This window comes from Lampris incognitus, chromosome 18, assembly GCF_029633865.1.
Source record: "Lampris incognitus isolate fLamInc1 chromosome 18, fLamInc1.hap2, whole genome shotgun sequence".
NCBI lineage: Eukaryota > Metazoa > Chordata > Actinopteri > Lampriformes > Lampridae > Lampris > Lampris incognitus.
This window is the reverse complement of record NC_079228.1, coordinates 38,750,588-38,822,008: the sequence shown is the minus strand read 5'-3', so window position 1 is coordinate 38,822,008 and position 71,421 is coordinate 38,750,588. Positions and strand designations below refer to the sequence as shown.

At 46.0% G+C, this 71,421-nt stretch overlaps 3 protein-coding genes across 6 annotated transcripts in view; 2 read left to right on the top strand and 1 right to left on the bottom strand.

Annotated features, from left to right (window-relative positions):
- Window positions 1-353, top strand: part of LOC130128452 (non-homologous end joining factor IFFO1-like) — a 31,199-nt gene extending 30,846 nt beyond the window's left edge. Inside the window, exon 9 of the mRNA XM_056298060.1 lies at window positions 188-353. Within this exon, the coding sequence (XP_056154035.1) occupies window positions 188-353 (166 nt within the window). The remainder of the gene's footprint in view (window positions 1-187) is intronic.
- Window positions 354-15,103: 14,750 nt separating this feature from the next.
- LOC130128451 (vesicle-associated membrane protein 2-like) lies at window positions 15,104-25,971 on the top strand. Its single transcript, XM_056298059.1, has 5 exons — window positions 15,104-15,207; window positions 17,162-17,279; window positions 19,186-19,344; window positions 25,298-25,349; window positions 25,805-25,971. The coding sequence occupies exons 1-5, from the start codon at window positions 15,104-15,106 to the stop codon at window positions 25,969-25,971; spliced, it is 600 nt and encodes a 199-aa protein (XP_056154034.1).
- Window positions 25,972-30,388: 4,417 nt separating this feature from the next.
- chd4a (chromodomain helicase DNA binding protein 4a) lies at window positions 30,389-69,564 on the bottom strand. 4 transcript variants are annotated; one of them, XM_056298941.1, is made up of 41 exons: window positions 69,314-69,564; window positions 68,486-68,673; window positions 66,410-66,516; window positions 65,156-65,416; window positions 60,401-60,519; window positions 59,620-59,885; window positions 59,160-59,290; window positions 58,823-58,961; window positions 58,184-58,356; window positions 57,460-57,693; window positions 56,992-57,195; window positions 56,400-56,611; window positions 56,183-56,314; window positions 55,694-55,793; window positions 54,905-55,096; window positions 53,565-53,765; window positions 51,994-52,131; window positions 48,446-48,567; window positions 46,008-46,181; window positions 45,043-45,184; window positions 44,415-44,546; window positions 43,462-43,579; window positions 42,425-42,549; window positions 41,769-41,861; window positions 41,452-41,590; window positions 40,667-40,836; window positions 39,891-40,068; window positions 38,612-38,701; window positions 38,387-38,478; window positions 37,749-37,882; window positions 37,247-37,391; window positions 36,901-37,063; window positions 36,589-36,686; window positions 36,037-36,277; window positions 35,679-35,744; window positions 35,197-35,373; window positions 34,864-34,972; window positions 34,435-34,567; window positions 33,782-33,977; window positions 31,034-31,197; window positions 30,389-30,761 (listed from the first exon to the last, which is right to left on the bottom strand). In XM_056298941.1, exons 2-41 carry the CDS (start codon window positions 68,544-68,546, stop codon window positions 30,747-30,749), a joined length of 5,886 nt encoding a protein of 1,961 aa, XP_056154916.1. In that variant the 5' UTR covers window positions 68,547-68,673; window positions 69,314-69,564; the 3' UTR covers window positions 30,389-30,746. The 4 variants fall into 4 exon arrangements, with proteins under 4 accessions (XP_056154916.1, XP_056154918.1, XP_056154919.1 ...); XM_056298943.1 differs by having other exon boundaries at window positions 35,679-35,741; XM_056298944.1 differs by having other exon boundaries at window positions 35,679-35,741; window positions 58,184-58,353.
- Window positions 69,565-71,421: the final 1,857 nt, after the last annotated feature.

The window sequence follows — 71,421 nt, the reverse complement described above, 5'->3', positions numbered from 1 at the left end:
CTTCCCTGTCACTCTTTCTCTCTCTCTCTGTCCCTCACTTCCCCCTCTCTCCTTCCCTCGTATCCCTGTCCTCCTCTCTCTCTCTCTCTCTCTCTCTATCCCTCACTTTCCTCTCATCCCTCACTCCCCCCCCTCTCTCCCTCCCTCTCTCGCTCTCTGTCTCTCGTTCTTTCTGTTCATCATTCAGGAAGTCTGCCTCTCTCATCAGTTTGACGGTGGAGGACTCGGACGGCGAGGAGAAAGACAGGAAGAAGCCGGCTCTCACTGCAGAGACAGAATGTTATGACGCTCATGTGAATGCTAACCATAACGCTAATCCTGCCATTCCTCCTCTAGCCTGGAGGAAACTCTGACGGTCCCCAGCAACACGCTGCGTCTCCCAAACGCCGCCAAGCCTCCTCATCCTCCTCCGGTGCTGTTTACAAGGCTGAAATTCTCTTTTAGGAAAAACGTCCATCAAGTAAAACGTTTGAAATTCGGCACATCTAGGGTTTGGCTCGGCCACAGGTGGGTTTCAGCGACCCCGTTGCCTCGTTCCGATCGCTGAAATTCCACTGACGACGTTACAAAATGTGATTTGTGGCGAGCTCACCCCGGTCCATCCCCCGTGCAGCATGGCGGCAAGTACATCTTCATTTGTGGTTGTTTACCGGCTTGGTAGTGCAACATACACCCTCAAGCGTCACACAGAAGCTGTGTAGTTCGTTACTGATTCAGCTCAGTTGATGCTTCACTGCTGCCCTCCAGTGGTTACGATCCGTTACTGCACCTTGCTGAAGGTTATTCAGGACAACTAACAGGCACTTTCAAAGGCAAATCCAAGGTGTTGCTCCTGTCGTGGGCACTTTGTTTCTTAATTTTGCACATCTGCTTTTCCCTTTACTGACGGAGCTGATCATTCGCACAGCAACACTGACTTGTGTCCACACGTCCAACACGATGGACAAGAAGTCAGTATAGAGTGCACGAAAAATAAAATAAAAAACGCTGCACGCGATATATTTTAGATTATCATCAATAAGATCTCACGAACAGTTTAGTTTAGTAACTTGCTACTGCATTTATTATAATTTATCGCAAAGTCTCGTCTTTCTGAAAGTAGACGGCGCCATCTTGAAAGTACATCAAAAAGTTGAACCACGCGATAATGAAAATGAAATGCATTTAGTTTCAAGTTTTACGCCACATGTAAATGACCATGCAAAGTTTCCAGGATCGTTAGGAAGACACAGGGATGACCGGTAAGCTTTTGAATTACGTGTCTCAGCCGTCCTGACGTGTGCTTGTGTTGTCTTTGTTTTGATGACAGAAGAGGTCGTAGGTCATACGTGATCTACGTGTGCAGAAGACGTGACAGGTCCTCTTCCAAACTCATTGTTGAGCTAAAAGTTGATCTCTGCACCGGAAAGTGTTTGGACCGTAAACTAGAAAATAAGAAATGAGGGGCGTCCGGGTGGCGTGGCGGTCTATTCCGCTGCCTACCAACACGGGGATCGGCGGTTCAAATCCCCGTGTTACCTCCGGCTTGGTCGGGCGTCCCTACAGACACAATTGGCCGTGTCTGCGGGTGGGAAGCCGGATGTGGGTATGTGTGCTGGTCGCTGCACTAGCGCCTCCTCTGGTCGTTCGGGGGGGGGGGGGGACTGGGGGGAATAGCGTGATCCTCTCACCTGCTACGTCCTCCTGGTGAAACTCCTCACTGTCAGGTGAAAAGAAGCGGCTGGCGACTCCACATGTGGTAGTCTGCGGCCCTCCCCGGATCGGCAGATGGGGTGGAGCAGCGACCGGGACGGCTCGGAAGGGGGGGGCAAGTACAATTAGGGAGAAAAGAGGGAGGGGGGATAAGAAATGATCACACAGCAGCCAACAGGAAGCTGTGACGTCCCAGAGGACGACTGCGTTTGAGTTTCAGATGAAGCCTTCCAGTGGGAGGAGTAAGAGCTGTCCTCCCAACAGAACGTTCCCCTCCTGCAGACTCACATCCTGTACAGAACATGTGTTCAAACACACAAGCATCCGTTTATCTCAGTTCATCTGACTCATTCCTTTATCGTTATTATACTTTATTAGTTTGTAACTGTTCCTTTATTTACTTTAATTCTGCTGTGCAAGCTGACCGGAGGTCTCGTCAGCTCCTCTTGTCTGTGGTGTGAGTGGAATATTTACTGCATGTGAGTGGCTGTCAGCCACAGACTCGTGTGTGTGTGTGTGTGTGTGTGTGTGGAGTATGTATTGCATCATATTTACATATGCAGATGAGGCAGACATGGAGGGGGAAGGCAGAGTTTTGGCTTCGTTTTTTAAATCGAGTCAATAATCACCTCAAGCCTGACGTCGTCCTTCGGTTTTTAATTCATCGGTGGAGATGCGTATGTGTTCTTCAGGTTCACCTCATGTTTAAAATAAGTTTTCTTTCTCAACGGTGGAAAAATTCTGCCATTTTATTCTTTTGCCAGACTCTTCCTAAAAAATAGAAAAGGCAGAACTTTATAAAACGCAGCCCGTCCGAGTCGGTGGAAACCAAACGTACGGGACGTGTGTGTCGCTGGGGTCGAGGATGTATAATTTAGGAAGCTAACGGTTTTTATTTTATTTATTTAGCTATTTATTTTCATTTAAAGACTGAAAATCTATTTCAAGAAATATTTATGCTCAAAAATGTACAGTTTGTAAAGCTCAGTGTACAAAGACGCAACTAAACATCTCATGTCTGTTTGTGTAATTAACATAAATATACACATATGTATATGTATATATATATATATACATATATATATGTATGTATATAGATGTGTACATGTATACATATGTGTGTGTATAGACATACACATACGTATATATATATACATACACATGTATAATATATATATAAAGGCTGTATACGGTGCGGTAAGCTTTATGCGGTTATATGTGAATTATATCTACATCAGGGTTGGGATCAATCTACTACTATTACTACTACTGTTGGCTGCTCCCATTAGGGGGCGCCACAGCGGATCATCGTTTCCATCTCTTCCTGTCCCCTGCATCTTCCTCTGTCACACCAGCCACCTGCATGTCCTCCCTCACCACATCCATAAACCTCCTCTGGCCTTCCTCTTCTCCTCTTCTCTGGCAGCTCCATATTCAGCATCCTTCTCCCAATATACCCAGCATCTCTCCTCCACACATGTCCACACCGTCTCAATCTTGCCTCTCTTGCTTTGTCTCAAAACCGTCCAACCTGAGCTGTCCCTCTAATATACTCCTTCCTAATCCTGTCCTTCTTCGTCACTCCCAATGAAAATCTTATCGTCTTCATCTCTGCCACCTCCAGCTCCTCCTCCTGTCTTTTCATCAGTGCCACTGTCTCCAAACCATACAACATAGCTGGTCTCACTACCATCCTGTAAACCTTCCCTTTAACTCTTGCTGGTACCCTTCTGTCACAAATCACTCCTGACACTCTTCTCCACCCGCCCCACCCTGCCTGCACTCTCTTCTTCACTCCCCGTTACTTTGAACAGTGTTTAAAGTGTTTAAACTCATCCACCTTCATCACCTCTACTTGCACCTCCTTGCACTCCTGTCCACTTTCTTCATCTCTCTGACTATCCCACTTCTTTTTTTGCCAACCTCCTTCTGTGTACTTAGCTGTACTTCCTCATTCCACCACCAAGTCTCCTTGTCTTCCTTCCTCTGTCCAGATGACACACCAAGTACCTTCCTAGCTGTCTCCCTCGCTATTTCTGCAGTGGTTGCCCAGCCATCCGGAAAGTCTTCACTACCACCCAGTGCCTGTCTTAACTCCTGCCTGTACTCCACACAACTGTCTTCCTTCTTCAACTTCCACCACTTGATCATTGGCTCTGCCTTCACTCTCTTCCTCTTCTTGATCTCCAAAGTCATCCTACAGACCACCATCTGAAGCTGCCTAGCTACGTCCTCCCATCACCACCTTGCAGTCTCCAATCCCTTTCAGATCACACCTCCTGAATAAGATACAGTCCACCTGTGTCCACTTTCCTCCACTCTTATATGTCACCCTGTGTTCCTCCCTCTACCACCACCATCTGTCCTTCCACATTTCTCTCCTTGACACCATACCTCCTCATCATCTCTGTTCCCTTCACCAACATGCCCATTGAAGTCTGCTCCAATCACCACTCTCTCCTCCTTGGGTCTCCACCACTTCATCCAACTCACTCCAGAATTATTCTTTCTCGTCCATCTCACACCCAACTTGCAGGGCATATATGTGCTGATAATATTCATCAATACACCTTCGATTTCCAGCTTCATACTCATCACTCTGTCTGACACTCTTCACCTCCAGCACACTCTTGACATACTCTTCCTTCATATTTACCCCTACCCCATTTCTCCTCCCATTCACACCATGGTAGAAGAGTTTGAACCCACCTCCTACGCCCTGGCCTTACTACCCTTCCACCTGGTCTCTTGCACACACAGTATACCTACCTTCCTTCTCTCCATCATATCAGCCAGCCCGCTCCCTTTACCAGTCATAGTGCCAACATTCAAAGTTCTGACTCTCACCTCCACACTCCTACCCTTCCTCCTCTCCTGCTGCCTCTGCACATGCCTTCCCCCTCTCCTTCTCCTTCGCCCAACAGTAGCATAGTTTCCACCGGCACCCTGCTGGCCAACAGTACCGGTGGCGGTCGTTGGTAACCCGGGTCTCGACCGATCCGGTATGGAAAACCGATTATTGAGCCAGAAGGTTTTAGGCTGGATGCCTTTCCTGATGCAACCCTCCCCATTTATCCGGGCTTGGGACCGGCACTAAGAATGCACTGACTTGTGCATCCTCAGTGGCTGGGTTAGGATTGGGATCAATACACTTCTATTTCTTACTTAATGATTCATGAATCATTGTTTGGTTTCCTATCGGAGGTCAGAACCTTCATTTCAACTTGTTAATATTATTGTAAATTGTTTCCATCATTAAGTGTAAGTTTGTTAGTGTTGTTATTGTGTCATCAGTACAGACCATGCTGCTGGTCACACTGACGTTGTGGCTGTTGGTTTTAGTAATGGTATTTATTTTTTAGTTCTTGTCATTAGTTTTTACATTTTAATGTCAATTTCCACATTTTTTCTGTTTTTGGATTTTCTGGGTTTTTGTTTAATTAGTTGAAACTAAAGTGAATTGACCCGACCCTGTTGTGCTCTGTAGCTTCTGGATGTTCAAACAAACATTCAGTATCAGCTTGGTGTTAAAGGACAGGAAGTCCACGGAGAAACACATACACAGAAAACAGCCACACGGTGGTTCAGTGTTTGACAAGTGTGCATGTATGTCAGCTAACGCCTCTGTTTGTCTGTTGATCTGTCCATCCATCCATCTATCTATCTATCTGTCTCTCTGTCTGTCTGTTATTTCACAGTATACTGGTTTAATGTCTTTGGGACATCCATAAGGTCACACATCTTTCATAAAATGAATGTCTGCTTGTTAAATAATCTCATATCTCACGGCCACAACAGAAAACAGGCAAATTAAAGGAACATTTTCAACTTCTGTCTCACACAGAAAGAAAGAAATTGTCATTCACTTCAAACTGCATCTCTCTTCTGTGTACCAGGTGTCTGGTGAAGGAACCGACTCTCGGTTGAAATTATTGTTGAAGCTGTTCCTTTAATTAGAAAAGAAATGGAGCAAAGCGGCTGAAAATATCCAATATAAGTATTTACTGAAAGGATCTCTCACCAAACCGTCCTCACGCAGATGTATGTAGAGAATGCTGCTTATGGACCTGCAGTGTCGTCCCAGTGTAAATAGGACCTGTGGGCCACAACGTGAAGGATGAAGAGATGAGTGATGGAGGTGGAAGGAAAACAGACTTAAAGACCCCACAAAGCAACCAGACACTTAATGGAGGCTTCAGTCAAAAGAAACTGAGGACAGTTATGGATGACTCTGTCTTTCTACAACCTGGATTTTATCTCAGCAGTTTTTGTCATCACCTTGGTTTCCTCTTCCAAATGCGTAGTTTAGGTAATTGGGTTAAATTGGACTTGTTGAGGACATCTGGGTAGCATGGCGGTCTATGGTCTGGTCGGTTGGGGCACCTGTTCGGGGGGGGGGGCTTGGGGGGAATAGCGTGACCCTCTCACGTGCTACGTCCCCCTGGCGAAACTCCTCACTGTCGGGTGAAAAGAAGCAGCTGGCGACTCCCAAGTGTATCGGAGGAGGCATGTGGTAGTCTGCAGCCCTCCCTGCTTGGGACGGCTCGGAAGGGTGGGGTGATTGGCCAGGTACAATTGGGGAGAAAAAAAGGGGGGGGGAGTGGACTTGATGAAACATGTCTGACATGTTCACTTGTCCCATAAGACAGCGTTGTAAAGCTGACTCTAGTGGTCCCCCGGCCCAAATCTACAAAACGAAGCCAGGGAGTAAAATGAGATCATAACTGACATGTATGATGGGAAAAAACTATGCAAATAAGACCCAGGTTGTAAAATTAAAAAAAGAATGTTTTGACACGACTGTAAAAAGTGCCCATGAGCAAGGCACCGAGTGCCTCTGAAGACCGACTGACTGTGGATGAAGGAGTTTGGTCAGCGTCCCCAAACCTTGTTACGTCATCCATCTTGTGAAAAACACATGAACTTTACGCTTATTTTCACAGTTTCCTGTAAAGTATACCACCTTTGGGAACTAAAGTGTACTTATAAGGTCCTAAAGTACATGAGAATATTTACTGAGGCTTCTTTTAAAGTGCAAGTGTCAGCCACTATTATTGTTACTGCATTTTGTAAAAGTATAAAATATTCGACAAGTTTAAAATCACAAGTAAAGTTTAAATATATCTTTGTCCAGTTTACCATGTGCAAGTACAGGAACAGTGAAATGCTGATTTTTAGTTGTAGTTTCCGACTAAAAACTGTACTGACGTAAACATGTTTTTTCTTACGGTCTGTCCTCCTGTAACTGAGGGAGAAAGTATAATTTTCAAGCGTCATGCTGAATGTGAACCTTACCACAACATGACACGTGTTTGGAGTTTTGAACCCGGTTTCGCGCCATACGTGATTTGTCGTTTGTCAGTACAGACGTTTCAGGGGGGTCGTTTTGGTGACTGATGTTTTTTCCGGTGAGCCACGTCACCAAACATCTTAAAAACCAGTCATTACGGGGCGTCCGGGTAGCGTGGCGGTCTATTCCGTTACCTACCAACACCGGGATGTCGGTTCGAATCCCCGTGTTACCTCCGGCTTGGTCGGGCGTCCCTACAGACACAATTGGCCGTGTCTGTGGGTGGGAAGCCGGATGTGGGTATGTGTCCTGGTCGCTGCACTAGCGCCTCCTCTGGTCGGGCCGGATGCCTGCTCGGGGTGAGGGGGAACTGGGGGGAATAGCGTGATCCTCCCACGCGCTACGTCCCCCTGGCGAAACTCCTCGCTGTCAGGTGAAAAGAAGCAGCTGGTGACTCCACATGTATCGGAGGAGACATGTGGTAGTCTGCAGGCCTCCCCGGATCGGCAGAGGAGGTGAAGCAGCGACCGGGACGGCGCGGAAAAGTGGGGTAATTGGCCAAGTGCAATTGGGGAGAAAAGGAGGGGAAAATTAATGGGGGTCTTTAACTTTGACTTTTTTCCAGTTCCAGAGTTGAAAGTTGTGCAGGAGCAAAGTGAAAAAGATGCAACAAATAAATGATGTTTAAGGAGTTTGTTCTGGACATTTTGTTCTTATACGATTTCTGTACACTTCATTGTCTGCTCACAGGTCTGGAAAAAACCTGTAACTATCAGGAAAATACTAATACGATATACATTGAACAACACATAGTCAGGCCAGTCCACACTGTGATTTTGCTACCATGTAGTGTGAGTGGCTGCAAACTGCAGGCTTACTGACAGACACCATGCCGAACACTGACTAGTCTTCAGATTCAGTCGGGACATTAAGTTTGTGGTTATTGAGGAGAAAGAGACATTTTGTTCACTAGGATCAAGTTCACCAGAATAAAAAAACATTTTAAAATTGTTATTGAACTTGTTTTTGGCACTGTTGATTTATTTAATTGGCTTCAACTTGGCTCCCTTGCTGCCAAATGACTCCAATATGAATTAACCCTATTTGGGTTTTTTTAATAGCAAAGCAGGAAATGTCGAGAAAAAAACCAATGAAACAAACATCTCGAACAAATCAATGACCAGGAACAAACTACAGAGCAGCAGAAACAGAGATGCTTCTCCAGCACTTTACACACTCAGCTATTAAACGTTGTCTGCTGTTTACAATACGGTAACTAAAATAAGTTTAACTATATTACACTATACCATGCTGTACTGTACTAGACTGCACTTAATTATACTGTGATTTACTTTGATATACTATGCAATGTTGTACTATACTATACGGCACTATACAGCACTACTATACTGTACTGTAATATACTAGACTGGACTATACTGTAATACACTGCAGTTAATTATACTGTAATTTACTTTGCTATGCCATGCAATGTTGTGCTGTACAAGACTATAGTATACTATGCTAGACTATAAGATACTATTTCATTATACTCCGTGGATTGTCACCTTGTCGTGATGGAGAAGCTTGCGTGGTACTGACATCCTGAGAGCAATGCTGTCTGGAGCTATTCTCCTGATAGGGTCACCCATGGCAGTAAGGTCAAGGGGGAGGTCACTTTAGGGAAGCGTCACAACGGCTGGGAAGGTGAATGACAGCTGCAGCAGAAATGGGCCCCCAGTCGCCTTGGACTCCATGCCACTGGATCCTGACCCATATCTGTCAAGGACTGTGTGGTGGCTGTCTGTGCACCAATCTCCCCATGTTAAACAAAGTCAAGCACAGGTGCCCTCCATAAAGGGAATCCACCCTAGCATCCCGGATTAAGTCCTTTGGTGACCAGCAGGTGGCGATAGGGGCAGGATAGTTATATCTGGAAGCCCCTAGTCATGAGCCAGCACATCGGGCGGTGGGTGCTAGATTCAGTCACTGGGCTCTTGGAACGAGGTAAAAAGAGCCCTTCGGTAGCTGCGCCCATGACTGAGCAGCTCTGTTTAGGATCCACTCTGCTCACCCCACCTGGGGAAGGGGCTAGAAAAGGTGCCCTAAAAATAGCCTGCCTCAAACCTCCTGACTGGATTACCGCGTCCACCGGGATCACCACATACGGTCAAAAATATAGAAACATGAACTTTGAAGTCTGGAATGTGCGCACACTGATGGATAGTGCAACCAGTAAAAGATGGAGAGAACCACGGCCATCGCTAGAAAACTAAAGAGATGCCGGATTGACATATCTTCCCTTTCTGAAACCTGACGGGCAGACGAAGGACAAGTGAAGGAGGAGAAGGGTGGCTACACTTTCCTCTGGAAAGGATACATGGTGTTGGATTGCCATCAGGAACCAGATCATCAGCCACCTGTCTGAACTTCCTGTGGGGATCAGTGAGCATCTCATGACCATCCGTCTGGTGCTTGCCAACAACTAGATGGCAACAGTTGTGAGTGCCTATGCCCCTACTTTAGACTCTGAAGAGGAAGTAAAATAGACCTTCTACGCCTGCTTAGATGAGACACTGTCAAGAATCCCCAAGGAGGATAAGATTATTCTCCTAGGAGACTTCAACGCCAGGGTCAGCTGGGATCAATACCTCTGGAAAGGCACTAAAGGAAAGGATGGCATTGCGACAATCAACTCCAATGGAGTTCTGCTTCTTAGCAAATGCTCAGTACAACCTCACCATCACTAACACTGTTTCGCCAGAAAAACAAATTCAAAGCATCATGGAGACACCCCCGCTCCAAACAGTGGCATCTCCTTGACTATGTCATTGTACGAACCAGGGACCGCCGTGACGTGAACATCATGAGGGTCATGATCGATGCAGATGACTGCTGGACAGGTCTTCAACTCATCCGCTCCACGATGTCCAACAAACTCAAGAGGAAGAGGAGGGTTCAAAAGAAACAGACCTGGCTAAGACTGAACCTTGAAAGCTTGAATGAAATTACCACTCAGCAGCGACTTCAGACCTCTCGTGGGGAAGTCCTCCAACAGGAATACCCTGCGGACATTGAGAGAAGCACTGTAGCCTGCTCAAATTCATCATCTTCAAAACCTGTAAAACCACCCTTGGGTACAAGTCCAGAAAACACCAGGACTGGTTTGATGAGAATGACACAGAGATAGAAAAGCTCACCTCCAATAAAAGGAAGCCTTTCGTGCCTGGCAAAATGATGTGGCCTGCAAGGCTAAAAGATATGCTCACTCCAGAGCCAAGGTGGACGTCTAGAGATGGGTGTTGGAGCTTAAGAACTCTTGGTTGACAGAAAAGGCTCTGGAAATCCAGTGACTGGCAGACTTTTTTTCACACAATGACAGACGGAGTACCCCCCTTCATTTCACTGCATGTTTTACTTTGTATTTCTGTGCATGTGACAAATAAAGTACTTGAACTTGAACTCATGTGACGCCAAAGTCTTTTTCAGCGCTACTATGACCATCTATGGTCCAAGCAACTGCGGCTTAAACCCCATGCGCTCAAATGACAGGCAGAAGCTGCTGAAAGATAATGAGTCCATTGACACCTGTTGAAAGGAGCACTTCCAGGAACTCAACTGCAACAGCACAGCTGAACCAGACACTGCCAGCCACATTCCCCAGAGTCCCATCAGAGAAGACATTGGGGAACCTCCCACCATGACAGAGGTTCAAGATGCCATCAGGAACCTTAAGAACAACAAGGCCACCAGTCCAGATGGGATCCCAGCTGAGATCTCAAAGGAAGATGGACCAGAGCTCCTGTACCACATCTACACTCTCCTCCTCATGGTCTGGGAAAAAGAATAACTTCCCTCAGAGCTCAGGGATGCTCTAATAGTGGCCATATTCAAGAAAAGGGACGAGGCAGAATGTGGAAACTACAGGGGCATCTCAACAACAGGCCAAGTCCTCACTTGCATCCTCGCAAACTGACTGCTACCACTGGCTGAGGAAGTATTCCCAGAATCACAGTGTGGCTTCCCCCCTTCCAGAGGTACAACAGACATGATATTTACAGCATGCCAACTCCTGGAAAAATGCCATGAACAAAGGTAGCCTTTGTACATGGCTTTCATAGACCGAACAAAGGATGTGCTGTATGGGGCAGAGTCATGGACCACCTACAGCAGGCACCTGAGAGCCGTGGAACAATACCACCAAAGATTTTTACAAAAGATCCTGAGAATCAGTTGGAAGGACAGATGTACCAACATCAGCATTCTAGAAGAAGCCGACATAACTAGCATCACCACCACGATAATATAGCACCAACTCCGATGGACAGGCCATGTCATCCACATGTCCAACACACGTCTCCCCAAACAGATCCTGTACTCCGAGCTGAAAGAAGGTCAGCGACCTCCCGGCAGGCAAAAGAAAGATTTCAAGGAAAATACCAAGACCAGTCTGAAGAAATTCAACATCACATCGAGCAACTGGGAACACACTGCACTGGATAGGTACTTCTGGAAGAAATCCACGCAGGAAGGAACTGCACATTATGACATGGAACTCCACTGTGCCGCAGAGAAAAAGTGACTGCACTGCAAGGAGAAAGAGAAAAAGGCTCAACCACGACCACTTTCCCCTGTCCAAACTACACCAAAGTATGTGGACCGCAGATCAGCATCTACAGCCATCTAAAGATCCACAAGTAGACAACCCAATGGACAGGACAGTTATACTCGCTTAGAGTGACCACCAATGATGATGATGACTGTACTGTTCTATAGTATGCTATGCTATGCTATACTATACAATACTCTACAGAAGTATGCATTATTTCTTCTCTTTACTTGTTGTGTTTCTTTTAGAGGAATGTTACACTGATACAGTTCCGTCTCTCATCAGACACAACCCTTTCTTAATAGTCCACCTTCACCTTGAACAGCCTCTTTTGTGGATTTTTGTTTACTTAAGGTTGTGATGGACTCTGTAAAGGAAGTTGAACCAATACAATACAATATAATAATACAGTATAATATTGTACCGAATTCGGGGGGCAGTCTGGGAACCGCCACAGCCGGGCCGCGAACCCGTATTTTCCACTCCGCAAGCGACATTAACCAGTCGACTAAAGGGTCCGATCCGTTAGTCAAGGACCAACGTGTCTACTTATCTATGCACGTTACACTACCCCCCCCTCCTTCGGGAGGCGCGTCCCCGCGCTTCAGCATATCACCTCCCTCACGCTTCTGATGACCTCACTGTCTCACCATCCCACTTCTGACACCAGTGTAGCGAATTTGGGGGGCAGTCTGGGAGACGGTCGCCACAGCCGGGACGCGAACCCGTGTCTCCCACTCCGCAAGCAACAACGTTAACCAGTCGACTAAAGGGTCGGACCCTTTAGTCCTTCGGGGCTACCCCCCGAATTTGCTACAATATTGTAACGACCACGAATGACAAGACTCGCTAGCCCTTGACTAACGGGTCGCACCCTTTAGTCGACTGGTTAACGTTGTCGCTTGCGGAGTGGGAGACGCGGGTTCGCGTCCCGGCTGTGGCGACGGTTCCCGGACTGCCCCCCGAATTCGCTACAATACAACACAATATGATATAATATAACACAATACAATATTGTAATGATCACGGATGAATAGGCTCGGTAGCCCTTAGCGAACAGGTCAGACCCTTTAGTCGAGCGGTTAGCCATGTTTCCGGTGGTGCGGGAGATACGGGTTCGCGTCCCGGCTGCGGCAGTTCCTGTTATCCCCGAATTCGTTACAATATTATCGCCATGTATTATATATATATATCGCATTTTTTTCGAAACCGTCAATGGTGTTGTTGTAAGTGCTCAACCAATGAGGAGCGGAATATCAATACAGATGCAGGACAAAAAGTTTTAGTACCCAGCAGGACGGGCCTGTTTCATCAGCTGCTGTATTAAAACTGCTAAATCATCATCATCACAAACATCAGCAGCTGTATTACAACCTTTTCCTGCATCTGTATTTATATCTAGAGAGAGAGAGAGAGAGACTTCTGGTTGGTTGCATATGAGCTCTTCAACCATGCGCGTGGTTAGTTTATATCATCTTATTGTAATCTAGTAGCTCATCATAATCTAGTAGCTCATCATAATCTAGTAGCTCATCATAATAATATGAGATATCGGGACGAAATATCGTGATCTCAACGTCCTCCTCGCTGTACTTTATTTACCACGTGTGAAGGTTAACAGATTACAACGGGGAGATGATTTGCTGTCTGTCACATGAGTCATCATGGAACCTGAGTCCGCGTCCAAGTTTTCCAGACATTGATCGGGACCGGACCGGTACAGTCGCGTGCGCGCGCGTGCTAGCCGGGCTGTAATTAAAGCGTGCGAGTCTCCGGTCCGGTCACACGTCACACACAAGCGGTGATTTTCTATCTGCGCAGTTGTGCGTGTGTGTGCGTGTGTAACAACATACAAAAACCTGACACACCGAATTTATCTTCACATCTCCGGTTCATTTGCACTCAGTTGGGATTTCTCTCTCTCGCTCTACTCCTCTCTCTCTCTCTCTCTCTCTCGCTCTACTCCTCTCTCTCTCTCTCGTGCTACTCCTCTCTCTCTCTGTCTGTCTCTCTCGTGCTACTCCTCTCTCTCTCTGTCTGTCTCTCTCGCTCGCTCTACTCCTCCCTCTCTCTCTCTCGCTCTACTCCTCTCTCTCTCTCTCGCGCTACTCCCTCTCTCTCTCTCTCTCTACTCCTCTCTCTCTCTCTCTCTCGCGCTACTCCTCTCTCTCTCTCTCTCTCTCTCTCGCTCTACTCCTCTCTCTCTCTCTCTCGCGCTACTCCTCCCTCTCTCTCTCTCTCTCTACTCCTCTCTCTCTCTCGCGCTACTCCTCTCTCTCTCTCTTTCCCCCTCCCTCGTCTGTCTCCCCTCCCTCGTCTCTCTGTCTCTTCTCCTCGGAGTCAGATTATTTTCCGCTGCCTGTCGCCGAGATGTGAGTACCTCAGATTCTCCTCTTCTTCCTTCCCTTCGTCTGTTTCATGTTAGCGGGCTGATGTGTGGGCTGTGGATGAGGAGGGCAGATGATGATGATGATGATGGGTTTGTTGTTGTCGGATGATGAAGAGGGTTTGAACCAAGTTCGCCGTTTTAGTCTTTAACGATTAAACAGAAGTGAAACAGATATGACGAGGTCAGGTGATGACACTGTATTTTGGTGATGTATGAGGTGCAGGATGAGTTGTGGGTGATGCTGGGAGGTGGAGGATGACTTGTGGGTGATGCTGGGAGGTGCAGGATGAGTTGTGGGTGATGCTGGGAGGTGCAGGATGGGTTGTGGGTGATGCTGGGAGGTGGAGGATGAGTTGAGGGTGACGCTGGGAGGTGCAGCATGAGTTGAGGGTGATGCTGGGAGGTGGAGGATGAGTTGAGGGTGACGCTGGGAGGTGGAGGATGAGTTGTGGGTGATGCTGGGAGGTGCAGCATGAGTTGAGGGTGATGCTGGGAGGTGAAGGATGAGTCGTGGGTGATGCTGGGAGGTGGAGGATGAGTCGTGGGTGATGCTGGGAGGTGCAGCATGAGTTGAGGGTGATGCTGGGAGGTGCAGGATGAGTTGTGGGTGATGCTGGGAGGTGGAGGATGAGTTGTGGGTGATGCTGGGAGGTGCAGCATGAGTTGAGGGTGATGCTGGGAGGTGGAGGATGGCTTGTGGGTGATGCTGGGAGGTGGAGGATGGCTTGTAGGTGATGCTGGGAGGTGGAGGATGAGTCGTGGGTGATGCTGGGAGGTGGAGGATGAGTCGTGGGTGATGCTGGGAGGTGCAGGATGAGTTGTGGGTGATGCTGGGAGGTGGAGGATGAGTTGTGGGTGATGCTGGGAAGTGCAGCATGAGTTGAGGGTGATGCTGGGAGGTGGAGGATGGCTTGTGGGTGATGCTGGGAGGTGGAGGATGGCTTGTAGGTGATGCTGGGAGGTGGAGGATGAGTCGTGGGTGATGCTGGGAGGTGCAGGATGAGTTGAGGGTGACGCTGGGAGGTGTAGCATGAGCTGAGGGTGATGCTGGGAGGTGCAGCATGAGTTGAGGGTGATGCTGGGAGGTGGAGGATGAGTTGTGGGTGATGCTGGGAGGTGGAGGATGAGTCGTGGGCGATGCTGGGAGGTGCAGGATGACTTGTGGGCGCTGCTGGACGTGGCTGATAGACTCAGTCACCAGTCTGATACTGATGACTCAGAGTCTGAGTCAGCCAGACAACTTCTTCACATCCACCGTCCTGTTTCGCACAAGGCCAGCTCCTTCACTCAGCAGCACGCGATGCTGTGTGTGTGTGTGTGTGTGTGTGTGTGTGTGTGTGTCTGTGTGTGTGTTTATCTCTGTCTGTCAAATCCATCCATCTCTGTTAAGAACAACCTCGGTGGCTTTCGGCCATTAATCTGCTGCCATAGCAGAAAACACAGGCCTGTGTTACACAGCACATCCAACACAACTGCTGTAGTGTGTCTGTGTGCGTGCTTGCGTGCGTGTGCGCATGCATGTATTGTGTGCGTGTGTGCATCATATTGATGGTATTTATTGTTTAATATCTAAACACCTGGGTTGTTGGTACGATGCGTAGTTTGATACACAAGAGACACATACAATCATGACTGATTTAAACGGTATGTATATGTATGTATATGAATATGTACATGTGTATATATGTATGTATATATGTACGTGTGTGTATGTATATATGTACATATGTATATATGTATGTATATGTGTGTACATATGTATATATGTATATGTATGTGTGTGTATACGTATGTATACGTGTGTATATATGTTTATATGTATAGATGTCTATGTAGGCAGCATTTGTGGGTGAAGCTAGCATGTCTATAATGGCAGTGTTGTGTTTAACGAGATATAAATGGTTAAAGTCCGGCTTAATTCAGGTCAGTTCATCTCACTTTAATCTACAAGTGACGCCTGCGCTGTCAGACTGATTAAAAGCCCAGCAATTAAAAGAGGTTTCGGTCACGTCAGGCCTCGGTTTGTGAAACGATAGCACTTTTACAGACTGGGTCCTCTCGACATAAGAGGGCCTGAATCAAACCAAATGGGTTTACTTTCGGGATGACTCAACTGCTCTGGACGTCCGGGTAGCGCGGCGGTCTATTCCGTGGCCTACCAACACGGGCATCGCTGGTTCGAATCCCCGTGTTACCTCCGGCTTGGTCGGGCGTCCCTACAGACACAATTGGCCGTGTCTGCAGGTGGGAAGCCGGATGTGGGTATGCGTCCTGATCGCTGCACTAGCGCCCCGTCTGGTCGGTCGGGGCGCCTGTTCGGGGGGGAGGGGGAACTGGGGGGAATAGCGTGATCCTCCCACGTGCTACGTCCCCCTGGTGAAACTCCTCACTGTCAGGTGAAAAGAAGCGGCTGGTGACTCCACATGTATGGGAGGTGTGTGGTAGTCTGCAGCCCTCCCCGGATCGGCAGAGGGGGTGGAGCAGAGACCGGGACGGCTTGGAAGAGGGGGGTAATTGGCCACCCAGATAGCAAAATTACTGTGGCCCGGACCCGTCCCACATACCGCGTGGAGAGATGGCACTTGGGCGGTCCGCTCCTGTTTGCCAGATCTGGGCCAGAACCAAGCCATAGCAATGCCGCATGTGCCACATATTTGCCAAAGGTGGCCATATTTGTTTTGTGATATTTGGGCCATATTCACCATTTACCACACGGGCCACTTCAGGGTCACATCCAGACCACATGTTGCCCAGAGCACCGCATCTTTGCCAAAAAATACCCACATGTGACTTGGCATATTTGGGCCATATTTGCTATTCTACATGTGGGCCACTTCAGGCTCACATCCATTTTGTCAGGGCCAGAAGAAGACCATCCGTGCCGCATCATTGCCTGAGGTGGCCCACATCCGGATGCTATCTGGGCTGGGGAGAAAAAGAGGGAAAAATCTGAAAAAGAAAAAAAACCCAACCCAGCCAAGCCACATGTGCAGACCGTCACATGGTGAGATGAATGAGCAGGTTTTCTAACCAGCAGGACAAAAACTTAACGTGTTGATGATGAGCACACGTGTCTCTTGTATTGAATGGAGGAACAAGTGTTCCTCTGAGAGAAGTGATGTTTGGTTTGCTGTATATTTACTATCTCCCCTCCCCCCCCCTCTCTCACACACACACACAGGTCCACCCCAGATGCAGCAGGCACCCCTGGAGCTCCAGAGGGGGAAGGAGGGTCGGCTCCAGCCCCAAACCTCACCAGTAACAGACGACTGCAACAAACACAGGCCCAGGTGGACGAGGTGAGGACTCTTCCTGTGTGTGTGTGTGTGTGTGTGTGTCCTTCTGCTTTCCCTCCCCGGTGTTGAAAACAACACGGCAGCCTATAAAAACACACACTTATCAGGATGGAGTGTGCTTGGTGTGGGTAGGAGAATAAAGGAGTGTAGACAATGAGATGGGATGACGTGAAAGAATAAGAGACAGGGCTCAGCCAGAGGTCAAAGGTCGGGATAAACGTCGATCCAAAAGGTTCTTGGGTTGTGATCTTGTTGATGCTCCTTTCTAAGACCTCGTTCCTTCTTTACCTTCTTGAGTTTGTTTGAGATTTGCTCCCTTGTTCTACTGAAGCCAGCCATCTCCAGCTCTGCTCTTCTTCCTCACAGTTCCTGCCAGTTTCGCTTGCATTTCTGTGGATGCCCACAGCACCAGCAAAGCGTTGGTCTCTTCCACAGACCACTCCCAGATAGCATCCGGATGTGGGCCACCTCAGGCAATGATGCAGCACTTGATGGTCTTCTTCTGGCCCTGACCAAATGGATGTGAGCCTGAAGTGGCCCACATGTAGAATAGCAAATATGGCCCAAATATGCCAAATCACATGTGGGCCTTCTTTGGCGAAGATGCGGTGCTCTGGGCAACATGTGATCTGGAAGTGACCCTGAAGTGGCCCGTGTGGTAGATGGTGAATATGGCCCAAATATCACAAAACAAATATGGCCACCTTTGGCAAATATGTGGCACATGCGGCATTGCTACGGCTTGGTTCTGGCCCAGATCTGGGAAACGGGAGGGGACCGCCCAAGTGCCATCACTCCACGCGGCATGTGAGCCAGACGAAAGTGTTGGGTGTGGGACGGGTCCGGCCCACAGCTATTTTGCTATCTGGGCTGGCTCGACTTTTCGCTGCTGCTGCTTTCACTCATGTTTTCTCAAAATGGCGGCGAATTTCTTATTTTCACTGCAGAACTAAACATCAACAGACATGCAAGGATTAAGGGGCGGCAAGTTTCTTGCCGTAGCCCCTCCCATAGACACTGATGTCAGCGATTCCAACTTCTGGTCCACCAATTTTGCGGAGCCGTGCCAGTGCCAGTTTCTTGGCACTGGCACCAGTCTTTTTTCAGTGGAAATGCGTGGAACCGGTTCTAGATTAGGCGCCGGCACCGGGGCGGTGGAAAAGGGCTATTTGAGTCGTGGTTGAGATTTCTACACAGAAATTCTTTGTTAACATGCAAACAACACAATGTATTTTACATGTGTATTCTTATACAGTTTCATACCCTAGCTGGTGTAATGGACAAATGTTAAAGCCAAACTCCTGGTATGTGAAAACTTTGCTGAATCGCTGCGACTCCTCTTTGACTGACTACTGGAATGTCCAATTAACTTCTAAGACGAGTTCTGTCGCTATCGTGATTCGGTTTCAACTTCAGTGTGGCGTCTGCACAGTAGAAAGACCGAGCAGACTTTTGCTAACGCACCAATAGAAGGACTTTATCATCTTTCAATAGTGTTGAATCATGATGAAATTCGGTTATCTTCATGTAGTGATACACTTTTTTTGTCCAAATTGGTGATGACGAGAATCTATTAAGTTAAACTTCTCACAACAGGTCATCCAGGTAGCGTAGCGGTCTATTCCGTGGCCTATCAACACGACAATCACCGGTTTGAATCTCCGTGTTACCTCCGGCTTGCTCGGGAGTCCCCACAGGCCTTACTCTTTTGCAGTTTGCCCAACAACACCTCTTCATCCTTTCATCCATCCATCGGGCCGTCAGGGGAATCAGAGACGAGTACTGGACGAATGTTGGTGGATCGATGTGTCAATCATTATTTTGTAAACCCTCTATTCCAGTTCGGATTCCAAATCGGGTTCGGACCGATCCCCTCCGTTGACACTGAGGCTGTGTTATTGTGGTGCAGGTGGTGGACATCATGCGCGTGAACGTGGACAAGGTTCTGGAGAGGGACCAGAAGCTGTCGGAGCTGGACGACCGGGCCGACGCGCTGCAGGCCGGCGCCTCGCAGTTCGAGAGCAGCGCCGCCAAGCTCAAGAACAAGTACTGGTGGAAAAACTGCAAGGTGGGAGCTCCTATCTGCTGGGATGATGTAGAGATCACCCAATAAACCCTTTATACACCCTTCATAAACACTCTAGGAACATCTCAAACCCTCTACAAACCACCTATTAACCCTTTATTAACTCTTTATTAACCCTTTATTAATCCTCTGATGCTAACTGGTGCAGGCGAGGGAGCAGGGTTTGCTCCATCACTTTTTGTTTTGTGTTTTTATTACCTGTATTTTTGAGGGGGGGGGGGGTTTTCCCGCCATCTTCAACCTTTCCAACAGATTCCTACCTTCATGCTGCTTTTGCGCCACAAAAAAATGTAGTGTCAAATTTTTTACAGATTCATGTAAGAAAATTCAAAGACAAAATGAAACCTGCCAGCTGCAGTGAGATACATCAAACGGGTCAGAGTTTTGTGAAACGCGATGAAATATTCTTAAATCACGAAAAACAATCTTACATCGTCAGTTCTTGAGTAAACGGTTTTTAAAATAAATGATAAAATATTTCTGTGATTTTAAGACTGTCAGAGTTATAGTTCGTGGACAGATAATAGTTTTTAAAGTGTGTTTTGTGCCTATGGTAGTAACCACTGTAGTCACTTCACATTCCTAAAGGCAATACCCCAAGAGTCTACAAAACTCCTCCCCAGATAGTACATGTATACGCTGTGTGGTTAGGGTTAGAGTCGCCACAGAAAGTTACGTGTGTGAGCATCTCATCAGTTCCAGTTCCACTTGTGTTGAATCTTAATCTTCGAACAACCCAAACTTGTCAAGATTTACACAAGTCCCTCGTGCCACATCAGCATTACTGTACATTAACACAGTGGAGGACATGAGAGGAGTCTCACCTGCATCAGTGCTGCACGGCTTTCCAAACAGCGCTTCCTGGTGGTGAACAATGGCAGCTCTCTTATTTGTTTCTGCAAGAGAAGAGACGTTCTCAAATCAGCTTTTGACATGCTGTCCTTGCACCGTCATTACATTCATCCTGTCTGTCGCGGATTCAGGGGGCAGCCGGGACGCAAACCCGGGCCTCCCGCACCACGGGCGACTACGTTAACCAGTCGACTAAAGGGTCCGACCCGTTAAGTAGCGAGTCTAGTTATCCGTGGTCGTTACACTGTCGGATTCATGACAGGAACAGGGTCAGACTCAGGGTCAGACTCAGGGTCAGACTGAGGGTCAGACGAGCATGTGAGAACATCTCTCACCAGCAGGAATCAGGGCGTGTAAACAATGATCGCTTCACCCGACACATACACATCACCGGACCGCTGATGTGTGTGTGTGTGTGTTTGCAGGAGTGCGAATGTGTGCATGTAATTGTTTCCGGGCTTTTATGTTGAAAACGGTTGTTTCCCAGCATGCACCGCGGGTGACTTTCGAACACAGCTCCGGCTCGGCTCTGGAAACAACAGAGAAAGAAGGTCAGACTGGCCTTTCTTCTAGGACGTACTGGGACGGTGTAAACGGGAGCCGGTAATGCGATACCCTTCCCACGGGTCGTCTTTTAAACTGCAGAACACGTTGCCGCCGGTTTTATGCTGAGGGCTGCACAGTGCAAGCTGCGTGAAAGTCAGACCATATATCATTAGTGGGGGGGGGGGGAGTGGGTCTGTACGGGTCTGTGTTCTCACGTTCAGAGAAAACGACTTCCTCGTGCACGGAGCAAGGAGGCGTTCGTCACCGCCGTCGCCATTTTAGAAACTCCTGGCAGCTTGGCGGTAAAGCTGAACCATTTATCCCTTTTATTGTGAAGGCCTCAAATCTGACTTGATGCACCGCGAGGACTCTGAAACAGAGAAGGAAAGAGAACTTAAGTAAAAGTACTGCTGCTTTACTGACAAACTACTTTAATACAAGTAAAGGTATTGATGAAAAAAATGACTCAACAGAGCTAATTAGCTGATTACAGAAAACTAATTACTTAACTCAGGCAATAACTTAGCAAGTTACTTTTGTTCTTCTGATGTCTACAAACAAACTCAACTGTAGCTCCAAAAACACAGACATATTCTTTAGTTAACAGCCCATATTAACGGAAATAAACACCGCGATAGGAAAACGCTCAGTGCGAGAATAGAACGAGGTTTTCTCTTGCACCCGAGACAGGACCGTCCTGTGTTAGCCCTTTGGTGGATCAGGTTGGATCACACTAAATGTAAAATCCATCAGTAATGACCTCAACCGTCCTCATCAGCTCTCGCAACACTAAAGTTTAAAGGGAGAATCGACTCCGTGCATAACCGTAGTCCACCGACTTCCGGTTTCTACAGCAGCGGTCATTCCAGTTTCCTGTTTGTTGGCGTGTGTTGTTGACAACGGCACGTTTTGTCGCGACGCCTCCAGGATTTATGGATAAATGTCAACCACACGCTCAGAGCTGTCGACAAACTTTCACCTGCGCCTCCCAGCACACGGGGGGAAAGTTTCACGTTGTACATGTCAAGCTCCGTCCACAGTTATGAGGATGAGTCCGAGTCCGGATGGACGGACCCTCACACCTGTGGACGACCCTCGCAACTGTGGACGACCCTCGCAACTGTCGAACACAGGTCGCCCGCATGACCGGCGACTGTGCCAACCAGTCGACTGGTTAACGTAGTGGTGCGGGAGACCCGGGTTCGAGTCCCGGCTGCGGCGGTTCCCGGCTGCCCCCCCGAATTTGCACCGTCCAACCAGATCTCCTGTCCTCTAACATCTGGTTTTACTTGGAAATACGTCACTTTACGGGGGCGCGGTAGGCCCTGAGCGCCGTCTTTAAGGAAAGTAACGCAGTGGGATCTGCTGATCTAAAATCTGCCTTCACCATGTCCAGTCTGCCGTAAAGTGAAAGCTGGAGTTTCGTTAGAGACTTCCGGTCACTGAGAAGCAAGGCCATCCGCAGAGAGCCTGCTTGTTTCACCACCATCTTCATCCCGCCGTTTGCCCCCCCTCCACCATATTGAATATTCCTCCACTCATCCGCCTACCACCGTTTTTCCCTGTTCAATATGAATTCAATAAGCCCCGCCCAAAGTGCCGTCAATCTCTCGCCACAGATGGGCGGAGTGTTGGCGGACCGATCAGTAACCAGGATTTAGAGAGCGATGCGTGAGGAGAAAGGCTGCAGAGAGGAGGGGGGGGGGGGGACAGAGAGAGAGAGAGAGAGAGAGAGAGAGAGAGAGAGAGAGAGAGAGAGAGAGAGAGAGAGAGAGACAGAAAAATCCCAATCTGGATTACAGAGTCAGTCAGGGATTAAAGAGACAGCTGTGATTTGTGACATAAACCCTCCCAAACCTCAACCCCCACTTCTATTTCCCCATCTCCATCTATCCACCTCTCAATACACAAACACAGACGAGACCAAGCTAGCTGTTCCCCTCTCTCTCTCTCTTTCTGTCTCTCTCTCTCTCTTTCTGTCTCTCTCTCTCTCTCTTTCTGTCTCTCTCTCTCTCTCTCTCTCTCTCTCACACACTCAAAATGACCGTTTCCGGGTTTGTCCGTCTCTCTGCTCACACACACACACACACACACACACACACACACACACGAGACCTAGATAGCCGTTCCTGTCTCTCTCTCTCTCTAACCTCTGGTCCTTGTTAATCTCCCTCGTCCGCTCTCCCGACCCCCCCCCCCCCATCAGAGATGATGTGGCGGCCTCTCTGCCTTCCATATTTTGATCTATATTCATATAAAAAGGATCATTATTCAGTAAAGCTCTATACCAACTCAATGTCCTGTCCGCCCCCCCCCCCCTGGGGTGGTGGGTGGGTTTATTACAGCGGCTGCTCCGGTGGTACTGACATGAACTATTTTAATCACCTGAACTCTATACCACTCATAATATTAACCCTGACTGAATTTGTCTTTTTCCTTATTTATTTCTTGTTCTTATATGAAGATATTGCTATGATTTTCCCTCTTAAGACAGCCTTCGGAGTATCCCATAGCATGGGAGGTGAGACCTCTCCATTATCCCTGAATTCTAAGTAAAGACTAGTTTCTTGCCCTGTGTGATGGCCCGGCGGCCTGTCCAGGGTGTCTTCCCGCCTGCCGCCCAATGACTGCTGGGATGGGCTCCAGCATCCCCGCCACCCTGAGAGCAGGGTAAGCGGTTTGGATAACGGATGGATGGATGGACTAGTTTCTTTTTTAATTTGTTCCTTCAAATAGGGATCATTGAGTAGACCTGAATTTGGTTTCCATCAGTGGCGGCTGGCCAGTACAGGGCGCTGGGGTGCCGCCCCCTTCAAATATCAAGAAATGAAAATCTACTTAAACATGTTACATATGGGGGCGTCCGGGTGGCGTGGCGGTCTATTCCGTTGCCTACCATCGCCGGTTCGAATCCCCGTGTTACCTCGAGCTTGGTCGGGCGTCCCTACAGACACAATTGGCCGTGTCTGTGAGTGGGAAGCAGGATGTGGGTGTGTGTCCTGGTCGCTGCACTAGCGCCTCCTCTGGTTGGCTGGGGTGTGTTTGGGGGGGCGGGGACTGGCACTACGTTCCCCTGGTGAAACTCCTCACTGTCAGGTGAAAAGAAGCGGTGGGCGACTCCACATATAGCGGAGGAGACATGTGGTAGTCTGCAGCCCTCCCCGGATCGGCAGAGGGGGTGGAGCAGCGACCAGGGCAGCTCGGAAGAGTGGGGGGATTGGCCAGATGCAATCGGGGAGAAAAAGCAGAAAAAAAAACATGTTAAATATAATGTAGTTGTATAATAATAATGATGAAATAAAAGTGTTGTCAGTCTGTGAGCGCCTGTCAGCAGCATTCAATATTGGTTCAAATGGTCTTCGGTTGATTCCTGTCTGAATACATATACTTCCTGTCTGAATACATATACTTCCTGTCTGAATACATATACTTCCTGTCTGAATACATATACTTCCTGGATGAGGGGCGCCGGCCAAACCATACCTTAAGTAAGCCCCCAGACTTGTGGCGAGCAGGTGACCCGAGGCTGCTGTCTGATTGGGTTCTTCAGATTTTCCAGGGGGCGCAGTTCTGTGCTGCCCCAGACACTCCCACTTTTACTGGCAGTGAATTGGTATTGTTTTAATGTTTTTTGATCTAATGTGATTGGACGATTCTCGTGGCTGTCAATCACGTTCACGCCCACCGCCTCGTCTCGACTGTCAATCATCCACCGTCTACGAACCCTGATAAAATCTATAGGCTACATGGTCCTTCTTAATAACCTTGTGACTGTGCTGCACCAAGGTGAATTGCCCCCCCCCCTAAATTTTTAGCACCAGCCGCCACTGTAGCGTTCTTTGGTCGCAGGTCAAAATCAACAGATAAATATATTGGTGCATGGTCACTTAAATCTATTGTTCCAAGTCCACAGGAGTTTATTTTGTCTTTATCTTGGTTATGAAACAGTCTATCCTTGTTTATACAGAATGGGGGGCAGAATAGTGAGCGTAATCCCTTCTGTTAGGGGAAAAGTCTCTCCCGATCGCAATTAGGACAACATCCTCTAAAAGTGTGTTAACTGTCTTGTGTGGGGACTTTGTCCCATGGGGTTTTCTACTGGAAGAGTCTAACTTTGGTTGTAATTGTAAATTTAAATATCAACCCACATATCAGGAGATAGGGCCCTGTGATGGCCTGGTGGCCTGTCCAGGGTGTCTCCCCGCCTGCCGCCCAATGACTGCTGGGATGGGCTCCAGCATCCCCGCCACCCTGAGAGCAGGATAAGCGGTTTGGATAACGGATGAATGAATGTCTTAGTTTACCCAGTGAATCAAATAAACCTCATTATTAACCCTAACTTCCATCACAGTCGTTCCCTTTGCCTAAACTTGCCCCTGACTAGCATAGTTTTTCTTTCCAATAGTTGATGGTAAACCCAAATCTAATTAATGACTGAAACACATTGTGTTACGCGTTTGTGTGGTTCGGGTTGGGTTTGACATGCCAACTGCTTCCTGTTTCTTTTTTCAATTATTATTTCTCTTTAATCTTGCAGATGATGATAATGATGGCTGTCATTGGTATTATATGTGTGGGAGTTGTCTTCTGTAAGTAACCTGAAGCGCACACACACACACACACACACACACACACACACACACTTACCATACTTCATAAAAACAACAGCAAATTAAATATTATCATTTAATTAAAATTTAATCAAAATTAACTATTCGCAAATTAAATTAAAAAATAGGATCATTAATTTAACACATAATTAGCCAAATCATTATGACCACCTCCCTAATATGCTGTTGGCCCTCCGTGTGCCGCCAAAACAGCGCCGACCCGCCGAGGCACGGACTCTACAAGACACACGAAACAAGCTTGTACTGCTATGTATTAGAAGTTTTTTTCCTACATCTATATATATATATATTTATATATTTATATATACACACACACACACACACACACACATGAATAAAGACGCGATATGATAGATGATGTGCTATGATATGACGAATGGTTGGACATTCGTCATGTTTCCTCTGACTGCTAGCTATAATTGAGCTCTCTTCTCTTGTCCAGTGTACTTCTTCTACTGAACTGGTCTTCACGGTGGGACTCAAGTGGAAGGACGAGACCAACGACGTCACCACCGAGGTCAAATCCACACCTCCTCCTCTTCTTCTTCCTCCTCCTCCTCTCACCGATGCCTTCCTCTGAAACCACCGGGCGACAGCTTTTACGCGTCCCGGCCCACCCCTTTGTTTCGTCTCCATCAACGACAACAACAAAAAAAGCCTTTAAAAAGCAGGTTTCCCTCTAGTCCAGTGTTTCTCAACCCAGTCCTCAAGGACCCCCTATCCTGCATATTTTCTTTGCAACCCTGAATAGGTGCCTGTTTGTAGTTATTCAACCAATCAGCAATGAATTTTGTCAGACGTTGCACACCTTGCATAATTAAGTGCTGCGAGATGATTGGTCGGGTAAGTACAAGCGGGGCTACCTATGCAGGGTTACAATGAAAATCTGCAGGGTAGGGGGTCCTTGAGGACTGGGTTGAGAACCACTGCGTCTAGTCTGCCAGAAACCCGTATAGAGTTTGGATAGCGACTGGTGGCGCCCTCCCCGCTCTGAGTCCACCATTAACGCGTTGCAGATTTCAGCGTCCTCCTTAGAAACAATGGCAACTTTTCAACATGGCTAGAACTGGTTTTGCGCTCTTGACTTATCCGGTTAGAAATATCAAAAGATTTGCGAAGAATGTGCATAAAAGAGTCCCGTTTCCAAACGCGGTGGGGCCGGGCTTTTCAGGTGTAGCCCCCTTATCTACCGGGAGCTAGCGTTAGCAGCCGTCGCATCGCTAGCAGTGTAGCAGACCTGGTCAGTCCGCTGTTCTTTATAAAGCTAGAACACTATATCGCTGTTTTAAGACGCCATTGGGTCAGTTGTGTGTCTGGTGTACGTTACCTTAAACCCCACCGGTCAGAGCAGCGACTCTTCTTCCAACCCGGAAGAAGCCCGTCCGTCTCTCTCGCCTCCTGACTACGCTAGCAAGCTGAGCGAACGGAGCATACCTAGCTAACGGGCTAGCTTCCCTCTCATCTGGGCGTTCGCGCTTCTTCTGCTTCTTCTTCTTCTCTTGGTTTACTGGCGGATCGCAAACAGCGTTAAGGTGTATACCGCCACCTACCGTACAAACGTGTGTAACGTCGGCTCAAAAAGCGGTCGCAAACGTTCGTCGTAATAAAAATGGGAGGGGTTTAACCCTATAGGGCCGTTCGTGACGTTATGACGTCGATTAGTTGCTACGTCACAGGAAATACGCGATGTTTATTCTCCGTTCATTTCCTGCGATTGTCTTAACTGTTGTTTGCCCGTCGCCGTGTCGGCCCCGTCAAACTTCGGCGCTCTAATTTTCTGATGGCTTTAATGATTCTACTGGGAATCTTAATGTTTTTGTTCTAAACTACTAATAAGACCCGTTAGCTAGGGGCTAACGGGTCTTATTAGTAGTTTACACTAGCAAGCTGAGTGAACGGAGCATACCTAGCTAACGGGCTAGCTTCCCTCTCATCTGGGCGTTCGCGCTTCTTCTGCTTCTTCTTCTCTTGGTTTACTGGCGGATCGCAAACAGCGTTAAGGTGTATACCGCCACCTACCGTACAAACGTGTGTAACGTCGGCTCAAAAAGCGGTCGCAAACGTTCGTCGTAATAAAAATGGGAGGGGTTTAACCCTATAGGGCCGTTCGTGACGTTATGACGTCGATTAGTTGCTACGTCACAGGAAATACGCGATGTTTATTCTCCGTTCATTTGCTGCGATTGTCTTAACTGTTGTTTGCCCGTCGCCGTGTCGACCCCATCAAACTTCGGCGCTCTAAAAGAGGCAAAGCCAACCTGCTAGCTGCTAGCTTGATGAGGAAGGTCTGGTTTCTGCTGATCCAGGTTTGTTTAACGCGTTGGTATATCTGGCACTTCCGGTTTAAGGCCGAGTTTATAATGAGCAGGTTGTGCGAGTGAGACGGAGACACCGAGAGGCTTATAGGAAACACCGCGGAGCTTTCTCTGATGGCTTTCATGATTCTACTGGGAATCTTAATGTTGTTGTTCTAAACTACTAATAACACACGTTAGCCCCTAGCTAACGAGTTTTACCCTTTAGCCGAGCGGTTAGCGACGTCGCCTTGTGGCGCGGTACACCTCGTATCGAATCCCGCACCGGTTGAGAAAGTAACCGGTTACATTGTTGTTGTTTCTTCTTTTTTGTTTGTTTGTTTTCGTGGTATGTGACGGTCTTTGTTGTTACGCCTAATGGAAGCCATCAGAACACATAACTGTGCTCTTTCTGATGGGATCCGTCGACACCATTAGATCGTCGCCCGGGAACGCGCTAAAACCCCGATGGCTTTGCTGATTACTGGAAACCACCAGGTTTCTGGCGGCTTTTCAGCAGAATATCTTTAAATTGCTCGTTTTATTTTTCACAGCTAGTTTTTCGAGGATTGACCCAAAGGATATGATAGAAGGCTGTGATATTTATGAAGATTGCATGGATAAGTAGACACGCTGGCCGCTGGCTGGCGGGTCTGACCCTCTAGTCTAGCGGTTAGCGATGCCTCCCGCGGTGCGGGCGATACAGGTTCGCTTCCCGGCCGCGGCAGTTCCCGTGGTTGCGTTGTCCCCCGAATTCGCTACACTACTGTGAATCTTATTCTCTCGGCTTGTTCCCCGTTACTCAGGGGTCGTAACAGGGGATTTTGTAGTTTCCATCCTGTGAGGGCACAGCGCCGACGGTGGCCGTTGTTGACTCGGGCCTGGGCTGATCCGGTATGGTCTTGTCAATCCACATAATGGTTTGGCAAAATGTTACGTCAGATGCCCCTCCTGAATCCTGACACAACCAGGAACCGGTTACGTCAGATGCCCCTCCTGAATCCTGACACAACCAGGAACCCTATGGACGGGGCACAGCTAAAGCCCTGGATGCCGTCCCAGTATTCATGGACTGGTGCCCATACCTGTCTCCATTATAAATAGAATATGAACCCCCGTTACACGTGGAGTTTAAGCTTAGCAGCCCATGCCACACTCCGTTATCATTACTACTTCTTTAATTATCCTTAATTGGTGGTTTTCAGCGTGTTACTTGTGTCCTATTGTTTTAGTTTCTCAGAAAACCACAGTATTCCTGACTGTAGTTCTATTGCTAAAGTGTTCTCATGTCTTTGTCACAAAGGCTGCAGAGCTAACAGAAAAGTCACATCTGGCCCACATCTGTTTTGAACTAAACCTGAGTTAATGGATACCTGTTCTCTCCACCTCTTCACTAAACACCTGCCATCCCTGTGCGTTGAATGTTTCGTGGACACTGCCCCCTGGTGGCCAATACTGGTATAACGCCAACAGGCCATCCGAGAGACGAGGTTTCTGAGATTTGCTTGATTACAATTTAACAATTGTGAGAAATAATACAATATCTTTTTTTTTTTGGTCCAATTTGTGTCCATGTCTGTGAAACGAGTTTTGGAGTATTGGAACTGTTGTGATCCAGCAATAGATTTGTTCTTTGTACCTATCCATCTTTTGGATGTCTTTACCTGTTTTGTATGTGCATTATGAGCTTTGTCACGTTTGATTTTGCTGTATAAAGATATCTAAACACGTTTTTTGAATGGGAATCCTGCTCTGCAGAGTACGGACTCATGCGATGTGTGTAAATTCTGTAATATAAAGGGGGTGTGATGATTTAATGACTGTTGGGAAGAGATTAGATGGGATTCTTCTGGACTCTGATGGGGCCATTTTGATGGCTGTTTGATGGAAATCAGAGGTTTCTTTTTGAGATATCCCCCCCCCCCTTCAGTGTTTCTTCGTGTGATAGGAACAGGACCTTTCATTCAGTTCTTGTCAAAGTCATGCTAACTGTTGACTGGGACTGCAAATAAATTGTTTGCAAAGAAAGGCCGCCTGAGAGTACTGACTGACTCGCACCACTGAATCTGAGGAAAAAGAACTGCACAGTATACACGCTAGACTGAAATAACACATAGAAGTGTGTCAGTTCGTTTCATTTCATTAGTTTATGAATCACAGTAAAGCCAATTTTTTTCCTTTATAAAGTAATATTTGACTTGCGTGACTATTTGCTTTCGTTTTGTAATACTGAGCTACAAAAAAAAAAAATCCAAAATACCAGAGGTCTCACCGTGGAAGAAATCTGTTAAGATATTTCTCAACTCAACATTTGTTTGTTCTTTTGGGAACAGAGAGTCAGCAATTCATTAGACTTTTTTTTTTTTTTTGAGAAACTGCTTAATTGTGTGGCTAAGCCAAGTTACAAAAAACCCTTTGACAAACAAAAGGAACAAACGGACTTCCAAGTAGTCATGAAAAAGAATCCAAACAGAAAGAAATATGTGGAATTCAGTGGAGGAGATAAAGAAAACATCGAATGTTAGCCAAAATATATTTGGGTTATTAAGAGTGAATACACAATGTTCTCCAACATCTCGGCAACTGATGACAAGTGCTTGAGCAAGGCAGCAGAGCGGCTCAGTGGGAAAAAGTGTCAAGACTGTGATTGTACTGGTTATACTGGTCAGCTGTCTTAACGGTACAACAAAACAAACATTGTCTCTTTATTACATTTTGTTTATTTAGGTCCCAAAAAACCATCATAATAACATTATATCAATAATATTAATACAGAAATTGAAAAAAAATAAAATAAAAAAAAAATAAAATAAAATAGCTTTTTTTTTGTCCACAGCCTCAAAGTGGGGGGAAGGGTGGAAAGGAGGTTTGAATTCTCTAGAAACTTTGCAAAGTCTGTTTGGGAAGGGGGGGGGGGGGGCAAAAAAAGTGAATGGGGCGTGGCTTCAAGCTTAGGCGACTTGTCCGTCATCTGCTGTGCACCAATCAGGAATGTTGAGGTGGGAAACGAGGGAGGCGGGTTTTATGAGGTACAGGAGGAAGAGGCGAGCTGAGGTTCAGGCTACTGCTGTGACATCTGAGGAGAGACAGAGAGAAAGGACATGTTACAAAACATGGATAGTCTGCCATCGTCCCTGTACATGTTCACTCTGGTGCTTTTTACAGAGGTACTGATTTCAGTCAGTCGGAGGGTGAAACACTTCCTATTTAACTTTGTCAGTTCACAGTACTTCAGAACATCATCTTCTCCATGTAATATCTGTTCTAGACAAGTAGTGTAACAAGAACCCAGCTAGGACTACATATTCCAGCCAAGTCTCTTGTCTTTAAGCTGTGTGTGCGTGTTACCTGTTGTGTCTGTGTCTCTGGGCCTCTGCTCGCCAGTCGGCTCAGAATGTTCCTTTCTGACATCTGGAGTCGCACGGCAACCGGCGGTATCCGGGCAATGGTTGCCGGAAGGCGGGTGACGTCCGCCTTCATGTCGCTGAGCAGCTCCTCCAGCTGCTTCAGAACTAAGAAAGAGATACAGAAAGAGAGATACGGAGATAAGGAGGGGAGGAGGTGAAAGGAATGGAAAGAAAGACAAGGTGAATAAGAGTGAGGTAGCAAGAGAGAGACAGACAGATGAGGGAGAACCAATAGAAAGAGAGGGAGAGAAAGACAGACAGACGATAAGAGAACAATTCTTTCTCCCACAGTTGCGCTCAGGGCCAGGCACGACTTTGTTTGTCCGTGTGCTGGACCACAATCCTGCAGGGGTTTTTTTGTTTCGTTTTGTTAAGAGTTCAGGGTCCATTGGCTGATTTTATCTCCCAGATGCTTTTCATTCCCACATACTCGTATGTTTTCTTCTACTTGACATTACATATAACTCTACCTCTGACTGGCATTCTGCTGTAGTAGCAGTACTTACAGTAATAAAGGATAAAGGGCCTCCTTTATTACCGTAGCAGTAGCAGGATCGCATAAAAACATTGTCATGATATATTTGCAAAACAAAAAATTACCCCCCTCCCAAGTATCACTAATGAAACTTTTTCTAACAACTGACCTACCCAACTCTCCTCTCTGTCAGAAATACTCCCCCCCCTTCCTCTCGGCCAAGTCAAAGGGGTCAATCGGGTCAAGTCAAAGTTCTTTATAAAGCACATTTGAAAACTATCCACATTGACCAAAGCACTGCACAGACCAGAGCAGGTAGCTAAAACACAAATACAAGAAACCTTGACATAGACAACAAGGCACATAGCTCATAGGCATGAATAAACATCACATGGGCATAGGCACAAGCCAGAAATCAGCCACGTCAGAAGGATTCAAACGCTAGAGAATTAAAGTAAGTTTTGAGCTGGCACTTAAAAGAGTCAATGGAGGGGGCAGATCTGATAGGGAGGGGAATGCTGTTCCACAGTCTAGGGGCTGCAACCGCAAAGGCGCGGTCACCCCTGAGCTTACGTTTAGAGGAGGATAGCCAGGAGTCTCAAGTCAGCTGACCTGGAGGTGGAATGGACGGTTAAAAGGTCTGTGATATAGGAGGGGGCCAGTCCATTTAGGGCTTTATAAACAAACAGGAGAACCTTAAAATCAATTCTGAAACGCACAGGCAGCCAGTGGAGAGAGGCCAGTATAGGGGTAATATGGTCTCTCTTCTAGGGACCTGTCAGGAGACTGGCTGCGGTGTTCTGGACCAGCTGTAGGTAGGACAGCGACGAGTGACTAATCCCAAAATACATGGCGTTGCAGTAGTCCAAGCGGGAGGATATCAAAGTGTGGATGACTTTCTCGAGATCTTTAAAAGAGCGATATGACTTGACTTTGGCAATGGTACAAAGCTGGGAAAAAAAAGGCTTTCACTGCTGCATTAACTTGCTTGTCAAACTTATCAAATACCACACCAAGGTTTTTGACATGATGTTTGACAAGGGTGGACAGGTTGCAAAGACTGTTGGTTAACACTTTAACGGAGTGAGGGGGCCAAATAGCACAACTTCAGATTTGCCTTCATTCAGCTTTAGGAAGTTTTCTGCAATCTAAGCACTGTATGTCCTCAAGGCAGTTCAAGAGACTGACTAGATTGGATTGATTGTTTGGTTTCAGGGGGAGATAAAGCAGAGTATCATCAGCACAATAGTGGAAGGAAATGTCATATTTATGAATGATTTGACTGAGGGGAAGCATGTATATAGGGAAAGGAATGGGACCTTGGATAGAATCTTGTGGGACTCCAGCAGGAGAGACTAGCTGAGGGAGAGGAAAAATTGCCTATGTTAAGAAGCTTCTATTTTTGAGGTATGATGTGAACAATTTTAAGGCAGAGCCATTAACACCAACCCCATACTGGAGACAATCTATTAAAATGTCATGATCCACAGTATCAAATGCCGCACTGAGGTTAAGAATTAGAACGGCACAGTCACCGGAGTCAGCTGAGAGGAGCAGGTCATTGTACATGTTCAGTAAGGCAGACTGTGCTATGATAAGCCTCAAAACCTGACTGAAATCGTTCCAAGATTTGTTTTGGTGTAGGTATGGCAGTAATTGATTGAGAATAACCTTTTTGATAACCTTTGACAGGAATGAAGTTTAGAAATAGGTCTGTAGTTACTTGGTTAGGTAGGGTCTAAGTTAGGGGGTTTTCAGCAGGGGCTGGACCACTCCATGCTTGAAACAGGTTGGAACAGTACCAATGGCCAGGGAGCTATTGATAATGGAGAGGATGCTGGGCCCAGCTACTTCAAAAGAAATCCTTCAGAAGGGCAATAGGGACAATGTCATGGGGGTAGGTTGTAGGTTTTATGATGGAAACAATCTTTGTAAAGGTAGGTATCGTGATAAGTTAGAAGCAGTCCAATTTAGAAGAACTGACCAGTGAGAATGCTAAGTCACTGGGGGGGTGTCGGGCAGGACCCAAACTTCAGCTCGTTTGTTAGGTAAATCAAGTTCACCTGTTGTACCAGGTGATACAAGACCGGATTACAAATCTGGAACACCTGACACGACAGGTCAAAATCATAAACTATATGGCAGAATAGGAAACCAATATCAGTGTTACTGGAGAACCTGATTGAGAACTACTGGTCTAAGCTGCCCACATACCTTTGTGCAGGACGGCGTTAGCCGGCTTGTTCCCGGCCATAGACTCCTTGCTGAGGTGTTGGTGGGACTCGGCCAGACACTCCACCTCACTGAAGCGTGTGTTGAGGGCCATGGAAGGGTGGGAGGGATCCTCTGACATGTTGAGGTAGGCCGCTCGCCGGAGCTGCTCCTCGATTACTAGGGCCTGCTCCAGCAGCTAGGGGAAAAGAGGGAGGGTTATTTAAGACAGGGTCCAACAGTTGACAAACCACCTCACCCTGTACACACATCATTCTAGTGAGTTATCTTAGCTGCTGCCGTTCACGGGATCTTGAAACACAATTCTTTCAAGTCTCAGCCAGCTTTTCCTCAGCCAATTCTGATGATGAAGTGAGACTAAGGAAATACTATTTGTTGTGTTTTTACAAGGTAACGGCCACTAATTATTATCCAACTGTCAGACTTCATAACTTTCTTTCCTTGGTCTCAGCTTTGTGAGACGATTTCCTTGGTTTAAAATTAAATCAGAATGAAAATCCTTCAACAAGCAGCTGCTTTTGCAGTGATAACATCCACCACCAGAACCAACAAATAAGCGTAAATAAAACAATGAGATTCTTTTCTTGGCTCAGCCCAAGCACTGTATGAATACATTTGACTTGTGCCCTTCCTACCTTGAACCTCCTAGCCAGGAACTTGTTTTTGATTTCCAGGAAGTTGCCGCGGTTCATCTCTCCCTTGAAGGGCTCGTTGAGGATGGCATACTTCACATCATTTTGAATGTCCTGCCAGCGAGCGTAACCATGTCTGAAGAAAGGCCGTAGTCAAGGGCAACAACCAAAAGATTACCATTATCAGCACCGTTGCACTTTAATGCCTCTTATTATGCCTGTATATAGCCAATCCTTGTGTATATATCTGAAGATTATTGTGTTGTTATTCTATGTTAAGTACACTGAGAACCATGAAACCGGAGTCAAATCCCATGTGTGTGCAAACTTAACACGGCCAATAAAATCTGATTCTGAAACGCCACCACTACTTAGTCTGAGTTAAACATATGATCATCTCTCTGAAAATCAGGACAAGTGAGAAAAGGATACTGTATGATGCCAGCCAGCAGCCAGTAGTCATGGCGACGGTGCCAGATCTCGTTGGTCTTCTTGGTAACTGTGGCAGCACGCTCCTCATTCTGCCACAAAGAATGGAGCTCTAGCGATAAACAGATGTAAATATTTAGATGAATATAGATGATAGATAGATAAAGATGAAATGTTAAAGAGCTCTGCATGTATGTATAATGACTATATTATTAACAAATAAGTATCAGATTAGTTCAGTGCATTTTGTCCATGAGTGAGTACACGTGTTACAAGTATTGCCTTCAGTGTGTGCGTGCATGTGTGCGAGTGTGTTTCATGTGTGTGTGTTTGTACCTGTGAATCCTCCGTCAGCAATGTTGAACATGAACCTGGTCTTGGCTTTCTTCTTTTCCTCGCTGGTTCCACCCCCTGCAGCCCCACCCCCAATAGCTCCGCCCTCTTTGCCGCTGTCTCCATTTTGCAGCTTGGCCCCCTCCTCAGGCTTTAGCCCCTCCTTCTCCTCCTTCTGGTCTGTGGGCAGGGAAGAAAACAGCGGAACAACAAGAACACATTAATTTACCTTTCAGTGATATTCAAACTGAAACAAATACTTCTAAAGAAGAATACTGGAGTTGAGGTGGACTGCGTACGATGTATTATGCAGCCAATGTAGATGAATGGAGGTAGCCTATAATTCATATAAGAAAACTGTACAGGTTGCTCCCCTCCCTTGCCTGTAGTAGTGATCTTAACAGCCCACCAGTGCTCTCGGTTTAGCTGCGGCTGGTGTCTGTGTGGAGGATTAAAAGAGTGACGGACGGGAAATGGTACGATACCTTTCTTTTCATCAGCAGCTGGAGTGGTGTCCATTTTTTCCGTTTTGTCTTCCTTCTTGTCCTCTGCTGTTGAACAGTCGAGACGTGCACAAGCACACACACACACACACACACACACACACACACACACACACACACACACACGGGAATAAAGTCAATTGTTGAATGCATTTGAAAGTAAGAAACACCAAGCAAAAACCCCACAGCAGAAATGCTGTATTACTGTGCAGTAGATACGGAATAATTGTTATCACAAAAACAACAATAACAGCAATAATAACCATATATACTGTATACTACTAAGTAAAGAGAGAAGCAAAGTATGCGTAATTCAAATTCACAACCAAACAGACATTACCTTTGGCCTCAGAGGCTGAATCTGATTTGACCTCTGACCCTTCCGTCTTGGCCTCAGGTGGAGACTTGGTCTCTTCACCCCCCTCTGTGCTCTCCTTCTCTTTCTCCCCATCTTTCTCCTTGTCTGCTTCCCCATTGCTGGGCTTGTCCGTCTCCATGGCCTCCTCGCCGTTCTTCTCCTCCTTCTTTATCCTCTGCTCTGCTATTGGACTCCTCTCATCATCATCTGGTATGGCAATCACCTGACACAGACAAGGAGGGAAAAGTAATTTATTGAATAAAGACAATGAAAATGAAATAAAAACTGAATGAAAAACTGAACAGATCTTGTCTCGCTGAACTTCCTGACCAACACCAGAGAAGTATGGGAGGTGGGCGTGTGAATTGGGAAGAACTGTATTCTTTAAATTTCACATGATAGTTTTGGCATTCATTTTGTTCTGGCGACCAAAGCAATCGAATGCTTATGAGATTAGCTCCTATCAGAGAAAGAGTTTTATTTTAGATCTGGTTTTAATACACGGATTTCCCTGAAACTCGTCACCACTCTTACCTCATCGTCATTCTTGCCATCCTTTTCTGCTTCTCCATCCCTTTTCATCTCCTTCTCTGCATCTTTCGCTGCCTCGTCGCTCTTGGAGGAGTCGTCAACTAGAGAGATGCATTCATTGATCAGCCAGTTCAGTTTTGGGATGACCAACCAACCACAGATGGCAACAGAGAGTTATATTCCATCATAGGCCAGGGAAAGGGTGTTTGGGGTGAAGGGTTACACGCATATATTTAGGGCCGTGTGCCAGAGGGTATGTGTGTGTTTCGTTATGTTCTTACATGTGGAAGGAGTCTGTGTGTATTACATTCTTACCTGTGGCAGGTGTGTTGGGCTGGGTGTCTACAGGTGTGCCCGTGGAGGGCGTCTTGCCAGGGGAGTCGGGGTGGGCTATGGCGGCAGCAGCCTTCTTGCTCTCCTCCAGCTCAGCCATCCAGGGCATGGACCACTGGCCATTAACATGCTCAAACTCCTGAACCTGAACAACACGGACAGAACAACATGGTCAACACATTCCATCACATGTGCATCCAGTTGCTGAAATTCACAAATCTGGAAGAGGGTGCAGGAAGACAACTGGGGGATAAGTAAAATCAATAAATAAAGTTTAAAAAAAAACATGCATACATCAGGACGCAAGAAAAATTTAGTGGACCCTCGCCTTTTTGCGGATGAGTGACATGACGCCGATGCGGGTGAGGACATGTTGTCTTGATAACCCTTCCCTGGGGACACCGTCAGCGAACGTCTCAGCTCCATCTGCCCCTGGCTCACAAAGGTGTCTCATAAACAGAGATACATAGGCCCTGAGAAAGAGATGGAGAAAAGATAGAGAGAAAAACAGAGACACCATGAAAAAGAAAGAGTATAGAGAGTCAAAGGGTTAAGAAAGGGACAGAGTGGAGGGCAAAGGGGGAGAAAAGAGGGAAAGATAGTAAGAATGGTATAAACAAAGCAAGAAAGGAAGAATATGGGGAAAGAGGGTGAAGAAGATGTCAGTTTGACACCACTCCAAAACACTTCAGATAAACATACATCAAAATCAATTAACCACATTTGTTTTAACATGGTCAGTATTCCATATTAAACCCCAACAAATATTCTCTCCAGAAAATGTTTGTTATAATTTTGTTCTGTTCAGTTGACAAAGTGACAAGTCATACTTGAATTCTTTCTCAGACTTCCCTCGGAGGTCTCTGACCAGCCACTGGGTGGTGAAAGCGTCCTGAGGGGGCATCCCATAACGCATCACCGCATTCAGGAAGGCCTTCCTCTGCCGAGAGTTGAAACCCAACACCTAGGAAAATCGCAGGGGCCAGAGGTGAATCTTCATACTAAGTGACAGTACGCCAAAGTAATGTTTGTGAGTTGACATCGCAATGGAAAGGAAATTAAGGCTGATATTAAGGGAGACCAAAACTGGGGCGGGTGTGTGCACACAAACAAAACTAGACTTTTTCTTCAAACAATCTTAGAAAACAAAGACACTAGATAGGTTTTCTACACCAGAAAAATACCAAATCAACATTTAGGCAAAGACATAAGGCCCAGGTTACATTGTGCTCCAAATGGTTGAATTAATGGCTAAAAGTGTGCTATTTAGGACTCAGGACATTGGGATTTAGGACTATTTGCAAATACTATCTCACATAAGGCTAGCATGGACCCATTTTTGAATGACTTTAAAATGCTTTTTTCTTTAATCTATACCCTCGACCATTTAGGGTCTTTATTTAAGATGAGACTTTTTTAAAAACTTACAAGACACCCTGAAAAAAGGCTGATTTTGTACAGCGCTCACCTCGATGTTGCCTCCCACCCTGGCCAGCAGGGGGGGCAGTGGTTTGTCTTTGTCATTCCTTAGGCCCTTCCTGTTCGGCCTGCGAGAGTTGGCTGGTTGGAGACGGCAGGAGAGTTAGTTCGACTTTAATGGCAACATATATGGTTAGATATATACACACACACACACACACCCCCCCCACCTCCCTCTTCAAGGACATGCTAGAGTAGCAAATGAGCTCCTTACCCTCTGTCCGCTCATCAAAGTCCTCATCGCCCTCCTCTGATGCCACAGAGTAGTCGGATTGGCCATCTGACTGGTCGTCCTGCCAATCAGCTTTGAGAGAAAAGACAGGAGGCATCAATCCTCTGTCAAATGAGACTTCTGGAGATCTACTCCAAGTTGAGCAAAATAATAAAAACAATCCCATATGTGTTGCTCTCAGCAGGTAGAGAATGGTGTTAACACAACCAGGGTTAGAGGCTCAATTTCCTCTTGGTTCAATGGATAGATCAAGACACCAAGTCTACTTGGAGCAGGGCCACTCCATTCTCACAAGGGGCCACCTTTTCTAAAAACATTTACACTGTTCTCATGATACCATTATCTTTCTTGACATCTACCATATAGGATTCATGATGGTAGAGAGACAGACAGAGAGACAGACAGACAGACAGACAGACAGAGAAAGAGACAAACAGAGAGAGACAGACAGACAGACTACTGGTAAGCATTCTATAGGCCTAGCATGTGCTTCTATGGGTCCATTGTTAAATAACCAAGGAGCTGACACACATATGCAAGTAAGAACATGTCCACCCACACTATTTAACTTGAGCGTGGTGTCATATGTGCAGGGTTGTGTGTGGCGTGCACACGCTGTCTGGGGACAGGAAACGCACAAAACCACAAGACTGTAAACACTCAGACTTGCTCTACTGCTCTTTCACACCAGCAAGTGTGCACGCCCATGCACAGAGGCTGTTATTATGTGACACAGAGCGTGTGGGCGAATGCCGGCATTTTGCTCTCTGCTGAAAAGGCCAGGATTATGGCGGCTGGGCTGTGCATTGTGGGTAGTGTAGTGTTTGTATAGTTTCTGACAATCCCTATAACCCTATGATTTTATTCGAAATATAAAAAATGTAGTCAAAGTGTTCTGTGTGTACTTAAGTCAGAGGGCCTGCATGTGTGATTTCAGTTGATTGATAGTTTGGATTTTGGTCCATGTAAGGCACTAATGTTGACATAGCTTCAACAACACTAAAGACTGTCTAGAGGATCTATGACAGTTTTTCAACTCTGATCCTCTGGACCCCCAGTACTGTTGGCGTTCTATTCTCAAAGTGTGTTACATTCACCTACAAGCTTCCTGATAAGACAGAAGAGAGAACCAGCAGCAGTGGGGAGGTCATTGAGGATCAGAGTAGAGAAAAACTGGCCCATGAATATCCAGGGGTGGGAGGGAAGTATGTCTTCCTACTTCTGGTATTTTGCAGTATATGCCCCTCATTTGGCTTCTTACCCCTGTCCTCCTGGGAACCATCATTGTAGTTGACCTGCTTGCGGATACGCTTGCCCTTGCCCAGATTGCGGGCCAAGTCCTCCTGCTGCTGCTCATAGTGGTGGCGGAGGAGCTTCTCCCAGTAGTCTGGGTCCACGCTCTCCTCCTGTTTGATGATCTCCCTCTGAACCTCTTCCTCCTGGGGGGGAGTGGGTTAAAATTTAAGGGGGTGAAGGAAAAAAAGGGGGGATATGAGGGAAGGAGAATGACAGAAAATGAGAAACAGTTAAATTTGCTTCCACTTCATAAAACTCTACAACCCAACACACATTTACCCTCCAAAACACACACCTACCATCACAACACACACAGAAACCCCAACACTTATTCCTATCCTCCAAAATCACACCAGACACCCACCGAAATCCACTTCAACACCACTTACAACTACTACACTTACACAAAAACACAACCTAACACCAACCCTGCTCTCTAAAACACACACACACACACCCCATCACCCACCTGCCAAAACACAAGCATACAACTTAACATCCACTTTACCTTCTAAAACACAAATATACCATTTAGCACCCAATCCAGCCTTCAAACAACTCCCCCACCCACCCACACAACAAAGAAATATCCCAACACCCACCCTCATCATCCAAAAAGACACGCACATTAACCATTCTCTCCATCCTCCAAACATACACAATAACACACCTGAACAACTGCCCCGCACCTTCCAAACAAGCAAACTTACACCTGCCACTGTCCCTCCCACAGGTACTCACCGCCTCTTCCTCGTCCTTGACCACGTACTGGGCCACCTTGAAGGAGCTGAGGTATTCGTTCATACTCTGGATCTCTGTGTCCTCAGTGGCATCCTGGTTCCGGTCCAGCAGACGGTCTATGGCTTTGTCGTCATAGTGGATCACACTGCTGTCCTCCTCCTTGTTCTCTCCTGGAGGAGGATGGATGGAGATGTCATTTAAAAAAAAAACAACCAAACAAAAAACAGTCATGGAAAATCAGGAAGGTTTTGTGCTACTTGAGAGTTCTGTGAGCAGATAGTCATGGGTTTAATTTCCAAATTAGCTGTTGTGTAATCCCCAGTGTTACGCAGACGCGTCCATCTATCCAATATATACTGTATATATATATATATATATATATATATATATATATATATATATTCTCTCATCCCATCCAGCTATCCATCCTTCCATCCATGCACATAACTTGTCCCTAATCCAGGAAACACATCCTCTGTTCCAAAGTATTTCTTCACCCTTCAAAGTTTCTGTGTAAAGCTCAGTCTCCCTCCAGTCTCTACATCCATCTGAGCACGTGTACTAAATGATCATCTACTAATTCATCCATATTCATCAACATATCTATTCATTTATATTCATCCGCTATCCACTCGCCCTCCCCCCTTGTAATACCTGTGAATTGCCTATCTGTATCTGTCCATCCCTCCATCCTCCTGCATATCTATCCATTCATCCATCCCCCTGTGTCCCTTCATACATCCAGCCATCCACCTTTCCATCCATGTATCTTTTCATGCTCTCACCTTCTCCCTCATCCTTGAAAAGCTCCTCTGTACCAAACTTGAGGATGTCGTCCAGTTCCTGTTTGGACATGGAGCCTGTCTTAGACCCCAGGCCGGGCCGAACCACCAGGTGGGTCAGCATCATTTTCTTTTTTGCAACCTGGATTAAGATGGTGCGATGGAGAGAGGGAAAGCGATAAAGAAGATGTGGTTCATTTAGCATGGTGGATGGAAGCATAGAAGACATGACAGGTGACAGTGATGAGCTGAACATCCCCTTCGTGAAAAACTTGTGACTCGTCCTACAGATCAAAAGTACCAGTGTCTGTCACTCTTACCTGAGTGATCCTCTCCTCTACAGAGGCTTTAGTGACGAAGCGGTAGATCATCACTTTCTTATTCTGACCAATACGATGGGCTCTACTGAAGGCCTGGATGGAAGTGATAATAACAACGAATAATAATAATATGAATATAATAAAACAGTACAAAAAAAGGCAATGTGACAAATTAATTTTTCTCCCCCCCAATCTTCATTTGACCACTTTAAGTCCTGCTGAGACTAAGCATCTCTTTCCCCAAGAGAGATCTGGCCAATATTAAGTTGTCTGCCACATAAATCCCAAATGAGGCTTTGCATAGAAAAAGACACAAATAGAGATAAAAAATGTGGGGTCCAATGAGAACAAAAACAATAAATAATGAAGGTCGATGACAAAAACAAAACAAAAACAATCTCAATTGGAGATAGAGGAGGTAGAGGTCTGAAACACTGAAAACTTCACAGCTTTATGGAGGGCAACTTACAAAGAGTACAGAAGAGTATTTACAAGAGCAGAATAAATGTTCCATCTTTAGATTACCAATAGCACAACCAACCATTTGGAGTGCAATGGTCAGAGCCACTGTACCTAAACATCTCGGAAAAAGCCCACATTCTTGTTCAATCTAAATCAAACACAGTAAGTGATGAAGGACAACGATGATGCGGTACCTGGATATCGTTGTGGGGGTTCCAGTCAGAGTCATAGATGATGACCGTGTCTGCAGTAGCCAGGTTGATACCCAGACCTCCTGCCCTGGTCGACAGCAGGAAGGCAAACTGCGGAGCTCCAGGAGCTGATGGGGGAGAGGAAAGGAAGAAATAAGGGGGAATTAGGGGGGGGGGGGAAACATAGTTTTTATGCAACCCCCAAAAACCAAGAGCAAACATACAATTTGTTTTCTGCTCTGACATGTAAATCTCGAAGCTAACTAAAATTGATATTTTATGGGGGAAAAATCCAAAGGCTTTGGTGGTTTGGTGACTTGCAAAATGTACTGGCAGCTTTGTAAAATTGACCAATTTCTGCCAAAGTTGACATGCAATTAGCCTGTGGCTTAGTGGTGATTTTCAACGAAACCAGAATTTCATATTTAAAATTGCAATCCTGAAAGCCTTAATTCACTGATACCCACAGTAATACCAGTAAATTGCACTGTTGTTTGAGCCCTCTAACTCCTCGCACCTTCCCGCCAAACCAAAATAACATGGCTGAACCTGAGTTTTAGTAACGGATGTTGTACTTTGTTTGTAATGGTCTTCTACCTGCTTGTTCTGTCGTATCTGCATGTTACCCACAACAACTTAACATCTTCAAGCACACCGCTCCCTGTCTTATTCACCTGCATTTGCTTGTTATACTGAAGACATGAAATGCTATACACGATATGACTTTTCCTGGAAAGTTTTACTTGAGAGTAACCATCAAATAACTATAAAAGTGTTCATGGTTTGGATATTTTTGGATTAGCTATAATCTTGATTTTGCCAACAATATTAAATATCAAAATGGACATTTTGTTTGTATGTAAATCTTCAGGATTGTAGCTTGACTGAAGAGAGGATGTTTACCGATTCCCTGTGACATGTCAAAGGACAGTTCTGGAAAAGCAAGCAGCATGTGTGAAGTGTGAATGTGCTGCACGTGTGTGAGTGTGTGTGTGTGTGTGTGTGTGTGTTTGTGTGCGCGCACACGCATCAGATCTCACCATTGAATCGGTCAATAGCTTCCTGTCTCATTCCTCCAGTAATCCCTCCGTCAATTCTTTCATATTTGTAACCCTCATTCTCCAGGAAGTCCTCCAGGAGATCAAGCATCTTAGTCATCTATGGTAAAATCACAGCAGAAGAAGATAATTACACAAAGAGGCAGGGAAACGCAGCTCATTTTCATTCCCTTACACGAGACTAGTTTTCATTCATGTAAAGCTGGGACAAAAGCTACGACGACTTAATTCCTACATCAAAAAAAAAACATGACCACACTTAAAAAGCACCTTAAAAGTCAACCACTTGAAATGCTGCAATTATTTCAATGGCGTATTCATACAGAAGCTCACAGGTGACAATTCATCTCCCCTGTCTTTTGCTAACATTAGAATTTTACGGCACTACACAAATCCCTGTAAATGTCATGCCTCTTCCTGGCACCCTTTTTCCAGAGGGTGTTTAAGAATTAGCAGCTGATGAAAGTAAGCACCAGTTCCTAGATCACTGACATTACAGGCTATGAGCTGCTACAGAAACCTGACCATATCCCTGTAAACACAAAATGAAGAGAAACCAAACTTTTCCTCAGCAAGAGAGCATATTGGTCGGCGACAATTTCTATCAGGAAAATGGGAGGATGAGGGATGGTGACAAATGCCAAAATTCACCTTAAAGAAAATCTATAATAAACTGTCAAATCTCATATTTGTGTCAATCAACTTGATCCACTGGTTTACTGCACTTGAATGCAAACAGGCTCTCTCCCATCCCTGCTGCCCAGCATTTCACTGAAACCCCCTTAGAACCAAAAGCTGTGCTTTTAATTAGTCACTGCTCAATATTTGCTGACAAAATCTACGCTGGTAGAAGGGGAGGATATGGGAGGAATGTGTGGTGAGAGTAGGAAATGAGGAATGGTGGTACTTGGGGTTTAGATCAGTATGTCTAGTACCTGAGAGAAGATGAGTACCCTGTGTCCTCCCTCCTTCAACTTCCTCAACATTTTCTGCAGCAGCAACAGTTTCCCGGCAGCCTTTGTGAGTGCGCTGCCGTCGTACATCCCGTTGGGCATCTTGGGCGCCTCCTAGATTCACATCAACCAAGCAAATGTTCTGCATGATTTTTTTTTCCCCCTCCAAGTTTGAATTTTATCACTGAAGAACACATAAGTGAAGCCTGACTAGGTTTTGATAAGGCTGAGTTTGACGTGAACAAAACATTACTCAGAATACTGTAGAGCTAAAATATGTTACCCCAATCTTGAACATTTTGTTGGGAAAGCCATATTCATACCACTATATTCAAATGATTGTTACGTTTCAAAATGACACATATTCATTTTTTTGGGGGGGGGGGTGATGTTTCAATCTCTTCTAGTTACCTATGATTATCTACCAATCAATCACAATTTAAGATGGTGTTCCAATTTTTAAATTGTGGATTATTTACTTTAGAACAAAGCAATTCAATCAATACTATTGAGTCATGCAATCCAAAATTTTGACCAAGAAGCCCCTAATCCCCCTCAGTTTACTAGAGAATGGTTTCTTCCTATCAGCCCAAATGCTGTTGGGGCATACCATGGCAGCCACGGGGAAGAGGTAGGGATGGTTGCAGCATTTCTTGAGGTCCATGACGACATTGAGTAGGGACACCTGGTTGCCTCCTCCTCTTGTGTTGAGGGCCTCAAAATTTCTTGTCAGGATGAACTTGTAGTACTTCCTGTAGTCAGAAAGCGGGGCAGTGAGACATGTCCATCTATTCGTTCACTCCTCCGTGCCTGTGCACTCAAGCTTCAAACCAGTTCACACCATGTGAGAAAAATCACTTCCCCCAAACCCTGCTTCAACTCTGCATTACATGATTAATAAAAATCAAAATTTGTAATGTAGTTGAAAAACAAAGGCAAGCTACCACTACCTAACTTTCATCTAGCCATTTATCCATCCATCCATGGCTTAATCGATACAAACTCATCAGAACTGTCATCGCCATGAAAGCTTGGTGATTGTTCAGAATCTGTACTCATTTTGCACTCCTCTCTTTGGAAGCATCCTTTCATTTCTTTCAAATCATTTCATTTATTTCATACCGTTTTCCTCTCAGTCTTCTCTATTTTATCTCCTCATTCCCTCACCTGCTCGATTCCATCTAGGGCCTGAGCTTTAGATAGCAGTTATTAATCCCCTTTTATTCATTTTAAAAATAAATAAAAAGAAGCCGGACTAGACAGTACTTAGAGAGGCAGATAACATGAACATGTAATATGGATAAGAGCTTAACGTATCGCACTATTAAATGTTCTTTATTTAAATAAACAGATGTTTGTTCAGGACGAATACTGAACTAGAAGCATAAGAAGAGAAATAAGAGCTACCATCGTTTTTCCAGCATCCCAAGCCCTGCTCCAATTACACTCTTTCTACCATCTATTTGTCTAATCCATCTATCTTTCCCTGTTTAATCCATAAATCCATCTTTATCAATACATCTATCCATATGTATTCCCTCAAGCTGTCTACCTATCCATTCCTGGCTCACTCACTTCTGCATAGGGCTGAGCTCCACCCTGACGATGAGTTCGGTCTTTGAGGGCATGTGTTTAAAGACATCGGCCTTCAGTCTCCTCAACATGTGGGGACCTAGCATGTCGTGGAGCTTCTTGATCTGGTCCTCCTTGGCGATATCTGCAAACTCCTCCAGGAAACCTTCGAGGTTACTACAGAGAGAGAAACCGAGAAAGAGATAGAGGTGAGTAATGAAGTACAGGGAATCACATCCATACTATATCTAATCTTTATTAACAGTTTTGTTTTGCTTTTCTATTTTTGCCTCTGATGTAAAGCGTCTTTATCATCATCAGTATTTTTTCCCTTTCACATGGGAGCAGAGACCCAGAAAATGTCAGTCAACCCAGATACGTCTAGCTCGCAAAATGACCCTCAATAAGATTAGGTGTGGCAGTATTAAGGGTCTGAACAGAAAAGGGAGCCAAAATAACTTCTAGTCTGCCTGATGGAAAAATTTAAATATTCACACAAAATTGCTTCGGGTATTTTCAGAAAAATTGCTTTGTATGCTCAAGGTATACCTTGAGGACGTACGTGCTCAAAGGGTCTTTCTCGCCCTTAAAGGTTTATTGTGTCGTTATGAAGACTTGAATTTTGTTCCCCACATACCCACACAAGTGGCATCACAAACAAGCCAAGCTTCATGAAAATGCAGCAAAAGCTCTCGATGTAGGTCCAGCGTTAAAGCCAGTGCAAACCTTTTGATACAAGTAAGCCTGTGAAAATAGGTGACCCCAGGTAAAGAATGTTTTCAACATCAAGGCTCCTCAGTGCACAGGAGGTACATTCCAAGGGCACAAATCAATTCAATCCGGCCATTGGTACACATTTTAAAGCTTTCAAAACTCAAGTTTGAGTGAATATTCACCTTAATGTTGGCGTTAGGAGGAAGACATGAATAGAAAACTAGTTTCAGAATAGAAACAAGGCTCTCCTTATACACGAAACTACTGGGTCTGGTCAAATTAATACAGATTCTAAAGTTCTGACAGGTACTGATAAAGATATAACTACCCCCCCCTCCCCATTTTTCTCCCCAATTGTATCCAGCCAATGACCCCACTCTTCCGAGCTGTTCCAGTCGCTGCTCCACCTCGTCTGCCGATCCGGGGAGGGCTGCAGTCTACCACATGCCTCCTCCAATACATGTGGAGTCGCCAGCCACTTCTTTTCACCTGACAGTGAGGAGTTTCGCCAGAGGGACGTAGCGCATGGGCGGATCACGCTATTCCCCCCAGTTCCCCCTCCCCCCCAAACAGGCGCCTCGACCGATCAGAGGAGGTGCTAGTGCAGCGACCAGGACACATACCCACATCTCGGCTTCCCACCCGCAGACACAGCCAATTGTGTCTGTAGGGATGCCCGGCCAAGCCAGAGGCAACACGGGGATTCCAACCAGCAATCATGTTGGTAACCAATGGAATAGACTGCTACGCTACCCGGATGCCCTGATATAACTACTTTTAACAAAAGAGGGTGGCCAACTGGTAAAAAATGGCCGTCAGTCATGAGGGAAATCCTGGTCACATAGTTTCACCGTTAGTGATCCAAACCTTTTGCAAGTCATCAGCAAAAAAGATATGCAGCAGCTCTGCACACCAAAAACCATAGATCCTAGAAGAACCTGTTCAATAATACCGCAGTGTCTGAGTACATTGTCTAGCCCAGGTAAATCTGCACAACTATGAAATGTGGTTTACTTTGTCAGCAAAAGCTCAAAAATTAGGGTAAAAAAAATGTGAGGAATTGGAGGTTTTGTCTGTTGATAGCAGTGGTTTTAGTTTGCTGCCAACTGCAGGGGCAAAACTTCCTTCATATTATACAACAACAGATACTCCATGTTGTATGGTAAGTGTTTGATGTCCTTGTGAAGAAGAAAGGTCTGCACATAAAAAATTCACCAACACAACTAGGAAATCTGTATTGGTGACACATCAAATACTGTGCAGCACATTTTAAAAGTATTACGTAAAGTTTTGGCTTTCCTGAAATATAATATGACAAATAAATAAAACTAATTTATATAAGCAGCGTTTAATGAGTGACAATAATTGACTCATGGCACCCACAGTCCCCAGATTTCTGCATGTTCATGGATATGCTGTTGCATGCCACCCCACGCCCTACCTTGGCTCACACTCTTCAGCAAACTAGGCAGCAGTCACATCAAACTGAATTTTGGAGGGTGCATGAAAATAACAGACTTTTCTATTTGATTTTTCTTATCTGTTTAGATTTAGATTAGAGTTGTTATTCACACCTCTGAACAACAGATCAGCGCTCAGGTAGTTATATGATACAAAATATCTTTAATGCCCACTGACACACACACGTGCACACACACACACACACACACACACACACACACACACACACACACACACACACACACACACACACACAGATGTCATACCTGAACCTCTCAGGTGTGAGGAAGTTGAGCAGGTGGAACAGCTCCTCAAGGTTGTTCTGAAGAGGCGTCCCGGTCAGCAGCAGTTTGTGTTGCAGAGGGTAGTTGTTTAGCACCCGGAAAAACTACAGGAAGACAGGAGAGTGGGAACGGATGGTTAAAACAAAAAACTAAGTTCAACAAAATGCTTCAATGTCAGTCTTGTATGTTAACCCAGCCACTGAGGATGCACAAGCCAGTGCATTCTTAGTACCAGCTCCAAGCCCAGATAAATGGGGAGAGTTGCGTCAGGAAGGGCATCCGGTGTAAAACCTTTGCCAAATCAAATATGCGGATCATAAATCAGATTTCCATACCGGATCAGTCGAGGCCTGGATTACCAAAGACCACCACCGGTACTGTTGGCCAGCAGGGTGCTGGTGGAAACTATGCTACTGTTAGGCAAAGGAGAAGGAGAGGGGGAAGGCATGTCCAGAGGCAGTGGGAGAGGAGGAAGGGTAGGAGTGTGGGGATGAGAGTCAGAACTTTGAATGTTGGCACTATGACTGGTAAAGGGAGAGAGCTGGCTGATATGATGGAGAGAAGGAAGGTAGTTATACTGTGTGTGCAAGAGACCAGGTGGAAGGGGAATAACACCAGGGTGTAGAAGGTGGGTTCAAACTCTTCTACCATGGTATGGATGGGAGGAGAAATGGGGTAGGGGTAATTCTGAAGGAAGAGTATGTCAAGAGTGTGTTGGAGGTGAAGAGAGAGTCGGACAGAGTGATGAGTATGAAGCTGGAAATTGAAAGGGTGAACTGAATGAATGTTGTCAGCGTATATACCCCGCAAGTTGGGTGTGAGATGGAAGAGAAAGAAGAATTCTGGAGTGAGTTGGATAAAGCAGTGAAGAGTGTACCCAAGGAGGAGAGAGTGATGATTGGAGCGGACTTCAGTGGGCATGTTGGTGAAGGGAACAGAGGTGATGGGCGGGTATGGTGTCAAGGAGGATTTTGTGAAAAGGATGGAAATGGCTGTGGTGAATAAATATTTCAAGAAGAGGGGGGAACACAGGGTGACGTATAAGAGTGGAGGAAAGTGCACACAGGTGGACTATATCTTAAGCAGGAGGCGCAATCTGAAACAGATTGGAAACCGCAAGGTGGTGACAGGGGAGAACATAGCTAGGCAGCATTGGATGGTGGACTGTAGGATGACTAGAGACCAAGAAGAAGAGAGTGAAGGCAGAGCCAAGGTTCAAATGGTGAAAGTTGAAGAGGGAAGACTGGTGTGTGGAGTTCAAGGAGGAGTTAAGACAGGCACTGGGTGGTAGTGAAGAGTGGCTGGACGGCTGGGTAACCACTGCAGAAATAATGAGGGAGACAGCTAGGAAGGTACTTGGTGTGTCCTCTGGACAGAGGAAGGAAGACAAAGAGACTTGGTGGTGGAATGAGGAAGTACAGCCAAGTACAGAGGAAGAGGTTGGCAAAGAAGACGTGGGATAGTCAGAGAGATGAAGAAAGTAGACAGGAGTAAAAGGAGGTGCGGCGCAAGGCAAAAAGAAAGGTGTCAAAGGCATAGGAAAAGGCGTATGGTAAGTTGTATGAGAGGTTGGACCCTAAGGAAGGAAAAAGACTTGTACAAATCGGCTAAACAGAGGAACTGAGCTGGGAAGGATGTGCAGCAAGTTTGGGAGCTCAAGGATAGCGATGGAAATGTGCTGACAAGTGAGGAGAGTGTGTTGAGAAGAGGAAGGAGTACTTTATAGGGCTGATGAATGAAGAAAATTAGAGAGAGAGAAAGAGAGAGCGAGGGAGAGAAAGAGAGAGAGAAAGAGACACAGAGAGAGCAAGAGAGAGAAGGTTGGATGATATGGGATAGTGATTCAGGAAGTGTGGTGGATTAGCAAGGAGGAAGTGAGGACAGCCATGAAGAGGATGAAGAGTGGAAAGGTGGTTGGTCCAGATGACATACCCATGGAGGCATGAAAGTGTTTAGGAGAGATGGAAGTGGAGTTTTTAACTAGATTGTTTAACACAATCTTGGAAAGTGAGAGGATGCCTGAGGAGTGGAGAAGAAGCAAACTGATTCCAATTTTCAAGAACAAGGGTGATGTGCAGAACTGTAGCAACTACAGAGGTATAAAGTTGATCAGCCACAGCATGAAGATATGGGAAACTAGGTTAAGAGGAGAGGTGATGATCAGCGAGCAGCAGTATGGTTTCACGCCAGGAAAGAGCACCACAGATGTGATGTTTGCCTCGAGAGTGTTGATGGAGAAGTATAGAGAAGGTCAGAAGGAGTTACATTGTGTCTTTGTGGATTTAAAGAAAGCATATGACAGGGTGCCGAGAGAGGAAGTGTGGTATTGTATGAGGAAATCGGGAGTGGCAGAGAAGTACATATGTAAGAGTGCCGCAGGATATGCATGAGGGCAGTGTGCCAGTGGTGAGGTGTGCGGTTGGAATGACAGATGGGTTCAAGGTGGAGGTGGGATTACATCAAGGATCGGCTCTGAGCCCTTTCTTGTTTGCAATGGTGATGGACAGGTTGACGGACAAGATCAGACAGGAGTCTCTGTGGATTATGATGTTCGCGGATGACATTGTGATTTGTAGCGAGAATAGGGTGCAGCTTGAGGAGAGTCTGGAGAGGTGGAGGTATGCACTGAAGAGGAATGAAAGTTAGTAGGAGCAAGACGGAATAAATATGTGTAAATGAGAGGGAGGACAGCGGAATGGTGATGATGGAAGGAGTAGAGGTGACAAAGGTGGATGAGTTTAAATACTTGAGGTCAACTGCTCAAAGTAACGGGGAGTGCGGAAGAGAGTGCAGCCAGGGTGGAGAAGAGTGTCAGGAGTTATTTGCGACAGAAGGGTACCAGCAAGAGTTAAAGGGAACGTTTACAAGATGGTTGTGAGACCAGCTATGTTATATGGTTTGGAGATGGTGGCATTGATGAAAAGACAGGAGGTGGAGCTGGAGGTGACAGAGTTGAAAATGCTAAGATTTTAATTGGGAGTGATGGAGGACAGGATTAGGAACGAGTATATTAGAGGGACAGCTCAGGTTGGATGGTTTGAAGACATAGCAACAGAGGCAAGACTGAGATGGTTTGGACATCTGCGGAGCAGAGATACTGGGTATATTGGGAGAAGGATGTTGAATATGGAGCTGCCAGGGAAGAGGAAAAGAGGAGGTTTACAATTGTGGTGAGGGAGGACATGCAGGTGGCTGGCGTGACAGGACGATGCAGAGAACAGGAAAAGATGAAAACAGATGATTCGCAGTGGCGACCCCTAACGGGAGCAGCCAAAAGTGGTGGTAGTAGTAGTCGTAGTAGTCAGTCTTGTATGCTAGCTGTTAAAAATAACCATCCGGTCAATGCATTTCAGTGAATTACAAGTAGACCTAGCATTTCAAAACAAGACAAATGAGTCACCGGATGTTAATTAAATAAAGTAAACAATAAAATTTTGTTTAATTTTTTCACACTCTTTCTATTGGTAATTCATATTGGCCAATTTGGTGTGTGTGTGTGTGTGTGGGGCGGGGGTTAAGTGTTACTGTACCTTGGACTGGTTGTTTTTAAGTCGGTGGGCCTCATCCACCACTAGACATGCCCAGTCTATAGAGCCCAGGATGGCCATATCTATGGTGATGAGCTCGTAGGAGGTCAGGAGGACGTGGAACTTCACTGATGAGTCTTTCTGTTGGGGGACACAAAAACATACGACCGTTCAATAAGAATCCATCCGGCACAGCCTCAGAGACACACATTAAGAGTCAAGGATGACCACACAAATTGAGCAAAACAAACTGAATGGCATTACATTCAGATAGACATGCACGCACGCATGCATGCACACACATACACAGAAACGCATTTCATTTGACCATATATATGATTACATGCTTATACACAGTTGCAGAGGATCTCATATGCCAACTATGGGTCCCTGTAGGCAAAAGCTCAATTCTGAGCCAGAGTTAAAATAAATACAATTTTAAAAAAGTACAAGCCAGGCCTGACTGGCTGAAAAGTACAAATGCCAAATTTTGGAAGCATTTCCAGCTCTTTTAGGATAATGGACATTTTATAAAAAGACATCAAAGAATTTGATGTAGTGAAAGCTACACAAGTCATCTTCATAAAATAATATATGAGCATCTATTAATATTTACGAGGGAGTGAGATCTCCAATATTATAATTATATATATATGTATGTATACACACACACACACACACACACACACACACACACACACACACACACACACACATCGTAGGATTCCATCAGATCAGTTGAGGCAGGGGTCTACCACACCAAAGAAGACACAAGATGCAGGCTGTGCAAAGATGCTCCTGAGACAGTCCAGCACTTAGTAACAGGGTGTAAAACACCAGCTGGGAAAGTGTACACTGAAGGGCATAACCAAGTGGCTAGGACAATGTACAGGAACATCTGTACTGAATACAGACTAAGTCCCCAAGTCCAAATGGGAGAGACTGCCAAAGGTGGTTGAGAATGGCAGAGCTAAGATCCTGTGGGACTTCCAAGTTGCAGAAGACAGCAGTAGTGATCGATGTAGCGATCCTGAGTGATGGCAACATCAGGTAAAAAGAGCATGAGAAGCTGGAGAAATACCAAGGGCTGAAGGAAGAACTAGATCAGATGTAGAAGGTGAAATCCACAGTAGTCCCGGTGGTAATAGGAGCACTAGGGGCTGTGATCCCTGAATTGGGAAAGTGGCTCCAGCAGATTCCAGGAACAACATCTGAGGTTTCTGTCCAGAAGAGTGCGGTCCTAGAAACAGCTAAGATACTGCACAGAACCCTCAAACTCCCAGGCCTCTGATAGAGGGCCCGAGCTTGAGGAAGACACACACCACCCAAAAAAGGGTGACAGGGAGATTACATACATACATACATACACACACACACACACACACACACATAGTATATATAGAAAAAGAGCGAGAGAGAGAGAGAGAGCGAGCAAGAGAGAGAGAGAATGATAGGGCTCTTTCTGTAGAGTGAAAAGTACAAAGACCATGCATTTTATTCCCATCCTGCATAGCCACCAAAATCCTTTTCCCCTTTCTAGACACCACTCTTCCCCAACAACTTCTTCTCTTTACCTTCATCCTTGAGGCTTTCTTTCCCCCGCGGATGGCGTTGTCTTCAAAGGAGAACTCGTTCTCCCTGATGACGGCCCTACTGTCCTTGTCTCCCACGTAGGTCACCACATACATGTCAGGGGCCCACATCTCAAACTCTCTCTCCCAGTTGATGATGGTAGAGAGTGGGGCACTAACCAGGAAGGGCCCCTTGGAATGACCCTGAAGGGAAGGGGATGGGGAGAAAGGAGAGAGATTGGCTAAATGATCACCATGCCTACACTTAAATTGTGCACATCACTGGTGGAGTTCAATGATATGCTGAGTTTACAGTGGGGTTTTAACTTGGCTTGCATTGAGAATCTGTTGTCTGTCAACAAAGTCCAACAGCACTGGCAAATGCTGTACCAATGTTATCAAGATAAACTAGCATACATTCACTACACTTGAGGAAATACTATAATACTGTAAGTTTCTCTCTTCTCCAAAGACCTCAATGACCCTTGGAGCAATTAAAAACCAATTTAGACCAATGAACACAAATGTAAACAAAAGTGAAACAGAATTTGAGACGCTTAATGACCAACATCATGTTAATATCTGTTCACATTGACTATATTGTGTTCGGCGATATACACCGTGCATCTTCTGTTTTGAAATAAACCATTTCTAGACACTGTAAAATGGGGGGAAATGGCCTAAAAAAACAAAACAAAAAAATACAACAACAACAAAGAAGGGTTATGGTTAATTTTAAAGAAAAGAAAAAACAGAACTAAGCAAGCCATAAAAATGCATCATGAAACGCAGCTGAAATTCAGGTGCCGAACTGGCAGCCTACAAAATTATATTCCTCCAAGAAGTGTATTGTAGCCTCCTGCCTCTAGGTGGCAGACGCTTTACACTGGACCAACATTAGTAAGTGTTTACCCTTTTGAGATTCAGCTTAATGTCGTCAGATTTCACCTGACTTATACAAAATGGCTGGATGGCTGCTAGCCAATAACATGTCGGCTGCCTGTTTAAGAAGCTATACCATCACTTGGGAAAGGGAGATGTCTAATATCTTGCTGTACAAGTTTGTTTTAAAAAACATTAAAAGAAATAAATTAAAAAAAACAAAGCGAAAGAAACAAACTGATACTAAAAAAATATACATTAAAATTACTTCAGAAGACACACATTCAGGTCAAAATCTCCCTTCAACTTGGCACAGTCAACAAACATCTGACTCCAACATGGTTTTATAGAAACTTAACAAAACCATCTTACAGTACAACGAGTGTGTACTTGTGTATATATATATATATAGAGTAATACACACAAACACGCACGCACGCACGCACAGAAAGGGTGTGTACCTCTTTGTAGAGTGAGTAGAGAAACACTGCGGTCTGAACCGTCTTTCCCAGACCCATCTCGTCGGCCAGGATGGTGTCGGTGCCCTGAGCCCAGGAGAACCTCAGCCAGTTCAGCCCCTCCAGCTGGTAAGGGTGGAGGGTTCCTCCTGTGCTATCCAGGTACTCAGGCTGCCGGTCAAACTTGATAGTGGGCTACAGACAGAGAGGTGGGAAGAGAGAAATTAAGTCTGAGGTAGTGAGAGAAAAGCGAATTCAAATTCACATTTTGTTTTTGTTTTTTTAAGAATCAATAATTTAATATTTTAATTCCATCAAGCAATATATTACAAGCGACAGTCTAAAATGGTGATTTATAGTTAGTATGATGAATGCAAATACATTTTTTAGATGAACAGTTATGTAATCACAGGTGTACGTATGAGGAGTTTTACAATGGCTTCAAATGCAGCCATTGCTATGTAGTTACTATCCAACTACTACCTATACAATCAAGTGCTTTTAACTCATAAGCTGCACTTCAGATCCACCAAGTAAACACTTCAGAGGATCTCAATAGTGCAACATTTAGAGAGCCAGGGCAAGACAAAAAAAAGAAGAGAAGAAGATAGCCTTTAAAAACCAAAACAAAACAATTCAAACAAATGTGTAAATAGAATATTCAGGTATCCATCCCCAAAGTAATGAGAATCAAAATGTTAGGAACTGTCGGGGATATTTTGGGGGCATAGAGACGAGTTTCCAGGCCCAGTGGGAGACCCTGAGGCTAGGTCAGTAAAACCCTCCACTTACATCGATTACTGGGTTCTCTGGAGGCCGGTCCAGTCTCTTCACCTTCCCCTTGACCTTTATCTTCTTCCCTGGCTTCCCTTCATCTCCCATCATGAGCTCTCTGGAACACACACAAAGGCACAGACCTTTAGCAAGGCAGTGTGCGATAGTTGTATATAGGTATCATTTCTCTCTCTCTGTCATAACTACGATTCCATCACTGTAGGAGGTTAATGTACTGTAACATTACTGTTTGAAAAACACAAAAACAAACATCCTCTTGATATGCTTATGTGTTTCCTCTTTTGTTGAGGGTTCTAGTGGTAAAGCCTGAGGTTATCATGCCTACATGTGTATTTGTCTGCAGACTTGTATTAAATCCTCCCTGCAGTTAAAACACTAGAGCTCATAGGAGTCTATGTATGTATATATATGTCTACAAATTTCACTCATGGTTACACAACTGGAGCTTGTAGGTGTTCCAAGTATTTATATATCTATATATCTTACCTGTGATTCCAGTACTGCAGTTTATAGGTGTCAAACTCTGGTATCTCCATGTCCTCAGACTCCCAGGTTGCTTGGTCATATGGCAGCTCTCTCCACTTGATCAGGTAGTGGACATTATTTTTCCTGTCCACACTGGAAGAGACAGACACTAAGAAATCTAAACCAGGTCCCAATGTGAAAAAATAGCTTATAAGCCAACTGGGAATGAAGGGGGTACCTGTGGTTGAGGATGCGGTGGATCATGAGCCACTCCATCTTAATGCCGAAGCGGTAGTACTTCTCCTCCATCTGGGCATACAGAGGATCCTTGTTCTTCCTTTTGGAGCTCTTGTCCTCTTCTCCCTCACCACCGAAGTCAATGGGTGGTGGCTCATCCATGTCATTCTTCCTTTGGTAGTTCCTGAACATCACCTGACAGTGGAGCTCCAACTAGCCGTTGGCAGGTTAGATGACAAGGGATGGAAGCAAGTGGGAGAGAGAAAGAAAAGGATAGAGAAAGGTTGATGGACAGAGAGGAAGGTTAGATACAATACTGAAGAAAAAAATATCTTCATGAGCAAAAGGTCAAGTGCTTGTTTTCTAGCTGTATCATTTAGTTTTTCATACTGAAACACTCTTACAACATCGACTGTCCTAATATAGCTAGAATGCCAATATAACATTTGTAATGTTAAATCTTTTCCATTTCTCTAAATGATCAAGTCTTACAAGCTTAATTTTTTTCTGGAAAGTGTTCATTTTATTATTATAATCTGCAGGAGGGTTTGATGGACACACTGACTGAAGCCAGAAGGTGGCTGGTAACATACCTGTAATTCTGTAACCCAGGAGCAGTGCCAGTATGACATGTTGGACCACTTGGCAAAGAACTCCCTCTCCGGTCTCCCTGCCAATGGGGCAGGAGTGGGGGCGTCGGCCGGAAGGTCTGGTGGGCGGGGCACTGGTGTGGGGGGTGGGGGGTCTCCCCAGCGCCACGTTAGTATCTTCTGGACCTTACCCTTCATGGGCGGACACTGTGTACGCATGTGAGAGGGGGGGTAGATAACTTCATGAACGTAACTTTTGACAGCGAATTGTCAAATCTCAGGTATAGTACATACAGAGAATAATCTTCCATGTAATTTTAGCACTGGTTGATTTTTTCCTCCTTTTACTAAGATAAGAAACAATTTGCAGAAATCAGCAGAAGGTATCTTCAGGTATTGAGGGGAGAACCGTCTCCCCCAGACCTCATTTGAACCTTGATTCCTGTGATGACAGTGACATGCCAGACTCACCGTGCAGCGGGGGCAGATCCACTCTCCGTTGGGGATCTCTGGTAACGGGGGGTTGAGACAGTGGATGTGGTAGGATGAGGGGCAAGAGTCGCAGCACAGCAGCTCCCCTCCATCCTTGCACACTCTGCAGAACTCCATGTGGTGGTCATCCTCCTCCGGCTCACCCGTCTCCCCAGCTTCATCCTCCCCATCTGAGCCCTCCTCTCTGGCCTCCCACTGAATGCCCTCCTTCTCCTGGAAGGGGTAGACAGAGAAAACATGACAGACAGACATTAGTGATAACAATTTAATGGAAAGGATACAGGAAAAAGAAAAACCTGAGGTTCTTACCTCAAGGAACCTGCACTGCTTTACAGTAAAATATAGTTAAACGCCTATATCACCAGGGTTATAACCAGCCAACAATAGCCATGTCTCCAATGTAAAAAATAAGGGCAAAGTTGAAATGATTAAAAAAACAAGTGACATTTCCACAGGCTACTTTAAAGTGATTAAACACCATCACTAAGCGAAAATTGACAAAGTTTTGTCTAAATTTGATATCTGCATACAATTATTATTCAGGTGGACAGCGACAATTCATTTAACCCCAGTGCCAAAATGATAGTCCTGGACCAATAACTTGCATCATTATTTTGTATTAACAAAATAACACTGTCGTTCCTAATACCATGTGCCATCACGAGAATGTCACAGCTTGACCCAAACTTAATTCTTCCCTTACACAGTGGGGGCAGCTCCAGGTGCCCTCGGGGGCCTTCTCCATGTCGGGGTCCAGGCAGACCATGTGGTAGGCCCTGGGGCAGGTGTCACATAAAATGATTTCGCCACCCTGCTGGCAGACCTCACAGTAGTCCTGGTGGTCTGTCTCGTAACCGTCTCCATCTTCCACCTCTACTACAGGAAAAGAGAAACAGCATGGGAGAGAGAGAGAAATTAAAGGCAGGAGAAATTAAAACAATTTTATGCATCTGCAGGGAACATGTATGACCCAGACATCGTCCATCTAAATATACTGTTGTCTCCCGACTCACACACAATGACTAACAGCCAATGCGCATGCACATGCCCTCACACTGTTACATGTTCAATTGGCTATCACTGCACCTCTAGTCTCCAGCCATTACTATGCACAGAAGTCATTCTTTATTGCCTGGGTAACAGGTGGAGGGGTGCACTACCACCGACACGGTTAGAAGTTTCATTCCAACATGGTCTGCCACGCTAAAACTGTAGGGCTGGTGGTACTCTGAGCCAGTTTAACAACCCAACAAAGATACACTAAGAATATCACCACCACCAAGTCAATGTTAAGATTTATCACACACACATAGAAAGACAAACACAGAGCATGCTAAAGAACCTTTCTTCTTCTTGGGTTTGCTCTTAGAGGGCTTCTTCTTGGCACGACTGCTGCGGCTGTTGGAACCATCTGACACAGAGACACTGTTCATACTGCCATCATCGAAATCACTGTCCACGTCTGGCTCATCCTCCTCACTCTACACATACCGAAACAGAAGAGGTGAGAGTTATACAGAGAGAATGTCCAAACATATAAGGAATAACGCTATCTTGCATATGAATAAATTACACATGGTAGAAGCAAAGATCCCTGTCAGCACAGATGTGGACACAGTGCAAGAGAGAGAGAGAGAGAGAGAGAGAGAGAGAGACAAAGACAGAGGATGCAAACTTACTGAGGAACGTTTCCTTTTGCTGTTGAATCCTCCCAGTTTGATTTTAAGAGGAGCCACTTTCTTTGTCTTTGAGTTATTTTTCTTTTCCTGAGGTTTGGGTGCAGGCTTCGACTTCTTCCGGGCGTTGGGACCTGCGCGCACACCAAAGAGACAGAGAAATTGGTAATGTACATACAGGGGCTAAATGGATATCAGTACAGCCAAACAGCCTCTAAGACAAACATGAAAAGATACCGACAAATTGTGGACTGCCAAGACAGACAGAGATAGAGATAAACAGATTGATAGATCAATATCTACAAAGGAGAGCGGCAGATGGGAAGGTAGGCAGATGGATAGACAAGACAAAAATAAATAAATAATGACAATGTCATGACCCAACAGAATATAAATTACAGCCATGTCCATCATCTCCATCTCCACCACAAAGTCACCCTTGTTGCCCCTTTCCCCTCCTTACCCTTGCCCTCCTTGGTTTTGGCCTTGCGGAGGGGTGGTGCAGGAGGTGCTGCTGGCTCTGCGGGGGTGGGGGGTGGAGGAGCGGCCGGCGTGACCTCTGACACCATATTGTCGACAGCAGCTGGCACATTGGCAGTGGCCAGGGCAGCATTGGCGGCTGCTGCGCCCCTCAGTGGGTTGTTGGTGCTAAACTCACGCCACTTTGCCCCAAGCACCATCATCATCTTAGACACAGCAATCTTGGGGTTCTTGGCTGCTATGAGAGGCCTGGGAGGGACAGACAGAGGAGAAAGAGCGACTTTAGATTAAAGGTGAATGGAGACAAAATGAATTGGTGCAAATTTAGAGAAGTTTTTGAAAAAAAAAAGTTTTTATTTGACTTGTGTTTGGAAAACACTGTATAACTTGTGTTCTATAAGTTATTCAGAGCAAGGTAACCTGATATGATGACTGGTTGTCTCCGAATATGGAGTGGACGCAACCAGGTAACTGCATCAACAACTTAACAGTTTTTAATTAAGTACTTGGAGGACAAGTACCTGTCATGTTAGTTTGTTGTTGCTCTTGTACAAGTGAAGGGTATGTGTGTGTTTGTCAGCTACCTGACGCAGATTTGAAGGCTAATTTTCTGTTAGCAAGCAGCTGCCAGAAATATTAGCCATACCCTGCTTGTGTGTATAAGCATATGCTCAAAGGTTTCTACCTGGCATTCTAGAGACGTTGCAGTTTGTTTTCTGGCACATTAGCCGTTTTTGTGTGTGTGTGTGTGTTTGTGTGTGTACCTGACAAATTGGCTGAAGGCCTTGTAGTTGGTCAGTGAACGATAGTCTTCCTCAGTGAAGATGTGGTCAATGTCTTCCATACCCCAGTCATCCAGCAGCTGTGACGACGTCTTAGGCTCCTGCACAAGAAAAAACAACAGTGATTAATACCAAGAGGAGGGGGAAAAAAAATATGACAAATCAGAATTTGAAAAAATTCCAATACAACCCCGCAATGTACACCACCACCCCACATTCACCAAAGCCCAAATAAACAAACAAACAAACAAATGCAGGTAAAAATGTTGGCTTTGGCTGACTGGGTTATCAACACTGTTACCAGGCAACAATGAAGAAGTCCGAAAAATTCAAACGGGTTGTTAAATTGTGAAGGACAAGCTTCTGCATTCCGTCTACGATGTGAACTAAAAGAGTGCACTCAATAGAGTGCAGATCCCCGCCAGGGTATCTCCCCTTCTCCAGTGCTCGGACTTGGTGACAAACTACCCCTTTTTCACCTACCGGGAGACAGGAAAATACGGAGGCACTGCCTGCGTATCGCCCTTTCTCTGGTGCTTGGACTTAGGTGAAAAACCAGCTGAGGACTTAGCACCCAATCGCGGTATAAAAAAGGTTTTGGATCACCACAACCACGAGTGTGGTTGAAAAACTGTTTTTCCTGCGTTTATAAGTCCTTTGCCCAAGTCAACTGAACGGGAACTATGGAACAATAGTTTTTAACGTGGCGCTCGAGCTAAAAAAATCTACCTAATGAAAACGTTTTGCCTGTCAGTCCGTGGATGTGCAGGCTCCTAAGTGGACCCTCACATAAACGTGACCAAATCGAACATGCACTTTCAACTCAATTTGAGTCAATTTTATTTGTATAGCCCATTATCACAAATAACAAATTTGCCTCAGTGGGCTTAAAAACTTTCCAAAAAGAAAAGGCTTGCTGTGCGGCCATATTGGTCTAACCCAACCCTGTCTTTATTTTCATAATAAACTAAAGCTGAGTAAATCGTTTATGATTGCACATCCGCGACTCACATCTACGGTTGACTCAGATTGGGCAGCGTCAAGAATATGCACAATACTTCCCATTTTGACTGCAACCTAGAGGAAGTTGTTCATTTATAACGTTCGCTTTTTTTAAATTATTATTATCAAACTTAATAACTTTTGATCATGTCGCTACCCGATCGGAGTCAAACCCAGATGTGAGTCGCACATGCGTGAGCATAAACGCTTTACCCAGCTTTATCATATTATGAAAGTAAAGACAGGTTATTATTTTTGGTTCACCCAGCGGTCGTGCAGCTCTCCTGTGCTGAGATCAGCAGTGAATGCAGGGCTCCAGACTGCGATCATTTTTTTCCCCAAGGTGCATGAGATTTTTTCCCAAAGGTATCACCGGTGCAACTACACAACTAATGAACACCTAGGAAAAAAAAGTTGGGTTTTTTTGGCTATCTTTTTAACTGGTCTGGTCTGATTGTGCCTTACAAACGTCTACAGTAAATCCAGTAATTGTAGAAATGGTATGGAAGCAACTATGGCTAACTCTTGCAGGCTATAGCCCTCCCCATCTGAGTCATTACAGCAATGTTTACTCATGTGCATTTGTGTATTAATTATTGCAGGTAGGCTGCTGATAGCAAACATTGAAACTAACATGGACGATAGCAGTGCGCAGCCATGAAACGTACCATCAAGTCATATTTTCTACAAAGCACATCAACTGCTGTACCCAGGAACTTTACAGCAGATGATGCTGATGAGGCACAAGGGGAGAGACAGGAGGAGACCGATGAGCTGAAGAAGGCTACCCAAAACAAGACCGTGGCTACATTTAGAAAGCGGCTGTTTTGACATCCGTTCCATGAACAGCAGCTGTATGGGACAGCAGTTTTCAAACCTTGTTTATTTTTTACAGTTAAATAGCTCCAATTTATATGAAATAATTACCTGGCTACAATCACTGCTGCCACGATCAGTGGAAAGTCTGGGTGTGACACCCCTTATAAATTGGCTTCAGTTACCACCAACTCTTTGAAGAGTTAATCATTTTCACTCTGTGGACTTTTGGACTTTTTTTTTTTGTTCAAATGAGGCATTTCAGTAGCATCCATGAGCAACAATATGTTGGTTCAAAAATGTTTATTAGGATAAACCCCTTGAGATGTACTATCTCATTTTCGAGGGGTCCCAAGAAGTTAGCGTGCGAACCACTGCGCTGACTCGCTACCAACAGGGAAACTCCCACTTTCTTCTTTACCAGCGACATTGTCGACCCACCAATCATGTAACTTCATTGACGTTGTTGGCTGCCGCAAGCTGGAACTGCTGTTGGTCACCTGATCCAGCAGCCCAGTCGTGTCAAACTGATCACTCAGTCACTCTAACAATGATCACTGAGTCAGTCAGTCAGGGACATTCGCATTTGTAAGGCTGTCCAGTCCAGCCCAAAAGAAATACGTTTGCCGACAACAATGGCTAGTTGAATTTCCTTGGTTGAGGTTAAACCTGTTCCCCCCAGTTCCCCCTCCCTCCCTGAACATATACACAAACACATGCGTGCAGCTAAATGCATAATTCCCTCCAGGCTACCGCCTGGTGGAGATAATAAGTTTACGTCCTGTCTTTGCTCGCTTGTTGATCAGTGTATGCAACACATAGATCTCAAGAATCACAATGAACAACATTAATATCACATCTGTAAAACCTCCAACACGTATTTGTCTGATCAACATCACACAAATGATGATACGAATGTAGAAACCAAGGTTCAGAACTGTAACTCCGAGCACTGGGGGCCTGTTGATGCTAACCCAATCGATCAATCGGCTGAACAGAGCACTGAGTGGAGCTCAGTTTGGAGGACGAGATCACACATGGGTGAAAGACGCAGTAAAATCCAAAACAATTTAAATGAGTCAGTACAACAGGTTAAGGCTGTGGAGCTGGCCAGTCGCAGCAAGGTTCAAAAGCACCAAATTTCAAAAGTTTCCATTATTTTCTACAGACCACCACTTCTTGACGAGGTTAGAGAAATGTTCCTGGATTTTACTGGAATAGGTCTTTTAAATAGACCACAGATCACCACATCTGAAGTTTAGTCTTCATAACAACTATTACAAAATAGGAAATGACACAGGGACTATAGTTCCATAAAATAGGCAACAGACCTAAGTGGATTTTTTTCCATCCTCCTGAAGAGCTGCATAGAAACCACATAGTAGACAAATATAACCAAGCACACCAGATAGCGGTGACTGATCACGCACACATATAGACCATTCCCTGAAACTGACTCTACCACCTAATATGGATCTGTGGAATATTGCCACGCTGAACAGTTTAAAAATCTTATCATGCCTTCCAACAACAGGAAGACCAACCTAAGGGATTGGGTTCAGAAACATGATGTCAACCATTTGGTAACATTGACATCCTTGAACAAAATGCCGCACAGTGACGACAAGTGACAAAATATTCTGATTAAGTACTCTTGACTCTTTAGTGGATGGAACGATCACCCACCATGGACTGGACCCTCGATATTTCATACACAGTGAGAGATGAACTTGAGTTAACGTTTCATTAGCAAAAGGGGCTGACAGTGTTTTGGAATTGGAGTTCATCCGTTTTTTTCTGAAAAGGACTACATAAGCCAATCAAAAATGTGTTAAAAAAAGACAGGTCAAGCATATACCACATCTCTGTGCTAGGCAGGGTTGCCATGGTAACAGCATATATGCCTTATGCAAAAGGAAGGGAGCGGGTAGAAAGTGTCATTAACTGAAAGGCTTGCTATTGGCTGCCTAGTTATCTGTCCATAAGAACCAGCCCCTTGTTCAACCATCTCTCCTATCATAGCTATGTTCTTCAAGCCTTACATGGATACAGCGCAGTTACAGTCAACAGTCACTCATCACTATACAATTAGGAATCAGACGCACTAACCAACATACTGCATTTTTAAGATGGAAACTGTGTTTTTACATCTGTAGTGCCTGAGTAAACCACGCTGTGCCCAAACAAGCACGTAACTATACATTTCTCCCTTTCCTTTACCTAAAGCTAAGGCCACAGGAAAAAACAAAACAAAAACAGCACATAAAACACAAATCTGATGACAGGAGAAAAGGACAAGAACCAAAGAAAACCGCCATTCTCTCAGAATTCTGATTCTATTGGTGTTGCCTGATGGCATCAGAGCTGCCATCTCTGAAAGGATGACTGGTTCAAATGCCTGCTCCCCAGACGAATTATCTTAAACACACAATTACCTTTACTCCCATAACACCTCAGGCTTTCTAAATAACAGTGTGAAAATCTGCCTGTTTACATACTCTTAATAATTTACACACAGCTATTTGGCTAATTGGAGATACACTGTTTGTGCTACCTGTGAGGTTATGTTTTAGATTTTTTTTGGAAAGTGGTAATTTTGCACGCATATCCAAAACGCACAAGCCTTTTGTAGATTTGTTATGATTGATGTTGGCTTGGCTTGGTATTGCATAAACGAAAAGCTGAGGAAAGGATCATGTGACACTGAACTGTCAGTGCACCTGTCTTCTTGGAATAAAGATTCAAAGCTGCTGTATGTTCATTTAACTGCTTTGATTTTTAGGCAGTTAATTCTTGAAAGGCTTCCTTTATAGTTTTTTTTTGTCTCGTTAAAAAAAAAAAAGTAAAAATATCTCACTCTTCAAATTGCACAACACTCTCCTCTGTTCCCCCTCATCCCACCCGTGGTTTCCTTCTCACCGAGCTATCGTCATCATCGTCCTCCTCCTCTTCTTCGGGCTCTGGGTCCTTCCTCTTGGAAGCAGAGGAGGAGCCCCCAGTACTCCTGTCACCTCCTGTGCTGCTCCTCTTTTTGTCTTTGCTGCTGCTGGCTCTCTTCTTCTTCTTGCGCCCTGGGGTGTAGTCACTGCCCTCACTGTCAGAGCGCTGGGCGGGGCCCACGTCCTCCGCTTCTTCCACCCCCGTCACATCCATCGGCTCCGGGGAGCTGATGGCTAGCTCCTAGGTGAGGAAGGAGGGTGTATGATGTCATCAAAGAGAGCCATTAAACAAAAAGACACACAGAAAAACCTTCTCAGGAAAAGGAGTCTTTGTATACTATTATAACCCAACATATAGATATTAGAAACACAGCATGATCCAGGTCAGTGTACCATTTATTTTCCCTCCTTAAAGAGACATTTGCCAATACCTACAGCAATCCTCTCCCGTTTGCAAAATTGACGGGGGTACTGACTTAAAAAGTTGTATAGGTTAACACCTGCCCCAATGACTGACTGCATATAACTCTGATGATTCTTAAGTTATATATTAAGTGTGACCACTTCTTTGATCACTTCCTGAACTTAACTAGAATCTTTACACACAACAGGGGAAATAGCAGATACTAATGCATTCTCCAAGTAAAACTTAGGTGTGTATGTATGTGTGTGTGAGATGAGACTGAAGTATGACAGTAAAAAGCAGGGGGGGGGGGTAGGAGAGACAAGAGTGACATTTAACACAGGTCCTGTGGGATACATTCAAACCTACACTGCCGTAGTCAGGCCCCAGCATATATGGTCCCAAAAAAATGGTTGAGCTGTCCTGACACCCGCATCAGTGAAAAATAAAAACAGCTACAGGCAACAGCAATTTCTGACAGAGAACTGACAAAAAAATTAGCTAATATTAAAATGTAATTATTATAACAAACAAGCACACAAACAAACAAACAACTAGCTAGATGACTACACACTCACATGCTTTATTGTTTGCCAAGTTATTTTGCACAATACAGGGAACTTGACTCGGTGAGATGTGCATATAGCAAAGACATGGAGGAAAATGGTCTAAAAGTAGGGAGAGCATAAAAATGGCTGCTGAATTTTAGCGCCTTTAGAGACCAGTAAGTATAAAGTTGTCTACTAAGCCTGCTAAACCCAGTCAGCCACGGATAAAGAATAAACAGTCAGATGCCCATACATACACACATACCAAGGCTGTAGTGCTCACCTCTCTGCGTGACCGCCTCTTGCTGCTCTTGCTCTCTCGGCTCTTCTTGGCCTTTTTCTTCTTCTTCACCTTGGGAGTCTCATTCTCTGAGATCTCCTCTTCGTCATCTGCGATCAGAAATGTGACATATTTCAGGGTGAGAGAGACAGAAGGTCCAATCTATGTGTGGGTGGCCCATGTGATACAGTTCTAGAAGAGTTCCCTAGCTTGATCCAGCACCAGTGCATGGTAGTATGCATGTCAGTAAAAACCTATCAGTTGGACACAGAGGGAAACAAAGGGGTTAACACTGGCTGTGATTTAAAAATATTTGTTTATAACTGATTAATGTATTTCAATTACTATTAATGATGTTGTTGGTATTATTGATTATAATTGATTATTGTAGGTTCATTTTATGAAATTGATACTTTTCGACCCTCCATACTGTCCATACCAGCCTTCAATAGACTTTGCATGTGTGTTGCCATTGTGACACAATTATGTTATCTGGGATCCACGAAGACAGAGCGCAAGTGTGCAAGCACCTAAACATCTGTTTACTCTACAAACAATCTGGGCAGGCAAGCAACTATCATCAGAGGGTCACACTCTGAAAATCCAATTGGGGGCTGGGGAAAAAAAAAAAAACTACAATTTCTTGGGCTGCCTGGAAACAGTCCAAGTAATCCTCATGATTAACAAGAGTTTATAGCACAGTCTGCTGGTTTGGGAAACTATCCTGGTTCTGAGGTATCCATTGGAGGCGCGTCACAAGTTCAGTTTGTGTTAGCAGTTTAAAAGGCCAACTTACGACAGGTCGTATTATTTACCGCACATTTATCGCGACTCTCCCTAAGATCTCTACTCTACGTCTGTCCAAGCTTGTAGCCCCAAAGTCAAGTGGAATGGCCCTCCAAAGCATATCAATGTAATTGAATATGGTAATAGTGAATGGGAAGCTGCCCGAAGATGCCCCTACTGAGAGCTCAGCTCTAACGTGATTAGCTTTTTATAGGTCCAATTAAAGAGGCCCCCACAGTGTGTGGGCACTGTTGCCCATGCGCAACAAACCCAATTCCAACTCAAAAGCCATATCCAGACAACAACTTATTCAAAAGCTCGGGTCACCACCCTTGCAGCTGCTGTCAAAGCTCTTGTAAGGAGAAGTGATAAAGGGTGGAGAACGTGCAGAAACGAGGCTGCTCGTTCGCCCCAGCCGTGCTGCCTGACCGGCGAGAGAAGGCAGCGTCTGGTTCACTGGAGCCACTTAGTTCTGCAGCCCACGACCTATTTCACGGGGGATCCAGCCGGAGTTCTGCACGTTTTAAGCCCAACTACTCACAAGCCCCGTGGCGGGCTAACGCAGCCGAAAGCCCCCCCCCCCCCAATCTATCGCGTTTGCCGCGGCATCGTCCCGCAACTCTACCGGAGCAGAAATCGATCGAAGGTTTCGCGTGGATCGATTACCGATCGGCAGCGAGCCCCGATCAATGGCGGCTGCCTGGCAGGTAGGGAGGGGGGGGGAACCCATTCAAAACGATCTAAAGCGCCGCTACGGTGTTACGTTGAGAAACAGTGGGGAGTTTTACGCGACGTGTGAGAAACAGGCGAGAACATTGAGCCGCTTTACTTTGCGCCACCGTCGAGGAGGAGGAGGTGGGGGGAGAGAGCCGGCACGTCATCCGCCAGCTTTAAAGCTAACTGGCTGCCTCCATCTTGTCATCGACACGTAACGCCGGTAAGCCGGCTAACGTTAGGCCCCGGGAACGCGCCGGCAAACTCGGCGTGACTTCCCGAAAACACAACACTTGGCGGGTTACCGCTTCTTCTTCTTCTTCTTTTAAATATATATATCTATATTATATTACAGCGCTAAAAGCGCCGACTAGCTAACGGTTAGCCGCCGGCGCGGCTAGCCGTTAGCTAGTCGGCGCTTTTAGCCGACGAGCGCGTGCTACCCGGGGTTGGGGGGGTGGGCGACATGATTGACAAGGATGAGTGACAAGCCGTTCCCACCGCCGCGCCAGCTAGCGGCGGCGCGAACTTTAGCCGTTTCCGGCTAGCGAAACCCAAAAAAAAAAGGGGGGGTCTTACCGTGCATCAAGCGATCCTCCGGGGCTCCGAAGTCATCTCTGTCCTCTTCGCTCCCAGACATAGCGGGACGGCGCGGCGGAAAACTTTCAATCCGGTTAGCTAAAGTGCTAGCTAGCTAACCAAACAAAGTTGTCCGTCGACGGGGGGGTGATCCGTTTCGGCCCGGAGTTTGGACCCAGTCTTGAGTCCTGTCCCGGGTGGTGGTGGTGGTGTGTCGAGCAGGGGGGGTGGGGGGTGGTGGAGGGGCAGCCGGCCGGCCGGCCAGGTTTCGGCCAGAGAAGAGAGAAGAAAGAGAGAGAAGAGAGAGAAAATATTCAAAAGAAAACGGAAGTGAATATTTAGAAGCGGAGAACACGCCGAACATCCATCCGGTTGAAACGAACACGAGCGGTGCGCGCGCGTGCGTGCGCGCGCGTTTCTTTTAAAAACAAAAACGCAGCCAACTTTTTTTTCGTGTGGGGGGGGGAGAGGAGGAGGAGGAGGGGGGGGGGTCCGGCTGATGGAAAGCTACCAAGCCGGACCGCGCTTGAGCTTATCAGCCATCGTCGGGATGACATGCCATCTCGGCTCCCCCCCCCTCTCTCTCTCTCTCTGCCTGCTAGTTTCCTCGTCCCGTTAGCATGCATGCTAGCTGAGCCGAGCTGAGCTGAGCTGAGCATGACCGGCGGCCGGACTCGGATCGAGACGGAGGAACAAGAAGCCGGATGTGTGTGTGTGCGTGTGTGTGTGCTATGTGTTACCTTCTTCTTCTTCTAAAAGACGACACGGCGACTATCGGTACCACGCACGGATCGATTGAGAAACAACAAAAAAAAAACTAATACTCACAACTTGGATCCCCCCGCAGCTTCCCGAGGACGAAAAAAAAAAAAAAAAAAAAACAAACCAGGAACTCCGGGTACAGTTTTGTCTCTCTCTCTCTCCCGGGCGACACTCGGGAGCTTTTCCACCACGGCGCCGGGAAAAAACGCCGAAGCTATTTTGGTGGGGTATTTTTTTTTTTTTTGGTGTTGCGCGTTAATCCGGCAGCGTGTGCACACGACGCCGTCTCCTCTTTCTCTCGCATTACACCCCGCGCGTGCGCCCGCGCCCGCGCGCGCACACACACAAAGAGATCAGGGGGCAGGCATCCCATAATATCCCCCCCACACACACACACGCATACACACCCCTCCCCCACTCTGCATAGTTACCTTGCAACGTACAGACCATAATAGTCATCTCACCCCCCCCCCTCCCTCCCTCCCTCCCTCCTCTACAGTCTCTTCCCCATTCCTCCGTGCGCACCCCCCCTTAGCAACCGACGTTTCTATGGAGACGCTCACACCCCCCCCCACCCCCGTGTGGCATCCCATAATAGTAACGAGCGCAGTCACTGACATCCCACAATAAGCATAACTCCAAAAAGAGAGAGATAGGAGAAAGGAGAAGGGGGGGAGAGAGAGAGAGAAAAAAAGAAAAACCCCGTCACATGGCAACTGTGTGCCACATGACTGCTTAACTTCAGTGTACATGTTTGCATGTGTGCAGGGCAGGCGGCAGCCCTGCGCGCCAGGCGCACGCATTTTGACTCGGTGGCGGGAGACCGTGCGCGTGATGGGAAAGTGCGGGGGGAGGAGGAGGGGGGGACCAAGTGCGAGCCATTTGCCCCGGAGGGTCACCGAGGGGGCCGAGCGGCCCCGGGTCACGCAGGTGAGAGGGCACGGCGCCGGTGGCTTTCCGCCGGCCCACCGGTTGCTTAAAAACCGTTATGGCCTCCCCCCGGATACGCAGAGCAGAAGACAAAGGCGGGGGGAAGGTGGAGGCAAAAGGGGCTTTGGGGGAGGAGGGGGGGGGGGACGATACGGAGGTATATGCATGGTCCCGTGCAGACGGACAGATAGGTGGACAGACGGATAGGTGGACAGACAGATAGGTGGACGGACAGATAGGTGGACAGACAGATAGATGGACAGACAGATAGGTGGACAGACAGATAGATGGACAGACAGATAGGTGGACAGACAGATAGGTGGACAGACAGATAGGTGGACAGACAGATAGATGGACAGACAGATAGGTGGACAGACAGATAGATGGACAGACAGCTAGGTGGATGGACAGATGGGTAGATGGGTAGAAAAGGTCAACAGGCAAATCCATGCCCTCTCATAGAAGTCCAACCTGCAGCGAAGAAAGAGAGAGGATCAAGCACTCAGTTCGGCCAAGCTGTCCACAACACACTACACAACACACACACACACACACACACACACACACACACGCACACGCACAGTAACTCAAGGCCAATAACTTGGATTTGTCGGCGAGAGGCCTTGCAGTAGTCAGCTGTGGGAAACCCGTCTGGGGCCCGGACGATTTTCCCACCATTGACTGCAACGCCTTTGGACTTGCACAGCGCAGCACTTCTGCAGCGAACTCCCTCTTAACGAAGCGTGACATAAGATGTTAAAAGTGTCTTCGCCGAGAGGAAAATCAACCAAAAGCGACTCCCTCCTGGCAAAGGGAGCGGAAGTTTGGGACTTTGGGCCTTCCTCCTACGAGGAGGAGCCGGCACCCCTGGCCTTCATCCGCTCGGCCACAATGCTGCCTGTGACTGCTCGGAGGGGAGCGCGTCGCTTCACACGACCCTGGATGTTAGCGTTCGGCCGCTTTATAAAAGAGTAAAACCACGCAGCGCTGATCGAGTTGGGCTTTCTGTTCTCAGGGTCCTCGTACATGGAACGCCCAAGCAGCTCCGTCGCGCCGCTTTTCTGGGAGCTGGCGTCCGGCGGCCGCTTTACGGCGCCGTTCCAGCGCCGTTCCCTCCGCCGCTGTTAGCAAGATCGTCCTGCTGTACTTTCACGTCGGCTTTTTAACCGCGTCAGCTCGGCAGCCTCTCCCTCGCGTTCGGGTGTAGGCCACCCTCCTCTTATCGGTTCCTCTATCTGGCCTTC

Coding starts and splice junctions, on each gene's coding strand:
- LOC130128451 (XM_056298059.1), top strand. CDS start 15,104: ATGAGTCGTGGGCGATGCTGGGAGGTGCAGGATGACTTGTGGGCGCTG. Junction 17,280..19,185: donor CACAGGCCCAGGTGGACGAG/GTGAGGACTCTT, acceptor ATTGTGGTGCAG/GTGGTGGACATCATGCGCGT. Junction 19,345..25,297: donor ACTGGTGGAAAAACTGCAAG/GTGGGAGCTCCT, acceptor TTAATCTTGCAG/ATGATGATAATGATGGCTGT.
- chd4a (XM_056298941.1), bottom strand. CDS start 68,546: ATGTCTGGGAGCGAAGAGGACAGAGATGACTTCGGAGCCCCGGAGGAT. Junction 59,291..59,619: donor CAAAACCAAGGAGGGCAAGG/GTAAGGAGGGGA, acceptor GTGTGCGCGCAG/GTCCCAACGCCCGGAAGAAG. Junction 48,568..51,993: donor TTAAAAACAACCAGTCCAAG/GTACAGTAACAC, acceptor GTCTTCCTGTAG/TTTTTCCGGGTGCTAAACAA.